The sequence below is a fragment of the Neolamprologus brichardi genome, chromosome 7 (genome assembly GCF_056152115.1).
Source record: "Neolamprologus brichardi isolate AB-2024 chromosome 7, ASM5615211v1, whole genome shotgun sequence".
NCBI classification, from domain to species: Eukaryota; Metazoa; Chordata; class Actinopteri; order Cichliformes; family Cichlidae; genus Neolamprologus; species Neolamprologus brichardi.
In genome coordinates this window covers 8,536,455-8,608,543 of record NC_142110.1, presented here as the reverse complement: position 1 = coordinate 8,608,543, position 72,089 = coordinate 8,536,455, and the positions used below count along the sequence as shown (strand labels likewise).

Sequence of the window (72,089 nt, the reverse complement as noted above, 5' to 3'; positions counted from 1 at the left end):
GCGCTAGCTCACGTGGTTGCAGTTCTACAGGGATTTAAAAATAGTTGCGCAAAGCAGAACAAAAGGGTTAAACTGGCTGGTGTCTTTTGGGTAAGAGGGTCTAAGAGGGGAGAGATGATATAGAAACATGACGTCGTTGGCCTCTTTAATAAGGAACTGACCTGCCTAATGTAGAACAAAACACATGTAGATTTTAAGGATTACTGTAACTTCAATGGCTTCAAATAAACCTTTGTTTTACAGATTCATTTATGTCATGTCACATTTTTTCATACTGCTTAACTTAGTACAAGTTAAGCTTTGGGGTTGTGGAAGATATCCTTCACAAAACTAAAGTGTCAAATATATCAACACACACACACACACTGAGGGGGAGAGGGAGTCACCTTTATCAGTCAGCAAGTCTGGTGAACCATGTGAAGGAAAAGCTGGAATGCCTTTAAGGACTAAAAAGCACTGACATTACAGCCTCTGACAGAGAAATTCATAAATAAAACATCCTCACCTTCGTAAACACAGTTTCACAGCGAGCTGCTTTTGCAAACCTGGAACCTTTGAGAAAGGGAATACTTTTTCTTTCAACACTGCATCAAGCTTTTAAACAAATGTCCCAGGAAACATGAATTAATTCATGTTTCCTGGGACATGAATTAATCAAGATTTTCTAAACATTTCCTGAGATTTGGTTTCTCTTGGTTATGAACAATTTTGAAATTCTGCTTTTTGACTTTTTCTTCCACCCTAAATATCTGTTGTGTTAGACTTTCTGCTGTCTTTGCTTGATAGTCAAGATTTTGTAAACATTTTTTGAGATTTGTGTTCTCTGTCTTTAACTTGTTTCTCTCAGGAAACATGAATTATTCATGTTTCCTGGGAATTAATTCAGACATGAATTCATTCACTGTCTGACAGAGAGATTTGAGAGGAATCACTGAGATTGTATGAGTCGGTGGCGAGAGAAATATCTGAGCCTATGGAACTTCAAGAGAAAATTTAAGATTTCCAGCTGGAGTTGAGCACCGTTAACCTCAAGAAGAATTATTATAAAAATAATTTCCATCGCTCAAGAGATGAGCTTAAACAGATCCATTCAGTTTGTCATGAGAACAATTTAAACATTAAGGAAAGCGCTTAAAAGGGAGACAGTTTAGGACAGTGGTTCTTAACCTGGGTTCGATCGAACCCTAGCCGTTCGGTGAGTCGGTCTCAGGGGTTCGGCAGAGCCTCCACCGTGACATGCACGGCTCATTTTGTGCACCAATATCCCATATCTATGTCTTGAATTTGAAAAAAATCATATTTTATTTTTCACTAAAGAGGGGTTCAATGCGCATATGAAACTGGTGGGGTTCGGTACCTCCAACAAGGTTAAGAACCACTGGTTTAGGATGAAAGCTGGCTTGTAGATGGTGTCAAAAGCTCTTTCCAATGAGTTTGGCTGTATTGTCGATCTAAGATGAGTCGCGCCCCTGAGCATCATCATAACCAATCACTAATCAGATGTTGAGTTGAAGCTTTCAAGCTTTGAGTGCATTTGTTAAAAATATGCTCCTCATTATTACCTGTCAGGCTTCGCTAGTAGATGTGCATGAGAAGATGGATGAGAAAATTTGACGAAAAGATGGAAGAGTTTAAAAGAATGACTCAAAAGTCAGATGACATCAAAGATCTGATCGTGGCAGAGAACGAGAATTTGCGCGCAGAGGTTAAAACCATTCAGAGGATGCACCGTGACTTTCAGGAAAAGGCAGGATCTCTCCTTGAGCAGAACAGCAGCATTGCTGCTCAGTTGTCTAGGAATAATGGAATAGGACTCCGGTTCCATTTTGTGGGTTTTCTCTCTGAACTGGGGCCATGATTAAGTAGGCGTTTGACACCATGACGCCATAAACGACTAGTCGGAACCCCTTCAGGAGGCTGTTCTGAGACAGGAGAATCAAGCTCCTCAGGTTCAGGAGCAAGATTCTCCAGCTGCAGAGGTTCACCAGTGATCTTGTGAACAGCAGCTAATACTTATTCTTCCTCCTCCCTTCTCAGCTCATCCTTAAGATTTTCAGTGATCTCTCTTTTCATTTTTAGATGTTCATAAAGTTCATCTATGAGATCTTGTTTATGAACAATTTTGAAATTCTGCTTTTTGACTTTTTCTTCCAGCCAAAATATTTGTAGTGTCAGACTTCCTGTCGTCTTTGCTTGATACTCAAGATTTTGTAAACGTTTCTTGAGATTTGTGTTCTCTGTTTTCTTAATTTGTTTATCTCAACAGCAATGCTGCTGTTCTCTTTAAGGAGATATTCTTCTTTTTCTTGAAAGTCATGGTGCATCCTCTGAATTGTGCTTACCTGCTCCTGCATTTTAGCCTCCAGAGATTCCACCTGTGACTGATTTTCATCCAGTGCATGTCTCACCTGACGCTGAAGAGTACAAATTTTTCTTTTCAGCTCAACTGTGAGTTCTGTCTTGCGAACAATTTCCCTATATTGTTTTTCTATAATCTCTTCTTTTTTTAATTCTTTTATGGTGAGCTTCTCCCACTTGGTGCTCAAGTCTCTGTTCAACAGTCTCTAAAGTTTTCTCGAGTTTTGCATTCTCTTTCTTTTTTTCGTTTCTCTCACTTTCAATCTGAGACAACTCAGCAGCAATGCTGCTGTTACGCTCGAGGAGATATTCTTCTTTTTCCAGAAAGTCATAGTGCATCGTCTGAATGGTGTTAACCTGTTCCTGCATTTTAGCCTCCAGAGATTCCACCTGTGACTGTTTTTCATCCAGTGCCTGTCTCACCCTACACTGAAGAATACATATTTCTTTTTTCAGCTCAACTATCTGTTCTGTCTTGTGATCTATTTCTCTGTTCTGTTTTTCTATTATCTCTTCTTTTTTTGTTATTTTATGGTGAGCTTCTCCCACTTGGTGCTCAAGTCTCTCTCTCTCTTCCTTGAGATCTGCGTTCTCTTTCTTTTGTTCATTTCGCTCACTTTCAATTTGAGACAACTCAGCAGCAATGCTGCTGTTCTGCTCAAGCAGAGATGCTTCCTTTTCCTGAAATTCATGGCGCATCATCCGAAAGGTTCTAAGCTCTGCTTGCAAATTTTTATTCTCTGCAACAATTAGAGCTTTGATGTCATCTGACTGTTGAGTCACTTTTTCAAGCTCAACCATGCTTTCCCTAAAATGGAAATTCCTTTCATGCGCATCTGTACCATTCTGTTCACGCTCATTTTTAAAGCGATAGTAATTTTTTTTGTAATAATTCTTTTTGCGCTTTAGGGTGCTTAACTCCAACTGGAGTTCTTGTATTTTCATTTGAAGCTCCCTAGGCTCCGATATTTCTCTCTCCATCATCCCATACAGTCTTTGTGATTCCTCTCGAATCTCTCTGTCAGACTGTCAATTATTAAATGTTTCGTGTGACATTTCTTTAAACGTTTAATGCAAAGTGTCGACAAGAAAAAATGTTTGCTTAATTGTTTAAGTTTAAAAATAGTCCCTTTCTGAAAGGTTTCTGGTTTGCAAAACACAACTCGCTGTTTCTGAAAATGTTCCAAGTAAAACTGTGTTTGCGAAGGTGAAGAGGGGGTATTTAAGGACAAAGGACTTCCTAACTTTGACAACCCTGACTTCTTTAGTAAAATATTCAATCTTGTCTCACAATACAATGACCATAATATCATTGTCGGTGGTGATTTTAATTGTTATTTCGATCCATTGTTGGATAGATCCTCTGCGTCCCTGGCCCCAACCTTGAGAGCTGTTTCTGTACTCAATACTCTTACTAAATCTTTGGACTTGGTTGACATTTGGAGGCACCAGCATCCGTTAGAAAAGCAATACTCTTTCTTCTCTCCTGTCCATGGCAGTTTCAGTAGAATTGACTATTTTCTTATTGATTCCAGGCTTATTTCGAAAGTGGTTAGTTCCACTTATCACAGTATTTTAGTTTCGGACCATGCACCTCTCTCAACGGTAATTGACTTTAACCTATATACCCCCCAATACAATTGGAAATTTAACCCCTCTTTATATCTAAATGACTCTTTTACGGTTTACCTATCTACTAAAATCGCAGAATTTTTACAATTCAATGATAATGGTGCAGTTTCAGACTCGGTTTTGTGGGAGTCCTTTAAAGTCGTTATTAGAGGTCATATTATTGCTTATCAAGCTTCTCAGAAAAGGGACAAACTCAGGCTGCGTACTAATATTGAGGCAGAGCTGGCTGTGTTGGAGGAGAAGTATCGCGACACCGGGGCTGCTGACACACTTGGTACCATTCTCTGAAATATGACTACAACCACATGTTGGGGGAGCAGGTCATGAATTGTATTCGTAGATTAAAACAGAAGCATTTTGAGCTTGGTGAAAAGGCTGACAAGGTGCTTTCCAGACAGCTGAAGGGCATTCAAGCTGATAGGGCGATACACAGAATTCTCTCTTCAACTGGCCAGTTGTTGTCTGATCACAAACAGATAAATGACAGATTTCGCAGTTTTTATTGTCAGTTATATACGTCTAGTACCACGGCCACAGTTACTGAAATCACTAATTTTCTTAATGCTTTAGACATCCCGACTCTTCCTGAGGCTGCACGGGGCTTACTCGATGCAGACTTTACGCTGGAGGAAATTAGAAAAGCAATCTGCTCCTTTCCTAACGGAAAGGCTTGTGGTCCGGACGGTTTTGGGATAGAGCTTTATAAGACACATATTGACGTTATCGCTCCCCTGCTACTTCGGATGGTAAATTGCGCAGTGTTAAACGGCTCATTCCCTCATTCTTTCTACGATGCCCATATATGTCTCCTCCTGAAAAAAGACAGAGACGAAACTAATGCTTCATCCTATCGTCCCCTAAGTCTTCTCAACTCAGACCAGAAAATAATTGCTAAAGTCCTAACCAACCGGTTAAATAAGCATATAGGCTCTTTAATTCATCCTGACCAATCGGGTTTTATCCCCAATAGATTCTCTTTTTCTAATACTAGATGTCTCTTAAATGCAATGTACTCAACGACACTGCCCAATTCTGCGGTGATTTCACTTGATGCCCAGCAGGCTTTTGACCAGGTGGAATGGAGTTATTTGTTTGCTACTCTTGAAAAATTTGGTTTTGGGTCGAATTTTTTGAATATGATTAAGTTGCTTTACGCTTGCCCTCGTTCCTCGGTCTTTACCAACCATGAGAGGTCGCTCCCGTTCCTCTTACACCGTGGGACAAGGCAGGGTTGTTGCCTCTCTCCAATGCTTTTTGCTTTAGCTCTTGAGCCGTTGGCCATTGCCATCAGAGCCAATTCCCATATCTCTGGTATAAATTGTGGCGCGTCAGAGTACACCATCGGTCTGTATGCGGATGATATCATATTGGCTCTTTCAGACTTAAAGATCTCCCTTCCTCCACTTCTTGAGCTGATTGACAGCTTTGGCCACCTATCAGGGTTCACCATAAATTGGAAGAAGTCTGTTCTTATGCCGCTGTCGTCTGGTCTGGGCCCTGATTTCCTGTCGAGTTTGCCCTTTAAGGTCTCCCAGGATTATTTTTCATACCTGGGTATTAACATCCCTAGGAACTCAAAACTCCTCTTCAGGCTTAATTATTTGGTTCTAACTGATGAGCTCAAGTGTATGATAGATAAATGGAAACATCTCCCACTTTCAATGATTGGCCGTATCAATATAATCAAAATGGTTGTGCTCCCTAAATTCACGTACCTATTCCAGAACGTTCCTATTTTTCTCAGGTCTTCCTTTTTCAAAGCGTTGGATGCCATTATCATGCCTTTTGTTTGGGCCTACAAGCCCCCTCGCATCTCGAGGTCTCACTTGCAAAAGCCCTCGGACGAGGGTGGTCTGGGCCTTCCAGTTTTCAGACATTATTACTGGGCCTGTAATGCCAGAGCCTGGGTCTTCTGGAATCTGCCTATAGTTGGTGAGGCTGTGGGATGCGGGTCCAGCCCTAAATGGCTCGAATTGGAGCTTAGCACTGCTATCGAGCACACTGGAGCATCCTTGCCAGCTATCTTATTCTCAAAATCGGTTATTAAAAGTACACGTGATGACTTTATTCTTTGCAACTCCATAAAAATATTGAATCAAATTAAGAGAATCTTGAACCTCCCGGTAGTGTCAGCTTTTGCCCCAATCTGCCACAATCCTAGCTTTCCGCCTAGTACGATGGATGCTGCTTTCAAACAATGGCCTGTCAAAGGATTGATTGCTATAAAGGATCTTTATATTGACAATCATTTTGCCTCTTTTGCTCAGCTTCAGACAAAGTACAATCTCCCTACAAGTCATTTTTTTCGGTATTTACAAATTAGGAATTATGTCAAGCAAGCATTCTCAAATTTAGATACCATCCCCATACAGCATGTCTTTTACAATATAATGAACGAACCTCCCACCTCAAAACACTTAATTTCTCGGTTTGTTAACCTTTTTTCTTCGGCACCCCCCTCTTGCCATATTAAAGAGGCTTGGACAAGGGACACTGGTTTGGTTATCACTGACGATTTATGGGCTGAAGTGTTAAGCCGGATAAAACTATGCTCTGTTAACGCCCGGCTTCAGTTAATTCAATTTAAGGTTGTCCATAGACTGCACTATTCCAAAACCAAATTGAACAAGATTTTTCCTAACGTTTCCCCCATATGTGATAAATGTAAACTTGTGGACGGTACTCTTGGCCATCTTTTTTGGTCCTGTTCTACGCTTACAGCCTTTTGGACTAGTATTTTTAGTTTCTATAGCACTGTTTACGATAGGCAACTGTATCCTGACTGTCTTATGGTGATCCTGGGCTGCTCCAGCGACTCCTTGGCACTTCCCTTTGCTGTTCAACAGGCCCTCATGTTTGGTATGGTGATTGCCAAACGTCTGATTCTGGGGGAGTGGAAATCTGCCTCCCCTCCCTGCTTCAAGAGGTGGCTCGAGGAGATGGTCTCCTGTTTATACCTGGAGGAAATTCGGTTCTCTACATCTGATTCCATGGAGAAGTTCAGGATGATATGGGGGCCCTTTATAGACCACATTAAGAAGGACAGTTCACGCCCTGGGTCCTGAACACGTTGTTTTGACTGCTTTCCCATGCCCATGACTGTTATTGCATAATTGTTATCGGCTCCTCCTGGCGCTCTTGTGAATTTGATTTTGTGGATTGGACTCACTGGATTGTGAGTTGTTTGACATGTATACCAGTTGCTTTTTTTTTTTCCCTCTCTCTGCTGTCTTAATAAGTGCTGGCCGTGTACCCTGTTGTGGGGTGTGTTCCTGTGTTTTGTTTTTGATTTTTTTTGATTTTTTATTTTTTTGTTGTTATTGTCATTATCGTCTGTGTTCTTCTGTCCCGCTGTTTGTGAATGTGTAAAAATTTTGAAACTTGTATAAATAAATACATTAAAAGGACAAAGGACTTGGCAAATGCTTTCGCTTTCATCCGTCTTGCGGCACAATACGAATGCCCACGGCCGTCCCTCTTAAAATAGGTTTAGGTGTTGCCGCAGTAGGCCTTAAAATACCTGCAGCTTACTGGGGCTTTTCAAAGCTTAACAGGGACTGCACAGGTGGAATCTGCTGTGATAAACAAGTTAAAAACAGAGAACACAAATCTCAAGAAACGTTTACAAAATCTTGAGTATCAAGCAAAGACAACAGGAAGTCTGACACTACAAATATTTTGGCTGGAAGAAGAAGTCAAAAAGCAGAATTTCAAACTTGTTCATAAACAAGATCTCATAGATGAACTTTATGAACATCTAAAAATGAAAAGAGAGATCACTGAAAATCTTAAGGATGAGCTGAGAAGGGAGGAGGAAGAAAAAGTATTAGCTGATGTTCACAAGATCACTGGTGAACCTCTGCAGCTGGAGAATCTTGCTCCTGAACCTGAGGAGCTCGTTTCTCCTGTTTCAGAACCATCTCCTGATGTGGTTCTGACTAGTGGTTAAAAGCCACATGGTGCAAAACGCCTACTTAATATATGTTTAGGTCTTGCCACAGCGGGCCTTGTTATTTCTGCAGCTTAATGGGCCTTCTCAATGATTTTCAACTGAAGTGAATTTCCCAGTTGTTTTCTGTGGAACTGAGCTTATGATCTACTTGAGGCCTACTAAAATTTTGGACTTGAACCAGTTATCCTTTACAAAACGGTAATATTGTTTTCCAACCATGGCCCACCAACCATACCAGTTTGTGATAACTATACTGTGATCTCCTTTACGTTAAATTATGCCCCCCCCCCCCCCCGGACTGAGTGTATCTCGTTTAGTTTCTGTTCTTTGATTTAGTAGTATTTTTTGTTCTGTTTCTTGCCTCCCATGTGTCAATGTTGTTTGCGTAGTCTGTCGTGTCTCTCATGCCGGTGCAGCATCAGGGAGTACGTCCACGTCGCTCCAGAGGCAGTCAAGCATGTCCATGTTGTCCACGTCACCACCACCACTGCCCACATCATCCACGTCGTCCACATCTCTGTCAGGGCGGGCAAGTGAGCACCTCCACATCGCCTCGACCTAACCACTCTTTGACTGCCTCCTTCCTAGCTGGATTATGGTCAGAGAATGACGAGGCCACCGCTTCATGATTTCAGCCTCATATGAACAATTTGGCTATGATGATGTAAATAATGTGTCTCCTGAAGGTTTTCATAGTTCTGTTTTCAGTCTAGAGAAAAGTCTAAATAAGTCTGGGGTGGCTGAGACAGCCAGCCCAGTTTGTTTTCTGCCGTTTCTGTTCTTGTGGAGTTCACTGCGTGCTCTAGGGACAACAAAAACAAAAAACAAGAGAACATTTTGAATTTACTTCATTAAACAGTGGTTGCACACAGACGTTTTTATTTGGCAGCAAATTAAACTTATGTTAAATTAACACAAGGTATTCATATTAAAGTAAACGGCTGTGAAATTGGACGGTCTAGCCTTCAGATTTGTGTCACCACTGTCTGCTCCTTGCTATCTAAAATATAGTAGGACACTAGTGTAAATTCTCGACCATGCCACACTTCTGTTTAATCAGTTTTCTGTTTGACGTTTATTCAGCTGTGTGAAAGCCAAGGAGGAACCCACCCGAGGGATTAATAAAGTTTTATTTTTATCTAATCTAATAACTAATAATAAATAATTATTATTTTATTCAATTAATTTATTATTTATTAAATTATTAAAATAATCTCAGCCAAACCGATTTACTCCGGAACAAATAAAACACTGAAAAAAATAATTTTTTAGATGATCTAAGTGACGTATATATTACGTTTAACCAGTGTTGGTAAGTTACTTTAAATGAGTAACTTAGTTTTATTACTTCTATCAAAAGTAACTCAGTTACTTCAAGTTACTCGTTACTTTCAACGCAACTAGTTACTAGGGAAAGTAACTTTGGTTGTACTCAGAATTCTCTTGTTAATGTGTTGCTTCCGTAACTGGATACCCAGCAAGATTGTCAGTCTTCTAGCGTTCTTACTTGCCACAAGTGCACTGTGCCACCTACAAATAGAAAGGAAAAAATAATGTGCATATTTCTACAAGAGAAATCCCACAACTGGACCACAGTCGACTGCTGCCGTGATTCTAGCCTACGTCACAACGTCATGTGCGCTTTTTACATTTTAAAAGCGCCCCCCTCTTCCTGTTAATGCCCTACCTGGCCCCCTGGCAAAACTTTGCTAGACCTGCCCCTGCACAGTTACCAGCTGTCAGCTACGTAAAAAAAGGATCCTGGTGTTATTTGTCTCTCAGAAACAGTTCATAACTTTCCTTCAACTCATTCATGTCACCTAAAAGGTAAACCTGTTTCTCCATCACCTGTTCAGCTCTGATGATTTAGTAAGGACGTCTCCTGGCTTCATCTTCATGTTTCCCTCTCACCACATATCCAAACCGATATAGTGACCAGCAGCTTTTACAGCTGTGGCTCCAGCAAACATCAGCTGATACTAGAAAGTAATATTAAATAAATTCTAACAACAGCTGATCAAGCTTAAACGTGCTGCTTTTGTTTAACGCGACCTCCGCTGCTTTCTTCTTTCTGGCGCAAAGTGGCCGATACACAAACAAGAGAGACGGCACTTGGACAAGCCGATCAGCTGATCATTGATCAGTTTCATGAGTGAAGTAGAAACAGAAGAGACGATTCCGTTTTTTAGGGGACGGTTGGCAACTCTAATAATTAACCTTATACATCATAGCACCCACCCAGCTGTACAGAAACTCCATCATGCTAGCTAGTACCCAGTACGAAAAAGTCAGCATAACGAAAAATAACATCCAACTAAACTTGGTTTATATCTGACCCAGATAGACTGCAGGTCATAACTTCTTACCTGAAGTTCAGTTCACCTGACACTCGGACAGGTGGCCGCCTGCTTCTCCTGCCTCCCCTTTCCCTCATCCACCTCCTCGTCTCCACCACTTGCTAATGTTACTGAATCTGTGGAAGCTCCGCGATAGCCACCGCAAGAAGTAACAAATAACAACCCTATTTAAATCCCAGTAACGATTAACGCGTTCCTGATTTTGGCATAATAACGTAGTTACAGTAACGCATTACTTAATAACGCGTTAGTCCCAACATTGCGTTTAACCTGAATAGCGAAAGACCGTTCTCGGCGGCTCTAGTGACCCTCGAGCACCCGGCTAGCTATCGAGCTGGTGGGTAACAGACGTCTTTGAAAACGTCGGATCACTTTTGCAAATACAGTGGCTTGCAAAAGTATTCGGCCCCCTTGAACTTTTCCACATTTTGTCACATTAAAGCCACAAACATGAATCAATTTTATTGGAATTCCACTTGAAAGACCAATACAAAGTGGTGCACACGTGAGAAGTGGAACAAAAATCATACATGATTCCAAACATTTTTTTTTACAAATAAATAACTGCAAAGTGGGGTGTGCGTAATTATTCAGCCCCCTGAGTCAATACTTTGTAGAACCACCTTTTGCTGCAATTACAGCTGCCAGTCTTTTAGGGTATGTCTCTACCAGCTTTGCACATCTAGAGACTGAAATCTTTGCCCATTCTTCTGTGCAAAACAGCTCCAGCTCAGTCAGATCAGCTGGACAGCGTTTGTGAACAGCAGTTTTCAGATCTTGCCACAGATTCTTGATTGGATTTAGATCTGGACTTTGACTGGGCCATTCTAACACATGGATATGTTTTGTTTTAAACCATTACATTGTTGCACTGGCTTTATGTTTAGGGTCATTGTCCTGCTGGAAGGTGAACCTCTACCCCAGTCTCAAGTCTTTTGCAGACTCCAAGAGGTTTTCTTCCAAGATTGCCCTGTATTTGGCTCCATCCATCTTCCCATCAGCTCTGACCAGCTTCCCTGTCCCTTATGAAAGAAGCACCCCCAGAGCATGATGCTGCCACCACCATATTTGACAGTGGGGATGGTGTGTTCAGAGTGATGTATGAAAATTGTAGTTTTCCATGTTTTTGTTTTGTAAAACCAAATTACATTATTTACCAATTTTTTTTGCCAAACAAGCAATTCCATGTAATATTCTTAGTTTCCAATAGGGGCCTATGACGGCTTACCGCACTCCAATGGGCCAAAAGAATGACACAATTTTGATATAGGCTTGATCTTAAGGAAGTAATATTTTGCGTTTGTGAATGACATTGCCGCAAAAATATGTATTTGCGAAATAGCCTGAAATAAATTACGACGCATCAAATATCACAATGGCTGCAGTGAATTTCTGTTGATGCTGAGCCAAGACAGAAATGGACTGTTACCTCAGTGAGGAGATCGTAGATGCAGAAGAAGATCCACTGGCTTGGTGGAAAATGAATGAAGAACATTTCCCGTTAATGTCCCACATGGCACGGAAATATCTGTGTATTCCAGCCACAAGCACACCACCAGAATGGATCTTCAGCACCGATGGTAATATTGTTAATCACCTGAGCACGCAGATGAAACCTGACAAGGTATACAATACATAGGAATATAGGATTAAACAAGTTAGGGCTGTGCGATATGACCAAAATCTCATATCCTGATATAAGACATCTATCGTCCCAATAACGATATAAATCACAAAAACTTTACATTTTCTGTGAATCTGTTTTGAAGTGTTACCAGCTGGGCGTCGTGTACCTGGAGTCTAATGTTTTAACCGATGCATGAAACTATACATTATTAGACATAAGTTGTAACAGCCGCCGTTTTCTATGTGCTGCGGGGAAAAGCCTGTTCTAACATTTGAGTCTAAGGTTTACTTTTTAGCACCTGACGACTCTTTTTTGCTTCTCATCCACAAACACTCTGCATACTCTTTCATGTGATTCAGTTTATTTTGAAAAGTCTCAACAGGATCTTGGGCTTTATTCTGAAAGGTTTATGTGGAAAAAAAAAAACAAGCGGTCACGCAAGGGTTTTACCGTCGTTGTTGCTAACAAAAACGCATAAAAACAACGCATAAAAACAGGCTCTTGTCCGTCCATAGTGTGGTTATATTAAATATTAGAGAAAGAGAGAACTTTAAGAAATTAATATAGCCACTACAGTGACCATCAAAACGGTGAAAAAAAAATATTGGCACAAACTGTTTATTTTATGATACCATAAAACAAACAATAGCGTATAATGAAATGATAGATGTCTTTATATTGTCATCTGATATATACGTTATATCGAACAGCCCTAAAACAAGTGTTACAAGATAATAATAAAATGCAAAGATTAGTGACAACGCTTGGAACCATAAGGCAACAGATTTAAAAAACTGTGGGAAATAAACCAAGCTCTGCCTGTGACTCACTCACTTTGCTTCTCTTCCTCCTTCCATCGCTTCGTCTCATCTATCACTCTCCACTTCCTGTTGATCTGAGAAAAAGGCACAATTTACTATTACATTAACCTATTATTTAATTATCCACACTTAACAACTCTTGCACCTAATCCATGAAAAAGTAATGATAAAAAATGTTACAGAACCAAAACATTGCAAATGTGTTTGCTATTATTATTTTTACACTTGAATACCTCTGCAGTTCAACAACTGGTACATGTGTTATTGTTGCCTGTGGTCTGGTGATGGATCCACTGCCTTTAGCAGCCTCACATAGCTCCTTTTGCCACCGTTTCCTCCTCATGTCCCTACAGGACATGTCTGGACATTGTTATATCATGAGTAATAATTTTAAAACATCTATACACATCAAATATGCACACACTGTGCAGAGTACTATACATACTATTGCCACAAGTGTTCATCATGGTGGTGATACATAATACTTCCCTCATTATTTAGTCATAGTGCTATAATAATATATAACATATATAACAAGCACTCAGTGACACGTCAAACACGTGGTGCAACGCCACATGGACTGCCCCGGATAATTTAAACATATACGTGCATTAAACAGCATGCTTCACCGCTCTTACCACAATTTAGTGTAAATTTACACTTTATTTATAGCGTAAATTGCAGTGAGAGCTTCCAATACTCAGATTTTAATGTGAATTTATGTAATTCCTGGCAAGTTACAACATTTTAATATAAATACAAGACACATGCAGGCAGAATGAGCACCATTTCACTGTGTTCGTCAGTGAAGAATATGAAAGAGATTCCACTAGGATTGGTGGTTTGCCATGTTTGGATTTGCTGTTTGTTTGGTTCTTTGGCGTCTAGTGTTCTCCGGTTATTTGTTTTTTAAATTTGTAAATTAAAAATATTGTTAAAAGAAAAACAGTCATGTATAACACATAAAATCTTTACCTTTCTGCATCTGCCGGTTCAGATTCTGACATTTTCTCTGGATCAGACGGGCTGGGTGAAGGCGAGGGCTCTTCACTTAGTCCACTGGGGCTTTCCATCTGAGTCAGAAAGACAAAAGAAGATTTAAATGCATTAAAACTGTGACTTAAAAACTCTACAGAGTCCCTGAGAACAGTCTAAATCTGCATACAGAGATCTGACAAAAGATGTTATTCAACTAATTGGTTGTCCAGCTCTTCAACACTCATTTCCAAAGGAGTGAAATTAATGTGAAGTTTTTGTGAGAGTGTTTTACTGAGCACTTTAGAGTTTAATGATATGTGAAGTCGCTCCAGGGGAGGAAAAAGAGTAAAAGCAAAATTAAAAATATCTCATGTTCTCTGCCATTTAAATAGTGATACCATGGGTGCCAGTTTAGCTTAGTGGGTGAACAGGTGTTACGGATTCAAATATTGGGAATGGATACAGGAGGAAAACCAAAAATAACCACACTGGTCCGGCCGGGTCAAGTCAAACGATGATTTAATGAACACACGCGTGGGAGATGGACACCATACAGCAGACAGCATCAGATCTCAAAATGGTGGAGCCTTGATCAAACTCTTATAGCCTCTAGTGGCCCCCACCTAATCATAAAAGCCTAAACATTCACATCTTTCTCACACAGCGCCTAAGCTACGACCTTGGCTCCCTGTTTATCTGCTCCTGATGAGATGGGGCAGTATGCTCTGTTCTCTTCTAATCAGACAAATAAGGCGATGACTTTCTGTGAACAATATTTCTTATAACTCAGCAGTATAATGCATCATAAAACAATATCATCCATTCACAATAAATCAGCAGTCTAATGTAATGCAAATCAATTTACCAAATGTAATAGTTATCACCTTCTTCTAATTCAGGAGCATAATGCAAACTAAAACTACATAATAATTCACAATCTTTAATTAGGGGTCTAACATGGCATAAAATAATATTATAGTCCGACAATTCCCCCTGTTGAGCTCTTTAGACTTAAAGAGCTCACTTACACCCTGCAATCCAGTGTTGCCAGGTTCATTTCTCCTTACTCCTGAGGCCCTTTGTCCCCCTGTTGGGTGAACCATATGTGAGATGACCTCTGTGTTTGCGCAGTTCAGATGCAAGAAAAACTTTTATTACAACAACAACAGTAGGTACAGATGATACTCCCATCACTCCCCAGTTCTCCCACAGCTTTATTTCGGTGCTACCTTATACCCTCCAAACGTACTCAGACTAGAACCTCTGTCCGAGGAGCTTTTAACCTTTATTTTATGGCTGTAGGCACCAGTGTCTTCCAGTCGGGTAATCCTCTGCTCTTGTTTCCTTCAACCTCAGGGGTTAGACAACCCTTCAGTCGTTGCACAGATCAGGGGATTATTCTGCCCCGATTTCAAACAATGATCTGTGTATTCTGGGGTCCCAGCTGTGTTCCCCAGGAAAAGGAACAGAAAGGTGTTCCCCTTTCGCCCAAGAGCCTATCGAACCTTGTTAGTCTGGTGTTCCCGGATTTCCGTCAACCCCTTCATGATTATTGCTGTGTTTATGGGATCCATCCTTTTGAGGTGACTAATTGGAGCCCAAAATGCCATGACACTTGAACCCCGTTGATGTTTCAGCAGTCACCGTATCTGTCTCTGCTGCGAAGGATCCTCGTATATCTGTGACCTCGTCTGGTGTCTGTTCCTTTCTCTGTAAGAGACAGAAAACCAAAACACCTCTCTTCCTAGCTCTAACAATCTAATGTTGCTGTCTACTGATCTTTTCGTGGTTCAGAATTTGTTTAGAATATTCAGAATGTCCCAAGGACTTATCCTAATTATAATGTATGTATGTGTGTAAGCGTGTTTGCATTTAGCCCGCTGCACTCAAGGCATTTCCTACACTTTATCAGTCCGGACTATCGCCGAACGAAGCTTATGACCTTCAAAAAACCGAGTGCCAACTCATTATAAGCACATTTGCAAGATATGTATAAAAATGATTAAACCCACTCATTCTAATAAAAGACATCAAATAAAAAATTAGCCATTTCTAATTCTAACATGTGTCAATTCAACCAAGCTAGAAAATTAAAAGAAAAGGTTAGTGACCTCATATCTTAGAAAGTATCAGACTTTCTCCTATCCAGTGTCGTTGCTCCAGTCTTGTTATCCTGTGTTAGGGAATAAAATCAATTTAATTGTCATATTAGATCTGTTCAACTCCTGGCTCCGCCCAGAGCCTGCGTCTTCACAATCGTCTACAAACAAAACCTGTATTATTATGAACTTCACTTCAACATGAACTTGTTGACTACTTTTGACACCTGTAGATAGAAGATTAACATCCGGTTATAACAATCACTGTAATACAAATGTTAATATGTCAATAGCTTCAATAAATGTTCAATGCAATGCTTGTTATATGATTCTGATGTAACAATAATGCTAATGCTAAAATAACAGTAAAACACACCCTTTTTATCCCTTACTAACCACATCACGGGAATCTATGTTTTAATTCAGCCATCAAGCTCACCTCATTCATCACTGAGCCCCACCGGCACTGGCATTTGACATGGTGGCGCTGCATATTCTTCCTTTAATGTCACTATTTTCAATCTGCTAATTAGAGTGTTTAAACATGAAGTAGACTGCGTCCACAACAAGTCAATACAACTGTGAATGTGGCCAATTATCAATCTATTACCAATCAATAACAAAAAATAGCTTTAATTTTATGCATGCTTTTAGTCAACCACTCACCCACAGGATCTCCAATCCCAGAAAATTCCTTCTCCTCATTTAATGAGTCTGTCCTCCTTCCATGCCCTGGTAACTGGTCCATCCAGAGCCATATCATCTTGAAATATACATACAACAAGCCAAACCACACCTTGGTCACACCAACCCTTTTCCGCCCTAAAGATGTCCAACGCCATCTTAGTCTGGACTGTCAAAGGTGACTTTAACGCTGACTATTCCGACAATCCATTTATAACATTTCCTGGTCAGATTAGCCAATCCCTGCACACTGGAATAAACATAATCAACATGATCAACATTTTTCCTGCGTGTTTTTCACCATCTTATTGATTCCAACGCTCCATCCTTATGTGGTTTGCTACATTATGTTTATCTAGAACTCCACTCTGTCTCTAAATGTTTGAAGAATTTTTCATATTTGGGTCAAGTTTTAAGAATTTGACCATACGTGAAATTAATTATGTTATCACCCCCATCGGGGCTTACCTTTCCCACTTCTGATGATATTCCTCCCTATTCTTTGCAATTCCCCATTTTTTGTGGCGAGAAACTGTTGGTGTGGTCAAGTGGGTGCTGTAAAAACAAAAGCTCAGGACAGAACAGTTATCAGTCATGTACTTCATACAAAATTAGCATATATTAAATTTCATATTGATCCTCTGAGTGTAATGGTACATTTTAATTTGAATTTATCAAAGCTAAACACAATAATTTTTCTTTATTTTGCTCTTGTTCTTGTGCAGCACCACATCTCAGCACATGCCCCTGTCGGTTCTATCTTACTTTTCTAAATTATTGACTATTTCACTGGAGAACCTAAATGACATGGACCAGTGTTTGTTATTACATATCTCTATTTTAAATGTGACAAGTCTATCATTCCCCTGTTATTCATAGACATTAATAGAAGTCTTTTTTTACTTTTTTTCTATCAAAGTTAATTGGCTTTTCTACAGTGGCCTGCTATGGTTAATAATAACATATTCAGTCTTGAATGAAATCAAAGCTTCTCTTCACTTTAGCATTTAACATTCCCAACAATATAATGTGCTGCATTAATCGAAACACAGCTAATAAAAACACAATTTTCTTGATGGAAACATCAGTAACTCAAAATTAGCAACCAAAGGGTTAAGTCTGCAGTTCACACTCATGTGAAGCTACAGCCTCCCCCTTTAGTCTCTGTCCTCCTTCTACTCCTGCAAAAACAAAACAAAGCAAGACAAAACATCCACCCTTCTGTTACAGGCTGGGTGAATTGTTTGTGAGCATTTACTAATCCTAAAGTCGGTATCGTTCTTGTCTCAGTATCAAGTCAGTTAAAACTTTTAGTCGTCAGTCCATCACAGTCCAGTCACATGCATACATTCACACACATTCATACCAGATATTGCTGATAATGGAGTCTCACACGCAACCTATTCGAGGCTCCATCACCAGCAAGATGACGTCATCATTTTTAAAGGAAAACAGTTCCTTGTTTTTTTTGACTGGATTGACTCGCTGCAATCCTTTTAGCCTCAGGACTTCTCATGTGATCAATGTCCCATATAAGTGAATTTCTCCCAAGCCCATTATAATCATGGAGAAAAATACTTTGCAACTGTTTTCAGTAAGAATGTTTTATAGCGCTTTAGAGTTCAATCTCTCAGGCCTGGATTAAAGAGCTGATTTGTTAAATCAGGAACTCACAAAATACTAAAATATCACCACCGGTGGATCACTCCTCTCAGATGTTCTTATTTCAGTGCACTGTAACAAAAGCAAAAACAAACGTAACCAATAAAATACTCATATAATAACAAATACTGGGGCCCGTTGGAAACATGTCCAAGCATAAAACCATCTTTCTCTCTCTTAGAGAAAGAAAACAATCCAAACCTCACTGATAAAATCAACCTAGTGTTAAGCAAAACCCAAAATCAACCAAAACTTCACCAGAAAGTTTTTCTCTGTCCAGGGACAATATTGTGTAAGCATACAGGTACCGTAACTTCTTTTGCACTGACAAAAACGTGTTGGACTTATTTGATTCAATAGTGGACACCAGTTGCACACAAATGTTTTGCTTTGGTAAAAACTTAAACAACTGAGTTAAATCAACACAACCTTTTCATTTTCAGTTAACCTGTGCATTTTGAGTTCATATTACACGATTAAGACATGTTCAGATGGAGTAAGTTGAGCTCCTGGAATATTTTAATCCTTCACAATTCTGTCATTTTATTTCAACACTATTTCAATAACTTTTATCCAAATTCTACTTGGTCCCTTAAATACTACATGTTGTCTTCATATTGCCTACGGTTCAACAAAGTCTAAATTCTGATTACCATAAAAATTGAATGGGTCTACAACAACTACCATCCTCCTATCTTTATCCTAATTGCACGAGGGCTGGGAAATAACTCTAAAGTGATAGGTTACGAGGCAGGGTGCACCCCGAACAGGTCACCAGTCTATCACCTAGAAACAAACAACCATTTACACTTACATTCACAGATAATTTAAAATCATCAATTAACCTAGCTCTAACAGCTGCATGACTTTTCACTGTGGCAGGAAACCAGAATACCCAGAGAGAAACCACTGCAAACTAACCAGACTGTGGACTTGCACCCAGGACCTTCTTACTGTGGAGCAACAGCACTCACCAGCATGCCAACAATGTAGGAAATACAGGGAAGCTATGATTTCCTGTTGAATTTTGTACAGATCTTTAAAGCCTGAGGCAATTGTATTAAATACATGTGGGATGCTTACGTAAATCCAAGGGCTAGCCCCCTTTTCTTCTTTTTATTTTATATTTTATTATTGTTATTATTTTTATTTTTATTTATTTTATTTTATTTAGTGTGTTCCTCCTTCAATTAAATCTCAATCACAAAAATGTGGCGCTCCGAAGTAAGGCCCACACCGTTAATTCATCATTTTCACTCTGTACCACTGCTCCTTATCAGGCTGTGCGAAGCACAGTAAACAATTCAGTCGAGGCCTTGAGCCATAAACAGACATCACTCACAGACATTGTTTTCATAACCAAACTGCTCTAGACCCTGTCCCCTAAATCTACACAAATGCCCTCTGGGTGACATGAAATGCATTTAACCAATTAACAATCAATGGCTTCTTGTTGTTGTAACAAATTCTGTATTTGGACGTTTGTGTGCAGCATTTTGCGTATCAGCATAGCATTTGTTAGTAAAGCATTCTTCATTGCATCAGCGTGTGTGTATCACTCTTCATTGTACAAACATGTGTATGTATGTGTGTGTGTGTGGATCACTTCTCAGTGAATTGAATCAGCATTTCGATTTGTGTGCGTGTGTGTGTATCATTTCTCAGTCAATCAACAAGTGCATATGTGTTCATATGTGTGTTTCTCTTGCTTCTGAGTCAGTGTATGTAAATGTGTGTGTTTGTGTTCATCACTTTCCTGTTCTGGTGTTCTGGGTAAACCATGGCCTGAAGCGCGCTCTGGGGTCCTGCCTCCCCCTTTTCAGTCCGTTTGCGTCCATTGGTGCTGCTGCCCAAAGTTCTCTCCATACTGGTTCTGGCCACAATTGAGGCAGTCCTTTTCTCCAGTGTCCTGCATCTTCTCCTTGTCCAGCTTCTCCTTAACTTGACCCTTTTTTGCTTCTGTAGCCCCTTCAGGGTTTGCTCCTGCTGTTGGAGCTTCTCGTCAGGTTTGGCAACCTCCTGCTCCAGCAAGCTCTGGCCTGATTTAAAGTCCTGTATCTGGGACTCTAAGCCTGACTGATGGGTTCGATTAGCAGCCAGCTCCTCCTGAGCCATGCTCAGTTTCTGCTCTGATGTCTTGAGCTCTCACTGAGGGCAGAAACCTCAGAGTCTTTTCCGTATATGTCAGATTGAAGTTTGTTGATGTTTTCCTTGCTTTGCTCCACGGCCTTCTGCAGCTCTGCTGTTCGGCTCTTCTCAGAGGTCAGCTCCTGGCTGAGCCCCGACACCTGTGCCTTCAGCTTATGTTCTTCTGCTGCTTTTGTCCAATCTGAGGTGCCTTCTGACCTCAGTTACTCCTCGTGTCTCTGGCACGCCCTTTTTGCTGCCCGATCTTCCGTGTTGGTCCGTCACTGTCCTGCACAGTTTTAATGCAGAGTTGTTAAGGTCAGCATTCTTTTGCTCGGCCTCACTTTTCATCCGGGCTTAACAGGCGTCTCGTCACAGCTCTGTCAGCTGAAGCTGTCTAGAAATCTCCCCCGTGTAGTGAAACGGGCCTTGGGTTCTCCGTCTCCGCTTCATGAGATCTTTTCCTGCAGCACTGTTGACATTTTCAGGTTGTTGTTGTGGGTCCAGCTGCTGTAGCATTTGGTCAGGGTCACATCAAAGATGGTAGAAGGGAGAGCAAAGATGGTAGAGGGGAGAGCAGGAGTCCAGGTCAGCCTCGGCTTTCCGGGCCGACAAAGCAGCCTGTAATTAAGCATAAAGAGAAAAAACAAAAACAAAACAAAAACAGACGAACAGGAAAATGATGTTGTTTTGGCTGTGTTATTCAGAGAGGGGCCAGGCCCTGTGTCAGCCTTCTCCCCCCCTTTTTTTTGTTTTTTCTCACTATATAATCAACTCCTAACCCACCAAATTGACAGGACAACACAGGTATACGTTAAAATTCTTAAGATCATGTTTAATAATTCAAAAACGAATTTTATTTCATTCAGTAATCTCTTGTATTAATCAATCATAGGAAAACGTCACAATTTGACTCTTTTAACTACTAAATTTGTTGTTTCATCACTGGTTTGTGATTTACCAGTGTCTGTCTTTTTGAAGTCAAGTTGTTGTCCTGCAACCCAGAGAGTTTATTTGTTAGTAGTGGATAGACTTTATCATTTAACATCAGGTGTATGTTAAGTTTTGCTGCTTTAAGCTTGCTGGAAAATCTTCACGTGTTCATGAATGTAAGCTGTTTCTTCATTGCGTGTGTGTGCGTTTGTGGGTGGGTTATTTTAACTTTTTCTCAAACAAGGCATTTCTCTAATTGTGTGTGTTTTTAATTTTGTTTCCCAAATTTTGATTTCCCACCTTAAATAACAGCATTCCATGTCTTCAGCCAGGAATTAGAGCTTGCTTGTGAGATTCAGGGACACATGGTGCCAAAAACAATTCAGTGAAAAACTTGCCTGAAAATTTCCGTGATGGTAACCGATAACTGGAGGAGAAGATGTCCTTTAAGCTTCTTTTTCGGGTGGGGACAAAGTGAGAGATCAAACTGTAAAATTTTGAGCCAGAGCTTGGCCTGTCTGTCATCCCAATTTTGTTAATCTATCCTTTTGCTGCTGTACTCAGGTCTCCTGGTTGAGAGAAATCCACCTGTATTAAGAGACTAAAACATTCATTTACTATTTTTCTTAAAACATCCATTTGGTTCATCTGCCTAGATTTTACTCTCTCTCTTGGTGCATAGTTCACACAGTCAGGCAGTTGCCTTTTATGGGCATGCAAGTTTCCGGTCACTTACCCCCAGCAGCTGCGAAGCCGTCTCTCCCATATCAAAACTCAGCCAAACATTAAACATTCACCGTAGTCATTCAAAACTTTATTTATAATATTATAATCAGCAAAATCAGCGTTTTAATTACAGGCATGTATCATTGTTTGCAAATCATACGTATATAAAACTCAATAACCCGCTAAACAGGAAGTCCTCTGTGGGCTTCACAGCAGCCACCTCATTTGCATGTTCACACACTATCTAAAAATAGCTCGCAGCGCACTGTCGTCACACACAACCTCGTTTCACACTCAACTCTCTATCTTATTTTACAAAGACGTCTTATATTTACAATCACTCTCAGGCCTGAAAGTTTTAGCGCCTACACAATTTTGACAAATTTAAGATAACGGGTCCAACCGAAGAAAGTCCAACTTTTTTGTAATCAATTAACCAGTATCAGCCTCTAACTGTATCTGGCCTCATCTCTAAAGTCCCTAACTCAATTTAAAGTGTCCAAAAAAGCGCAGATAAGGAGACTCTAACTCCTAGCTTGTTCCAGGATGCCCTGTACCCCACAGTCAAGCCAACTGAACTAACCCTGTTCGCCGACAGGTCAAGGTCGCGCGTCCGCGGCCAGGAGGGAGCGTAACCTCCGGGCTATGCGCCTCTTAGTGGACTCTAACCACCGTTCTAACAAAATTTATAATACTTTTAAACAACAGACAACACCCAAAAAACAAGAGCATGACTGAGGCAGATGCAACGTTATGGACATTGGAGACTCTAACTCGCAAAATGACCAACACAGATGCAATCTTTAGACCAATGGAGACTCTAACTCACAAAATAACCAATTCCCTATCCAACTACCTGAGACTCTAACTCAGTATTATTACCTTTACTTGAGACTCTAACTCAGTATTATTACCTTTACTTGAGACTCTAACTCAGTATTTTTACCTTTACCTGAGACTCTAACTCAGTATTTTTACCTTTACTTGAGACTCTAACTCAGTATTTTTACCTTTACCTGAGACTCTAACTCAGTATTTTTACCTTTACCTGAGACTCTAACTCAGTATTTTTACCTTTACTTGAGACTCTTAACTCAGTATTTTTACCTTTACCTGAGACTCTAACTCAGTATTTTTACCTTTACTTGAGACTCTAACTCAGTATTTTTACCTTTACTTGAGACTCTAACTCAGTATTTTTACCTTTACTTGAGACTCTAACTCAGTATTTTTACCTTTACCTGAGACTCTAACTCAGTATTTTTACCTTTACCTGAGACTCTAACTCAGTATTTTTACCTTTACTTGAGACTCTAACTCAGTATTTTTACTTGTAACCGTACTTCAAATTTCAACACTCATGAGATTTTTTCCTCAAAATCAAAACAGACACTCACCGGCAACTTTTACTGAATAGACATTTAATTTTATCGTCCAATTCAGCACACTTCGGATAAAATCAACAGGCCTGTGCCTACCTCTTTTATAAAGGCGCCTGTCCACTCAGTTCGATTGCCGGATAATGTCTGCCCGTCTGACCACCTCGGACCGTCCAAGCCTCCAAAACTTTCCTCCTCAATACCACAGGACGAGCCCCCAAAACTGTTACGGATTCAAATATTGGGAATGGATACAGGAGGAAAACCAAAATAACCACATTGGTCCGGCCGGGTCAAGTCAAACGATGATTTAATGAACACACGCGTGGGAGATGGACACCATACAGCAGACAGCATCAGATCTCAAAATGGTGGAGCCTTGATCAAACTCTTATAGCCTCTAGTGGCCCCCACCTAATCATAAAAGCCTAAACATTCACATCTTTCTCACACAGCGCCTAAGCTACGACCTTGGCTCCCTGTTTATCTGCTCCTGATGAGATGGGGCAGTATGCTCTGTTCTCTTCTAATCAGACAAATAAGGCGATGACTTTCTGTGAACAATATTTCTTATAACTCAGCAGTATAATGCATCATAAAACAATATCATCCATTCACAATAAATCAGCAGTCTAATGTAATGCAAATCAATTTACCAAATGTAATAGTTACCACCTTCTTCTAATTCAGGAGCATAATGCAAACTAAAACTACATAATAATTCACAATCTTTAATTAGGGGTCTAACATGGCATAAAATAATATTATAGTCCGACACAGGCAACCGCATGCCACATGACTGAGACGCACCGACCAAGTTTGAGACCGACCCGTGGCCCTTTGCTGCATCTCCTCTCCCTCTCCACAAACCTCATCTGGGCTTTTCCCTCTCAGTTGTTCAGCATCCGTGCCTTCTTGTTTTTCGGACTCCACAGACGGAGGGCTAGCTCGGACTGTGGCCCATCCATCACCAGAACTCTCAACGTGCTCATTATCATTTGTCTTTGTTTCTGTAATGGACCAAAATATAAAATCAAATTATTTAACACATGATCCTGTTCACAAGATGTAGGAAGTAGCTCAAAAGTTTTCGCACACAAAACTATACAAACAACAAGGGGAAAAGGCAAGCAACCCAGGGATAGCTGAAGGGTCTGTGTGGCAGCTAAAGCTTAAAATGCATTATTTTAGCACATCATTAATGTCAGTTTTTAAATGCTGTGAATCAAATTTTATGTAAATTTGTCAAAATACTTAAATTTTTAGATTGTAACCTTTCTTTCCCTGCACGGACATCACCATGTCTTGTACTTTCTTGTACCGCAGCAGTGACTGTTTCAGTTCTTCAATTTTACGATCCTGCAAAGGAAAAGGTAATGAAAAAGAAAAATGAGGTCAGTTTATCCCCCCCCCCGGAGCAGCTTTGGGTAGCTGGGATGTGATACACGGTGAATCCTAGTTGGTCACATGTACCTTTTCTTCATTTGCTGCCATCAAAGACTCCACTGCCTTCTTCATCCTCTGGACTTCCACATCTAGAGAGGAGAGAAAAAGATTAATGAAAGAGTTCCTGGTGTGAAGTTTGAGGGTGTTAAAATGTGAGGATATGTAAAATTTAAACATACAGGATGCAACATTACAGGCTGTCAGTCCAGCAACATCACGGCCACACTGCTTTTTAGAAACCAAACGTACACACAGTGTTGGTGTGAGCGGGTGTTTTACATGTTAACCTTTGCTCAAACATTTCCACTTTTCAACACACTGACACACACTCTGATAGCGGTCCCTTTCAGTACTTGTGTATTTTGGCATACCTCAGCCTTTTCTACCAGTTTCCCTTCTTTCTTCACAGCCACCCTTTCACTGAGAACATTTCTGATACTTTAGAAAACAGATGGATGAACAGAACTTTTTTTGTCCTCCACTTGTTCAGTTTCCTAATTTTTTTACACTGCAAATTATGCTTATATCTCTCAAACTGTTATTGTTGGCAGTAGGGATGCACCGATACCGATACTGGTATCGGGTATCAGGGGCCGATACTGTAAAATGTGTGTGTACTCATACTCGTAAAAGTTAACCGATACCATGAACCGATACCAACTTATTTCATTAATCAGAGGGTGGCTTGTCATTTCTGTTGTAGTTTTTTAGATTGGCCACTAGGGGGCCAATTATTATTTTATTTATTATTTATTTTATAATTTTTTATATTTTATTATTTATTTAATAAGAATTATTTTGTTTGTTTGTTTACAATATGGACACTCTGCAATAATTTAAAAGTTTATTTTATTCGAAACCTAATTTGTATTTATTTTATTCCAAACAGAAGTGTTTATTTATTATTCTGAAAGCTCGAGACAGTGCCAATAGTTCAGTGATATTTTGTAAAATTACAAAGTGGAGACTCTGCAATAATTTAACAGAAGTGCTTATTTTTCACTTGAAATTTTTTTGTGGTCATTTTTATTAAGATTTTATTTTTTATCGGCAGGGAATATAATAAAACCTGTCTTCCAATTAATTGTATTTGTGTGTGTGTGTGTGTGTGTGGTAGAAGTATCGTTTTTTTGTACTCTGTATCGGCAAGTACTCAGATCCAAGTATCGGTTTGAAAAAATTGGTATCGTTGCATCCCTAGTTGGCAGTGAAACAAAAGGCCAAAACTTTGAGATAAATCTACTCAAGGATGACTACAAACAAAGAAAATCCTTCTTCTGGAGTGAACCTGATAGAAAAGCTGCAGAATGACCTCAAGAAACTCATTTATACTGAAACATTTTGAGAATCTGGCTGAGCAGAAGCAGTCCTAAGGATAAACTGTCTGTTAAACATTAAACTGGTCTGGTCTACAGCTACAAATGTTTATTCAAGGTTACTTCTACCCAAGAAAAGTTTGACTAGTTATTAAACTCGGGGGCCTCGCTTATTTTTCCTCACCTGCACTGTAAATGTTTAAAAGGTATGCTCAAGACATGAAGGTAGCTTGTGTTTTTGCTTTAGTCAATAGGATTCTTAAAATGGACACTTGTAATTTGTACTTCAATATAGAGAATCATGGAGAGTGCGTGTGCTGTGCATGAAAAATGAAACTGTTCTATACAGATGAATGTAGAGTATAGTATATATAACTGATGGGAAAGTGGACATTTATTAAGACAGCTGTACATGAAAGAAACTGAAAAGCACAACAGCAGGACAGGTTAGCAGGGTGCGCACACACGCACACACAGGTTGCTGGTGAAGAGAGGTAGGTGATTAACGTTGGAAGACATGAGTCAGAAGGTGGAGTAAGCAGTCTGAAGGGTCACAACAAACAGTTCATTCTTCATTCCTGCTAACAACACAAGGCAAACTGTTCTTGTTGCTGTTGTAGCCGGGCATTAAAAACTCAGTGACAAGATTCGTGCCATTAAAAAAAAAAGTTGAGATGTGGCGCGCTGTGGTCGGGTACTAGCACTGCAACTGGTTATAATGGACAAGCAGAGTTCAGATGGCTCATGCTCGTTCATGCAAATAGGGGTGGAGGTGAGTGCAATAATAAAATCACGGACATAAAAACCCCCCTTACGTTTTTCTTTCAGCCTCTTTCTAAGAGTTTCATCTGGATGAGAGACTAAACAGGACAAGAAATTATAAAATTGGTGCCTAGTAAATGCAGACTTAAGGAAGTGGTGTTTCTGATTGCACTTGACTTAACCATGCATTATAGCAAAATGCAGTAATGCGTGGTCAAGTAAATTATTTGCAAAAATACATACATTTTTGAGCGTGAAAACAGAATCTAACCAGATTTAATCGTTTTATGCCTCAAAAATTAAAAAGAAGAAGAAGAAGAAGAGGTGCCAAAGGGAGAGGTCAAAAAACCATAATCATACAGCAAGCACAACAGTCATCCTGGGAAAAGCCGACCTTCATCGCCTGGAGTTTGTGCTCTTTCCTCTGTTTCTCATACTGCATCTGGCCCATTTTGATTTTCAGGCTAGAAAGTTTGGCCATTAGTGACTAGCAGTAAAGAGACAAGCCACGGAAAGAAGAAGAAAACAGAAATGGGAAGGAGAGAAGATAAAAAGAGATCAAGAAATGTTGAATATCTAAATTTCCAGGAAAATGACCACTAAAGCAGATTAAAAGTAGGCACCGCAACAAACAACAAAATCCCCAAAGCTACACGCAGTTACTACATGCAGTTCAAGAAGCATACGATAGAAAACATCCAAAGCAATCATCTGGAAAATTCTAGTAAGCAGAGTCCCTCCTTCACCTTTTCTAACGTCAGCATATAAAAGGGTGGTGGCAGTCTGATAGTCAGCTGGCCTTCACCTAGTTTAGTTTAGCTGTTTGTGTTCTTGGTTAACTTCTCTTTTCAAACTGTAAAACAAACAATTTTCTTGTCTGTGTTGTAACAATTAAGGGTCCATTTGATATTTGAACTCGTTTCCTTTTGCAACCAAAACCTAAATTCACAGCATTCAAACAGCCATGAGAATCTCTGAATGAGAAGGAAAAAAAATCCTAAATAACACGAAAAAATCTTAGATGTTGTTAATGGAATTGGATTAAGAGGCAAAAGGGTGACAAACTCTTTGTGACCAGGAGAGAGGAAAAAAACATGGTGGTTAGTAATCCCCCAGCCTCTGACTGACCACCTTCAAAGCAATTGCATCAGTTACCTGGCAGAAGGCAATTTGACTCAAAATAACTGAACTCCTTCTCAGACAATTTGGTAAAGGTTTGTCAATATGTCATCTAATTCATAACACCCCATTACACTGCAATCAATCAGAGTCACTGTTCCAGTGAGTGCAAATCATCTATGATGAGCCTTTTTGCAATAGAGGACTCAAGTCAGTGGCTGCATTGTGGTTATATCCCACATAAAAAGGAAGGCTGCTGAGCACCAGTGTCATTTTGAAGAAGTTGAATCACCATCCTGCAGCAGTGTGGCACCATTTGTGGAGGAACTTTGAAATTTCTGTTTCAAATTTATGATGTTCTGGCTGGACCCTGAATATAAATACATTTTTGATGCAAAATTCTGTGTACGTAGACAGCAACAGATTGGCCACATATGTCAACAGATTTGCAACTTTTGCAGATTAATCACAAACACATTGCAAGTACAAAAAAATTCCAAAAAGTTAGAACTCCTATGGACAGAAAGTCCATAGGAGGTGTAGAAGTGGCAGAAGCTTTTCGTTTCAGTGGTCTCAGAATCTCCTCTCTGCTTTTCAAAGATGATGTGATTAAGCTGGCTTTATCAGATGATGGCCTCCAGCTCACACTAGAGCAGTTTGGAGCAGAGTGTGAAGCAGTGGGAATGAGAATCAGCACTTCCAAATCTGAGGCCATTGTTCTCAGGCGGAAAAGGGTGGAATGCCCACTCTGGGTCAGGGATGAATTCCTGCCCCAAGTTGAGGAGTTTAAGTATCTCGGGGTCTTGTTCATGAGGGAGGAGAGAATTGAGTGGGAGATCGAAAGATAGATTGGTGCTCTGGGTGCAGTGACGCGGATGCTGTGCGGGTCCATTGTAGTGAAGAGAGAGCTGAGCGTGAATGTAAAGCTCTCAATTTACCGGTCGGTGTACGTCCCATCTATGGTCACGAACTTTGGGTAGTGACTGAAAGAACGAGATTGCAGATACAAGGGGCAGAAAAATTAGCTTTTACTGAGTGGCTGGCCTCTTCTTAGAGATAAGGTGAGGAGTTCAGCCATCCGGGAGACACTTAGATTAGAGCCGCTGCTCCTCCATGTTGAAAGGAGCCAGTTGAGGTGGCTTGGGCATCTGACTAGGATCTCTCCTGGGCGCCTCCTGGGTGAGACATCCGCCACCTTGAGGAGGTCCCAGGGCAGATGCAGGACATGCTGGAGACATATCTCTCAGCTGGCCTGGGAACACCTTGGTATTTCCCTGAAAAAGCTGGAGGAGTTAGCCAGGGAGAGGGAGGTCTGGGCTTCTCTGCTTAGGCTGCTGCTCCAATAGTGTAACAGAGCCCCGGATAAACGAAAGAAAACATAGATGGATGGATGAATAGATTGCATTCAGTTTCCCCCCTCCCCTTCAGATTTTACACAGCATCTGAACTTTTTAGGAATTAGGGTTGTAAATGCCAACTCAACCCCATTTCAATTTAAAACCGACACTGTATTATCACCATTTTGATCCATCAAAGCCGCTCTGCAAATACCAGCTGACTGAGTGATCACAGTCCTCGTCCACATCTGCAAAGGAACCATTTCCAAGGCAACAAGATCCAAATGCTCATTGCATAGTTGCAAAAATTCTGGCTGTGCTGTGGTCTCAAACCACTGTTTTCCCTACTGTGACTACAGCATAATACTATACAAATAGCAGCTGAAATGGTTGCATGAATAACTTTATCCAGGTAACAAGAGATGTACAGATATTATATTTTTTTAAAGGGCATAAAAGAACATTTCAGCTGTTAAGTATTGACTTTAAACAGAATGGTGGATTTTGGCTGTTTAAAAAAGGGTAAAACTAGTCCTTAAGATACATACACAGCCAGTAAAGTGCTCTGGGATGACTCACCTTAGTGGATTTAAGTTTCTTTTCATACTGTAGTTTTTCAGTCTCCAGTTCAGTCAGTCTGTACCGCAGCTCATTAATTTCAAGAATCAAATCCTGACAAAAGAAACAAAGAACAGGTCACACCTTAAATACTGAAGGATAATCCCCCCCCCCCCCCCCCCCCCCCACACACACACACATTTTTTTGTCCTCTAGATAAAAATTTAACTCTAAGATTCCAAAATGAAATTTAAGTGAATCATTTTAACATCTCATTAACTGCTCCCATCTTGCAAATGTGACTTGTATCAGCAAAAAGTTCTATAAAGTGACTACAAATGCATTTGAAAGCAGCAAATCAGTGCTTCCAAGCAGCAGCAGTGACAAAATGAGGGGAAGCTGCTTGTAGAAAAGAAGTGATTTATGTGCTGTGAGGCGGAACACGGACAGCAGCTTTTTGTTCCAGCGGGGTGGAAGAGATGGCCGCGCTGCTACAACAAGACCATGACGTGTTTGAAAGCTTTCCAGACATTCTGCTCGGTCTATCTGGGAAGCAGAGAGCTTCCCATCTCTAGTAAACAAATGACTGACAACATCTTTATAAAAATCTTGTCTAATAAAGTAACAAAAAAAAAATCCAATTAATATTACAATAATGTGGGTATACCGTCAATGGCTAGTTTAGCAAATACTAACAAGGAATAAAAATGACTTTGAGACTGATAATAAGACGGGATCCTCTCTCCCCGAGATTTAGGACAAAATAAATGAGTGTTTCATTATCGTTGAGCCTGTGTGTGTGTCTGTGTGTGTGTGTCTGTGTGCGTTAAGTGAGATAGAAAAGAAACATTCAGAAACAAAGAGGATTAGTTCACCTCGCTGTCCCTAAATCCGTCATCAAAGTCAAGCCTCTCTTTTTTCATACTGTTGAGTTTCAGCTTAAGGTTGGACACTTCAGACATAAGCTCAAGCTTCTGAGTCTCCAGAGTAGTTCTACACAGAAGCTCCTGTAATAACAAACAAATAATCTGTGTAAACAACACTGGTAGTACAGGAATTATTGTGTAAAGGTGGAGACACAAAAAGTCATTTGCAAAGCCTCAATGAGTAACAGTTTTAACAAGACGCCCCTGTTACACCCACTTATAAACTTAGCACAGCAGTGCACACAGTAGATGTTTACTTGACAGGAGGGTGTGAACTCAGCTCTTCCAGTTGAGAGTCAGCACCACCCAAACTTTCCCGTCCTCAGAGTGTAAGACAAACACACAAACACACACAGACCTGTTGCAGCATCTCCTCTGTGGCGTTGAGCTTCTCCCTGTGCTCATCCAAACACAAGTCCAGATCCCGAATCTTCTCCCCCTGAGCCTCAACCTGGTCTGTCAGTACACTCACCTGCATGAACACAAGGTAACACATTTTTAGAAAGGACAGCAAAGCCTGATATTAAACAAACCAAGGGCCAAGTTATTAAAGAACATGATGAGCCAAAGTTATCAGTTCCACTCTTTGTACTATTATAGATTTTTAAGAGTTTCAAGTCAGAAGAGAAATCTCTCTTAGTACGTCAGGGGTGGCGGCAGCTTTAGAATCATGCAATCAACATATACAGATACCCTGCTCCTAAAAACAGTGAGGGAGAGAACTAAACAAATCTGATCACAGTTCAAGTGCAATAAATCTTTTGCATGTGGGGCAGAAACACGAGCAAGCTTTGAAACCTCCAGTTAGGTTTTACAATGTTTCAGTTCCTTTCCAGATCCTGGAGAGTCCACCTGTAGCTACCCATAAATTATACAAACACTGGCTAATAATTACATTAGTAACCATTTGCCACCCCAGGGAAATTCTTTAAAAATCAACAAACAAAAATGAATTCAATAATAAAGCATTATGTGAACTATTATTCAGAAATTTGCGGTTTCTTGACGTTTTCAGAGCAGCAGCAGATTTATTGAGTTTATTAAGGACGTCAGGCTGTGCTCCATTTTCACCTTTTAACTCTGCGTTGGTTTAAGTACTAGGAGTATTTTCTTAAGTAAAACAATATTTATCAGTAAGTGTTTTTTGTGTGTCAAACCCCTGACTTAATTTTTAGAGCTTCAAGCATTCTTTCAATGCTTGATGTTGCTAGGTTACAAAAATGGTTTTCTCGCCCGCCATTGTTTACAGTGTTGATAACGCAAGTCCTGCCCCTTCTTGTTTTTGACTGGTCGATGAGAGGGAGAAGTAACATCGATGAGCTTCACAGGACTTTTACAGAAAATAGACGGTGGAGGAGATGGTAAAATTATGGAATTACTGCTAGACAGGTACCTGAAGCACAAGAGACTCCTTATCACTCTCTAGTCGTGAAAGCCTCTCCTGGTAGTGGTCACCTCCACCCAATGAAATGTGTCCGTTAGACTGGGGAGAGAAAAATAAATTATTAGAAGAACTCTTTAATGTCTACTAATGTTCTCAGCTGAAATTCTTCACATCAAAGTGCCTGAGCAGCTACACCACTTCACCCTGCACAAATAAAACCTTACATGGTTGAAATGGAGAGCTCACATTCAGACTGCTGTACACAGAGTGGGTTACAGTATTACACAAAAACTCTCACTGGCCTGCAGCCAGTCACTGCTCTGATTCACAAGAAGTCTGTGCGTTTCTTGCTGCACATCAACTGTGACACCAATACAGCTAATCCATCTTGGATTCCATGGGAACCCAGCAGTACAGGACAATTGTTCTGCGTTTTCGCTTAGCAAACAAGCCATTTGTGGACTTGGATACAAGACTGTTTGCCCACACTGTTCTGTATTAATACAGCTTTAATTTGGCACACGCAACAATCAGAATCAAACCAGCTGTGCTACAGTTTGTTTGAAGGACGTCATGCCCAGCCATCACAGGAGAAACTCCTTCCATGATTTTTTGATTTATTATTAGTCCTTTATTTATCCAGGTAAAAAAATCTCATTGAGATTAAAAATCTAATTTCCAAGAGAGATCTGGCAAGATTACACAACTTGCACCGATTTCAAAAACAGAAAATGCAACACGAGCGCTACAACGGTTTACCCTGAGGCTACACTTTTCTGGATGGCAGAAGAGCAAAAAGTGGTCTGTTTGCTTTAATTTCTAAAGACCTGCTAATAAACTTTATCTCTTTCCATGAATCCAACTGATATTTCTAACATCCACAAGTAAGGGTCTTACCATGTGACCGTGGAGCCACTCAACAAAGCTGTCAGCTGTGGAGTCGGGGATCTGGCATCGTAGACTCTCCCTTTCCTCCGAGTCCATCAACTCTAGGACACTTCTTAGGTCTTCCAAAAGGTGAAGCGCTCGCAAACTACCCATAAAAGGTGACGTAGGCGACTGGCAGTCAAACAAACCATTGGAGTAGTCTATAGCTTTGGAACCTGAGACAAAAGAATCACAACAGGAATAAATATGAGGATAAAATTAGTCCAGAGACAGACTGCAGTGTCATCTTATGCTGCATGTGATGTTTGTTGACAAGCTTTAGTGAGTAAAAGTTCTCATCTGCTAGATTACAGAGGACATCAATCATTTTGTGGCTCAGGCACTAACAGTAATTGAAGAACACAATATAATTTTCCAAAATGTTGGGATGCTGTGTAAAATGTAATCACATTATTTAAAGCCAACACTGAATACACAATTTATAAAAATGTTGAAACTGAATAACTGTCATTAAAAGAAAAAGCGTATGTTAAAAAAAAAAAGTGTATTTCATAAAGGTTGGAACATGTTTACCACTGTGTTGCATCACCTCCTTTTTTAAGCAACATTTTAAGCCTTCTGATGAGGACACAAAAGGCTGGCAAAGTCACAAATGTTCCATCCTTACAACAGGTTTGCCTCTCCTTTCTGGACCCTTCTTATAGACCTTTGCTACTTTAATTAAAGTAGAATCTGGTTTGGCATAATCTTGCTAACATAATCAAAGATCTTAAAGACATTGTCTGGATGGCAGAACACATTACAATTATGCTGCAGCATCGATAGCACCTTTACAGATTTGCATGTTACCCATGTCACAAGCACTAATACACCTCGTCACATCAATACTGATTGATCAGACTAAAGAACTTTTTTTTCTCTCGACTTTTCACCAGTTCATGTCAAATGATGTCATGCCAAGTCATTTGTGTTATATATATGTAAGGCAGTGACTGGAATAGGTCACAAGGTGTCGCTGTTGAGCTGCATATACATTGTAAATTTTAGCAATTTTGACCATTTGTCCTCTGCAGGACACCGTAGTTCAGATTTCTTGTTCGCGCGGGCGCCATCTTTGTTCAGTGTTTACTGTGATTTGCAAAGGTAAGCACTGTCAGAGGTGTACTGCATTGGTTTTTTGTTTAAAAATAAGTGTTCCACTGTGTAAAATGGCGGTTTGCTAAGCATATATTGTGTTTGTTGGGAGGTTCATGTATTGTCTGATGAGAGTATGAGCAGTTTGTGTGCATGTTTCATTTGGTAATATCTGCCGCGATTTCGGGCTACATTCCCGCTAGTTAGCAGAGCACTCATTCGGGAAAAGTAATGCAAGATGAAGCATTAGCTTTCCAGCTACAGTTTGCTGGTAGTCCAGCTATGTTAGTTTTGTCTCATACACATTCCTGAGACCGAGGAATTTTGTAAAGACATGATTATTTTTGCTTAATGTGTTTTTTATATATTTGTTGTTGTCTTTTACTATGTCGATAATCACGCAGTGTTTACTGTGATTTGCAAAGGGCCAGCAGCAGAGTTGGAGTGGTGCTTGCCCCAGCATCTGAATAAACGGCGCGGTCCGAGCCACAAATTGAACGCCTGTGTCCGACTGGTCTCTCTACTGTGCACCCCAATCCAACACAAACTTACACAACGCAGAGTCCGGGGTGTAGGGAGGCCACTGCACTGGTTGAGTTACATCTTTGGTGCCGTGACCCGGATTTGTGGCACTTCGAGACCGGAGAGAAAGCAATGCCGACACCCCCAGCTACGCTGCTGCAGTAAGAGGTGTTGCCGTCTGACGGGGTACTGAACTAAGTATATAACTGCCTGTGCAGCTGTATTACTGGGACTTTCACCTCCCCAGGCATATCCTTTGAAAGTGAAATCTTGGGGTGGTTTCATTTGAGGGTTTTCTGTCATTGAAAAAAAAAAAAAAAAAGACTCAGAGACTTGAATTGTAGTGAGAATGTTAACTGATGTTCCCTGTCTATAATGATAATCATCAAATGCGGTTAAGAAATTGCTTCTGATTTGTGTCATTCACAACCTCTGTGTTGAAGATAGTTGTTTAACTGCACTCTGAGTTTAATGCTGTTTTTTTTGTGAATTCTTTTTTGCGTTATGAGATGATAGTTGTCATACATCTGTGTTGTGTTCTATTTTACTAGAAATAGATTGTACTTACTCACACTGAAAAGCATACAACCCACATACATTTTTTGGTGCAGCTAAATTGGAAATACAGGACAGTGAAAATGATGAGAGACTATGCAGACACTCCGAAGAGGGCACAGCCTCACCTTTTGAATGAAGGGGCAACAGCTAGCGTCCGTACAGTGGACCAACAGTCATCAGTGAAGTCGAAGCTGGTCACCCAGTTCCCCAGCTTCACTGGCCAGCGGCTACAGTATCACACCCCAATCAGGGACCTCACCGACTCTGGGCTGGGCACACAACAGACCCCACCACCAACCATGCTTTCACCCCAGACTGATCTTGGCGTGGCTCCAGCTCATGCCCCACCACTGCCAGCCTATGGAGGCCAAATGCAGGTGCCCTCACACCTATCTGAAATTCGCCCAAGTTCAGTGCCAGCCAATCAGACAAGCCAGTCCAACCACAGCCCTCTAACTACAGCCCCTCCAGTGTTTCAGCCAGATGTACAGATAACTATGCCCCCTGCTTTTTCTCCTCAGGCCAGTGTCCATGCTACACCGGCACCCCATGTTGCCTCATATCCCAACTACCCAGCGGTGCAAAGTACTCAGCAGCCCACCCTGAACCAATCATTTAACACTCCTTACCCAACGATGACCGTTCCATTCAGCTCCCAAGCATACACCAGCCATCTGTATTCCACACCTGCCCCCCAAGCCACCATGCCAAGCCCCCTAACAGTGCAGGGAGTGGGCATAATGAATAATCGTTCTGCAGCCGAGCAGACCCTTGAAAGTTCAAAGCATGGGCTGACCCCCTGTTTGCCCCGCATGCCACTAGCTGCTGTCCATGACTCTCGAGCTCCCCTCCACTCATCTGCTATAAGCTCCAACACTGTCATGCCCCCTATTGTGAATATGACCCATGGAGGTTTTATAGCCCCACCCGGCACCCATGCCTCAATGCACGTACCAACCTCTGCTTTAGACCCCCAAGTTAGTGGACACCCTGGTATACCCCCCCAGCAGGTGCATACCTCTTTAAGTGCTCCTGGCGGGGCTGCAGCCAACGCTAACCCCCCACTAGCTGCCTACGGTGGTTTTATACAGACTCACCAAGTGAAAAATGTCCAAGCCTTCACTGGCAGTGCTGACAGCAAGGTCCTTGTAGAGGACTGGATTCGTGACATGCAGTATCTTCTTGAGGCAATAGAGCTCCCGATTCACCTACGCTTTTCCACGGTGGTGCGTCACCTAACTGGTGAAGCCCGAAAGCTGGTCCTGAATCTACCTCTCCATGTCCAAACACCTGAAAGGGCATTCGAAGAACTGAGAGCAGAGTACGGCGACACACAGAGCTCCTCAGATCTACTAGCGGACTTCTATGAGCGTGTTCAGAGGTCTGGGGAGTCTGCCTGTTCATATGCTATAGCACTGGAGGCAACACTGCGAGCTGTGGAAGAAAACCAAAGAGGAGGCAAGCCTTTCCCTGACCGTGACAGTAAACTCACCCGGCAGTTCATACGGGGGATTAATGATGAAGATGTGTATGCGAGGATCTCGCCAATGAAGCCCCGGCTTTTGAGTTTCCGTGAGCTGCAGGCTGAGCTCCGAAATTTAGCAACAGAAACAAAGAGATTCCAGCCTCAAAACAAGTCAAAGAAAACTTATGCCCAGGTACAAGTGGCATCAGAGTGTAGTGTGAATGTGAAGGCAGAAAAGGCTAAACATTCCTCAGAGTGGTCAGAGCTAGCAGAGATGGTCAAGAAATTAGCATTGAGCCAGGAGGAGCAGATGGCCAAGTTGACCCACCTTGAATCGAGAATTGATGCTCCATCCTCTGCCACTCCACTGAGAGTCCGACCACCTCCTGGGGCTGCAACCCCAATGTCAGTGGTCACATGCTACCGGTGTGGGAAGCAAGGACATATAGCCCGGGTTTGCAGAGCAGTGCTCCCAGGGCCTGATCAGACATGGGCACGCGATCCTCAGCCTGTGACCCCCATGGAGGGAAACACTTACTCAGCTCAGCCTTTAAACTGATAAAGCCCATGGTCGCCGGGGCAACCATGGGTGAGCAGCAAGTCCCCACAGTGCAGGTGAACAAAGGTGACGGAGGAGAGAGCACTCCCCTAGTTGGTCCCAGGAATGAGGGAGAGGTGGAAGTCAACGGAATGAAGTGCAGGGCACTCATCGACTCTGGCTCCCAGATAACCAGTATTACGCATCAGTACTGGCGCAGCCACCCCACCCTCCATAAACAAAAGCTACAACCTTCTAAGATACCTATAGAAGGTGCAGGGGGCCAGAGTGTCACCTACCATGGTGTGCTACGCATCGACCTGAAATTGTTGGGGAGAGAGTTTAAGGGTGTGCCCGCTTTTGTTGTCACTAACACAGAGTACCGCTCCTCTGTTCCTCTGCTTGTAGGAACTAATGTCCTCCGTGCCTCCAGAAGCCACCTCCAGGCAACCTACGGCTTGCAGTTCCTTCTCCAGGTCAAGGAGACTCATCCGGAGTGGTACACCTCCCTGCTGGAGATTGAGAGCACTGAACAGTGTGATGTGGATGACACAGTGGGCCCTGTTGTTTACACTGGTCGTAAGGTACACATTCAAGCTGGGAAAGAGATGGATTTAATGTGCAAAATAAAAGCTGGACCACAAAGAAAGACTTATACAGTCTTAATTGAAGGCCATCCCTCCCTGCAGCTCAGCCAAGACATCCTGGTCGCCAGAGTTCTTGCTGATGTAAAGAAAGGATGTGCCCCGGTAAGAGTGATGAACCTCTCCCAGCATGCTATCACTATCAAGCCTCACACGCATCTGGCCAAGGCATCTCTGGTGGAAAGTATTGTGGACTTTTCAGACAGGATGCAGGGCAGTCATCACATTCGCGGAGGCAGAGAAGCATGCCTGGGTATGGACCACGTTGTGGCAAGCCAGGAAGTGGATTTAAGTGGCGCAGACGTCAAAAACGAGCACCAGCGTTCCCTTCTTAAAGAGCTGGTGGAGAGGAACGTAGGTGTGTTCTCACAGCACCCCCTGGATTATGGCCATACAAAGACTGTGCAGCATGAAATCCCTCTGGTCGACTCTAAGCCATTTCGACTGCCTTACCGTAAGATCCCCCCATCACAGTGGCAGGATGTGAGAAGGTTGCTGACAGAAATGGAGGCAGCAGGCGTTATCAGGCCCAGCAAAAGTCCATATGCTTCACCTGTCGTGATCGTAACCAAGAAAGATGGATCACTAAGGCTGTGTATTGACTATAGGAAACTGAACTCCTGCAGCACGAGAGATGCTTTTCCTCTCCCCAGAATAGAGGAAGCTCTGGAGGCTCTAGGGCAGGCAAGATACTTCTCCACCCTTGACCTCACTTCTGGTTATTGGCAGGTAGAGGTGGCGGAGCATGACAAACACAAGACGGCATTCAGCACCCCTATGGGGCTGTTTGAAGCAAATCGGATGCCCTTTGGACTCCAGAATGCTCCCTCCACCTTTCAGAGACTCATGACCTGCTGCTTTGGCGACCTGAACTTCACCCACCTCCTAATCTATCTTGATGATCTCATTATATTCTCCAAAACCTTTGATGACCATCTGGAAAGACTGCAGCTGGTGTTCGATCGGCTTCGGGAGCATGGCTTGAAGTTAAAGCCTTCTAAATGCCAGCTAGTGAGAAAGGAGGTTCAGTATTTGGGTCACTTAGTGTCTGCTGAGGGGATCCGGACAGACCCAGAAAAGATCAGCAGGGTGAAAAACTGGGTGAGGCCCACAAACCGCAAAGAAGTGTTGCAATTCCTGGGATTTGCTGGATACTACAGGCGGTATGTAAGTGGGTACTCTACCCTAGCTGCTCCCCTGTACCGCCTAACTGCTGGTGACCCCAGGAAGAAAAAGAGAGGGGGAAAGAAAAGTCTGGCCACCGATCCACCCTTTATGTGGACAGATGAATGCGAGAAGGCATTTAAGACCCTAAAAGAAAGGCTGACAAGCGCTCCAGTGCTGGGATATCCTGACTATAGCTTGCCTTTCGTTCTGCAGACGGACGCCTCAGGGGAGGGTCTGGGCGCCGTTCTAGCTCAGGTCCAAGGGGGAGCTGAGAGGGTCATAGCCTTCGCCAGCAGAGGTTTGAGCCCAGCAGAGACAAGGTATCCTGCACACAAACTTGAGTTCCTTGCTCTCAAATGGGCGGTCACAGACAAATTCTACGACCACCTCTATGGGCGTAGGTTCTCTGTCCAGACAGACAATAACCCTCTCAAGTATGTTATGTCCTCAGCAAAGCTGGATGCCACAGGCCAGCGGTGGGTGTCTAGGCTGGCTGCTTTCGATTTCGATGTCCAGTATCGGAGGGGACAGAGCAACACAAACGCTGACGCCCTCTCTCGCATGTCTAACCAGGAGGTCATGCACATCCTACAGACATGCCCTCAGTGGGTGGGTGTCGATGAACAGGGGCATGGTGTGACACAGGCTACCCAGGATATTCAAAGCCTCACTGGCCATGGCACGCCTGCAGGGGAGGAACTGGAACTCGGGCCCCCTACATCCACTGAGCCTTACAGGGATGTGGGGATGGAATCCCTGCCCACCATGACCAAACAGGAGATCCGTGCAGGGCAGAAAAAAGACCTTGTTATTGGCCCTGTCTTGCACTATAAGAGTATGAACCAGAAGCCAAGCCGCAGTGAGCGAATGAGTGCTGAAGGGCACGTGCGCCTTCTCTTAAAGGAGTGGAGAAGGTTAGTGGTAAGGGATGGCATCCTGTACCGCTGCGTCCAAGACAGCCAAAGGGGAGTAGTTGAGCAATTGGTGCTACCAGAGGATTTGCGTATATCAGTCAAGACTGCTCTCCACGATGACTCAGGCCACCTTGGTTTTGAGAGGACATTGCACATGATAAGGGAGAGATTTTATTGGCCACGGATGTTTCAGGAAATCAAGGCTTGGTGCGAGCAATGTGAGAGGTGCTGCCTTAGGAAAACTCCTAAGGCGTAATTTTGAAAGTGCTGTGGTGAAGGAGCTTTGTAAATGCACCGGCATCACTAAGACCCACACCACGCCCTATCACCCACAGGGCAACGGGACAACTGAACGGTTTAACCGCACCCTCATGAACATGCTGGGGACGCTAGAACCTCACCTGAAGCCCCGGTGGCACGAATATGTGGATGCAATGACACACGCCTACAACTGCACCCGCCATGATTCAACAGGGTACACACCATACTACTTGATGTTTGGCAGGCATCCACGGCTCCCTGTCGACTTGGTTTTTGGGCTGTCAACCACTAATGGGTCGGGGGGATATAGCGAGTATGTCCAGACCCTGCATGACTGCTTGTCACAGGCTTATGCACAGGCTAATCAGGCCTCTCGCCAGGCTAAGGGTCACCAGAAAAGATACTATGACCGACAAGCAAAGAGTCAAAGCTTCAGCCCGGGTGACAGAGTCCTTGTTAAAGTGTGTCATGTGGAGGGGCGAAGCAAACTCGGAGACAAGTGGGAGTCATGTCCATACATTGTGGTGAAGAAACAGCCAGACATGCCGGTGTATGTGGTGCGATCGGAAAATGGTGATACAGAGAGAGTGGTCCACCGCAACCTACTCACACAGTGTATGTTTCTTCCAGTGGAGCAGGTGGGAGAGGAGGCAAGGGAGGAAATGGAGCTCGATGTGGAGGAGGTGCATAGAGGAGAGATTGAGGATGTAGAGGACAGTGGAGAGCAGGCTGGTGAAGTAATCAGACACGAGGAAGAGTCGGACACGATCGAGGACTGGGAGGCTGATAGCCTGGAAGGAGGTGGGGAGGGAGTTTCAGCTGAAGCAGCAAATGGATCACTTGCCCCCACAGGACCAGGGGAAAAGGACACAGGGGCAGGACAAGAGAGTGAAGATTGGAGGGGGAATGAAACTGCCAGGGTCACCCACTCACCTCCCAGACCAAGTGAACCAAGGAGGAACTTGCCGAGGAGTCGGCATCCCCCAAAGAGACTGACTTATGGGTCGAGAGTTAACGAACCAGAGGCAGATCAAAAGAAGATAGAAAGGGGATGGAAGCTGTGGCAGAGGGCCAAAGCAAGGAGGGCTGCAGGAAACACGTAGGATGACACAGCCAGTGTACCCATACTAATAGGATACACACATAGACATTTTCGCATTACACTGCACATCTTCCCACACCGTTATTCTTTTATACATAGTGAGACTGTTTTGTTTTGTTTTGTTTGATGACTGGGACGCCATCACTTAAAGGAGAGGCGGATGTAAGGCAGTGACTGGAATAGGTCACAAGGTGTCGCTGTTGAGCTGCATATACATTGTAAATTTTAGCAATTTTGACCATTTGTCCTCTGCAGGACACCGTAGTTCAGATTTCTTGTTCGCGCGGGCGCCATCTTTGTTCAGTGTTTACTGTGATTTGCAAAGGTAAGCACTGTCAGAGGTGTACTGCATTGGTTTTTTGTTTAAAAATAAGTGTTCCACTGTGTAAAATGGCGGTTTGCTAAGCATATATTGTGTTTGTTGGGAGGTTCATGTATTGTCTGATGAGAGTATGAGCAGTTTGTGTGCATGTTTCATTTGGTAATATCTGCCGCGATTTCGGGCTACATTCCCGCTAGTTAGCAGAGCACTCATTCGGGAAAAGTAATGCAAGATGAAGCATTAGCTTTCCAGCTACAGTTTGCTGGTAGTCCAGCTATGTTAGTTTTGTCTCATACACATTCCTGAGACCGAGGAATTTTGTAAAGACATGATTATTTTTGCTTAATGTGTTTTTTATATATTTGTTGTTGTCTTTTACTATGTCGATAATCACGCAGTGTTTACTGTGATTTGCAAAGGGCCAGCAGCAGAGTTGGAGTGGTGCTTGCCCCAGCATCTGAATAAACGGCGCGGTCCGAGCCACAAATTGAACGCCTGTGTCCGACTGGTCTCTCTACTGTGCACCCCAATCCAACACAAACTTACACAACGCAGAGTCCGGGGTGTAGGGAGGCCCCTGCACTGGTTGGGTTACATATATATACATACACACACAAATACCAGCATTGTAACATTACTCTGAACAGGTGAACAGACATCTGGGCATAGACCCACTGAGGGGGGAAGGGATATGGAGAGAAATGTAATGCATATAGGTGACTGAATGAGATTTACATAGGTAAAAAAAAGAAAAAAAGAAGGGACGACCCCCCCCAAAAAAAAAAATGATGCTATGAGATTGACCTTCACTTGGATTCTTTTATTGGTAAAGACTGACAAATACATGGGGTGGGGCATTAACTTTTCCCAGCTTTTAAAAGGGGTAGAAAAAGTTTAAGAACCACTGGTTTAGAGTTACACAGACTCAAAGTGCAAAGAATAAAGGCTAGATGGAGCACAAGATATCACATGACAGCTTGAATGTCAGCTGTGCAACAAGCCATAACAAGACACCAGATAAGGGCTTATCAATGTTGACTCAACCTGGAAGACCTGCAGAGACTTTGTTGCTTTAGGCTTTCACAAGTACTAAAAGTCATGGTAAAATATTGCGCTGATACTTTTTAACGGGAGAGGTTTACCTGCTATAATTCCATCCATCTGCTCAAGAGCAGCAGCCAACATGTCGCTGGCATCAGACATCATCTTCAGTCACTGACAAACCTATAAAGACCAATAAAACCAGTTTAAAGGGTTAGCCCCGAAACACAGTAAATGTTTTAAAACTATTTTTTAAACTACAGTTCAGTTCACATTTCAACTTACAGGTTACAGATTTTTTTTTTTTTTTTCCCAAACATGTCTGCTCATTTGCTCATGCACATAAAATAAACTTTTATTGTTATGTATTTCCAGTTCACTCTTGAGCAGGATGATCTTTGAATGTTACAGCTTTAACCAGACATACATTTTTAAAAACTTGTTTAAGCCACAAAAAACAAAACGAAACAAAATAAAATTTCCTGATTAGCAGAGGCAAATCAAAATTGTGAGATACCCAGTTGGGATAATGATTACAAATTTTGACTTATGGATGGCAGCAAAGTGGCAGAAACCTAGCGCACCGTAGTGCTGGAAGATAAAAATTGTGTTTTGCTAAGAATTTTGATTTCGATCTGATGTTATGCATATTTTGATATGCCAGTTGTTTAATATTAAATTAAACCAATATCTAAAACACTGGTGTTCTGAATGTCCTATCAACAGGACAGTGGGAACTTTGTTTGGATTGAAATAAAGATGCATTTCCGTGTCCCAGTCTTTACATTTGCCCAAACAACACAGCAGTCCCTTTCTCTTCTGATGTTCGAAAGACCCTGCTGTATATTTGTACATGTTTAAGCATGCAAATAGAGATGTTCATGTGCACACAAACATCCACTGACACCTCTTCTTTATTCAGCTACCTTCAATCCTGGGAGTGCCCAGCACTGGGACGTTCCACCAGTTTCAGACTTTATGGAAACCACCCACAGACTGAGCACTGTTATTTAAGCATTTCTGTAGTCACAGTTTCCATTATGTGTAAAAGAAGCACGTACTAAAACACAAGACTCGACACAACACACAGCAGACTGAGAGGAGATGAGCACCCAGCATGCCACTGGTCCACAGTAAAGTGCTGGGTGGTTTCCAACAGTAAAATCCTGAATGTGTGTAAAGATGCTTCTCTCAGTAACAACAGTAGCTGCTTACTACACATTTTGCAAAAGACCTGACATTTAGAAATGGCAGGGCAGAATTCGAGCATTTTACAATGTTTCCATGGAAGGACGAGGGCTGGTATACAAATATTTCTGCACATATATCCATAAATATTTCATGCCTGTGTGTGTAGACACCCCGAAAAAACAATTGCAACCCATTAGAAACCCTGCAAGGGATGACCTTTGAATGGTTGTCAGCTAAAATCTAAACTAAACTGACTAATTGATTAATTATACAAATCATACTAGTTTATATAAGAATTTGGTTTGCTAATAAGCAGCACGAATTCAAAAGTCAATATAATTTAGAAGCTAGAACTAAGAAATAGTTGACATAATATCAGCTACAGTAATGTGCAGGGGTACTAATGTACATTTTTTATTTAATTACACTCTCTTGTTAACACAATTATAACATCAGAGCCATCTTTGGATCCTTGGTTAACATCCTTGCAAGCTTTGATTCGGCTGCTGTTCACAGTATACTGCTCAGTGCATGGTTAAGCTGCTCAATTAACACTTTGACAAAGTTGGATTTCACTCACTTTGCTTTTGCAGGCAGAAAAGCAGTTTAGAAATTAGTAAATTAGAACAGCTTTTGCACGCTGGCCGAAGGATCAGGTGTGCGACTGGCTGCAGGAGCAGGGTCTTGGTCTTTATGTAAACATGGCTCGCGTGTGGATCTCCTCTGGACAGACGCTGCTACAGGCCTCGCAGCTGGACCTGGAGAGGGTGCGATGAAGCAGAAGAATTTAATAAATTTACCAACACTGGAAGAAAAGCATTCCTGCCCTGAACTTCCTGTGCAGTAACTGGGGAATGTTGTGTGTTTAATCCAAACTTGTGGATGTTTAGGAGCTGGGCATCAAACAGCCACTGCACAGAAAGAAGCTCCAGCTGGCTCTTCAGGCCCTCGGCTCAGAAGAGGAGGACAATAAGGGAAAGCTGGACTACAACTGGGTGACAAGTAAGTACCAGCTGCTAGTCGAAGATATGAGTCTGCTGGTCTGTTTTTTATGTTTGTGATGTTTTCATCAGAATTGTGAACATCACAGCAGATGCCTTTGTGTGAAAGTAACTGAGAATAAAACAAAAAAACATGAAGGAGATTTTTCTGCCTGGATTTTTATAGCAGACAACCTTAAAAAGATTCTGCAATTTTGCATAATTTTAAAAAGTTTTAGTTTCTTCAGTATTGAACAGCAGAAATTAGGCTTTCTTGTCCGAGGTCATTTAAGTAAAAAAAAGAAAAAAAAAAGACAGCGGCCGACAGCGCTGTAAAAAATGGTAGACTTGTGGGTAATAAGCAAATGAATAATGCAGAAAACAGAGATTTGAGATGGGTGTTTGAAGTAGAGAGAGAGAGAGAGAGAGAGAGAGAGAGAGAGAGAGAGACGTAAACACAGAGCGGACCCGACGCATCAGAATCGGTGAGCTCCGACAGCGTGTCCGTGTACAGGCCATCAGGTGAGAAAGCCGAGAAAGAGAAAGCTGATTCTGATGCGTCGAGTCCGCTCTGTGTTTACGTCTTTGTGTGGAATCCGTGTACCTGCTCTCATTTGCTGTTTGGTGGTTGTTGAATTAGTTTTGTGAGCTTTAATCTGAGAATCTGGCGTTTCTGGCAAAACACAGTTCTATTTAAAAGTCGTTTCAGGATTTAATGAATCGATATCGCTTTATTCAAGCTACTCACCTCTCTCTATCCACCTGCACTTTCAACTGGACCACGGCCAATCAGAGAGGTCCCGCCCCTGACTATCTCTGAATGGTTTAGTCCACGATAGGGGCATACTGTGTGTCTGTTGTTGACCACAGAGAGTTGCAGAGATTTTTTTTTGTTACCCGAAGAGTTGGTCACACTGGTGCGACCAAATATTTTTTTTAGTTGCACCACTGAAAAATTTGGTCGTATTTGCGACCAAATTAGTCGCACTCTAGAGCCCTGAATGGTCATCAAACATTTTACTGATATATACTGAGATGCCAAAACTCATCATTAAGGGTCCAGGTGAGGCCCTTCAGGGGGAAAAAGTTAAAATGAGAGTGCTATGGTTACGTGCCTGGATCCAGGGGACATTCGTTGAGTTTTGAAAACTCCATGGGCGTCTTTCCCGTGAGAACGCAATTCGAGCTTCGCAGCATGATGGACATCCTGAGAAAAGCAGAGTTATCTTCATTAATAAAATATGAATATTGCTTCAGTGTTGTTATAAAGCAGAATACGTCAGCACAAATGAGTGAAGAAGGTCAGTTTATCAGCAAACAAAGCTTAAAAATCACAAAAGCTAAATCTTTTTTTAGCACTTGTTGGCTTACTGAGCTTTGCTGGAGAGGTTTTAAATTTGTAGATTTGATATAAATGTAACATAAATATGTCTGCATCACAGAAAAGAAGCAGGGGAGGGGGAAAAAAAAGATACCTTCCAATGGGCAGCGCATTGCGAATTATCCTCTGACTGCCACGGGTGTACTCTATATCCACTGTGATGGGCGCAGAGTAGGTCATATCTCTGAGACGACACTTTGGGATGAAACGGATGACTCTCAGCTATATCTCATCATCTTTAAAGGAAAGTATTGGAGGTGTAGGCACTCAAATATAAGTAACAAAAATAATTAATTAAGAAATACCTCTGAGGGCTACAACTAAATGCCAGCTGAGTCTAGAGATGCCTGAGTGAGACATGTTCCCTCTGTATTTAATGTGTGATTATCTGTCCAAAGTGTAGAGAATTAATGTGCAATGATATATATAAATATATATATATATATTTTTTTTTTTTTTTAACTCATTTAAAGCTGTGTTTTTGATTACTCAAAGGCTTTATTCAACTTTAATTAAACCACAGTAAACAATGGTTCATATTTAACAGCAGAAACACATGCTACTCTCACCTCGTGGGGAGAGACTGGTCTGGTTACATTGAAGCTTTCTTCCACATCCGGCATGCCAACATAGATATTGAGGTATCTGCAAATATTTAAAAATCCATTATTTCCTCTTTTAATAAAAAACAAAACAAAAAAACAACTTGTTGTGCATGTCTGCAGTGTTAAAGTCAGTGATGGTGGATGCACACAGTGACTTACTTGAGGTACCACATTGGATCAGCATCACTTGTGATTTTCTCATTTGCCTTCATAATTTTTTTTGATCTAGAAGAAGAACAAATGAGACATTGATGCTCAAAATCCAAATGTACATGAAAAAGCAGCAACAGACAAAGACATGCTCGTGTTTTACCTCTACATTAATGAAATAGTTGAATGAGTCGATGTGCTGCTTTACCAAACCTTTCACCTGCAAAACACACATGATATACATGTTTACTCTCCCAAATAATATTACTCACACAGATGTAGACCCACCAACTGTTCTGTCATCATCACACAGGAGGATACTTTGATATTTGATGACAAAGAAAAGTAATTTAAAGAAGGTCCATGACTTAAAACTTTGACAGGGTAAAAGAACAAGACACGCTGTACGCGGTATATTTGGTCATTATGGCAATATTTCATTATTTCATGGCCATACTGGACTCAAATGTTTCACTTTTTACTAAATGTATTTCTTTGGCCAAAAATATCTTGCTAAGGAATCAGAAGAAAAATGACCAGATAACCACATCAATAAGCTTACCAAAACTGCTTTATGTAACTTAAAAAATATAAGATTAGAAAATCCCTATCTCAAACTGACTGTGAGAAATTGGACATCAGGGGAGGTTAGTTTATTGCAGCGCTCTAGTTTCAGGACTCCCCAAATTATCAGTTGGATTTCCCTTACTCATTTAAAATCTAGCCTTGGAATCCTTACAGGTACACAGAAATCACAAAGCTTTTGATGATTTGGTACCCAGTACAGACATCTCAGGTCATCAGTTTCAGATCTGTTCTCAAAATCGTATCTTAGTGTGTTGAGGGTACTTTCAGATATTCTGGCTCTGTTCCTTGGAGCAGGCTGCTGACCTAGGATCAGTTACATCTCTGTGTACATTGAAAAACAGACTCAAAACCTTTTTAGCCGCACAGGCCCACAGCTAATAGATGCTGTTGTTTTATTTAATTGTTTTTAATGCCTTAAGACATCATAAACCTACAAAGGGTTTTTTTCAGCTGTCATGTAATTCTGTATAAATAATCATTCTGTAAAATATGTAAAATTTCTGTATAGCTGTATATCTCATATTTCTGTATAGTTTTTTTAATTTCATATTTCTGTATAGATTTTCATATTTATATCCTGTTCATAGCCTGTACATAGCTTGTACTCACTACAGCCTGTACATATTTATAGTTATAGCATATTCATAACATACCTTCATACCGTGTACATTATGACATACCATAATAGATCCATTTCTGTAATATACATACATATCTATATTATTGCTAATAAATATTTGTAATACATCTATATTTTGGCTAAAGCACTTCTTGATGGATGCAAACTGCATTTCGTTGCCTTGTACCTGTGACATGTGCAGTGACAATAAAGTTGAATTCTATTCTATTCTATGTAATGACCTGTACTATTTAAATAAACATGTCATTGTTATTGTTTGACTGCTTTGGAGTGATAGGAAGGCAACAGTAAGTCAAATTACTACTACACCACTACACGAAACTGAGGCTACATTTTGCACAGACTCAGCAATATAAGATTGGAAAAAGGTTTTCTGGTCTAATGAGTTTTGATTTCAGAATTTGGTGTGAACATCATGAAAGCATGGGGCTGCTGGTTGGGGGACATTATCTTCTCACACTTCAGTCCCCAGTTGACTAAGCACCATTTAAACACCAAGGCTTGCTGAGGATTGGTGCTGACCACAGTATGGCTGCTTCCAGCAGGGTAACGCACCATCTCACAGAGCTCAGATCACCTCAAACTGTTTTTATAAACATGACAGCACACTATTATAGTTTCTACCATACTTTAAACATATTTTAATCAAGCAGCATTAAAATTTAGTAAAAGTGTGTAAGGGCTGGTGTGTTCTGTTACCTTCAGGAAGGCTGGTAACAACTTCCATTTTTCCTGTTAAAAAGGGAAAAAGAGCAAATAAACAACAAGTCCGTTTTTATTCATAACGCGAAAACTATTCAAACTGTGTACATACTTATGCACTTTCTCCAAATTGTACACTAGAAAAAATATCTGTCAGAAACAACAAACTGGGACACAGGACGTTCCCCTTCACTCTGCATCTCTATGAGCTAACAGCCTCCACGCTAGCGTTAGCATCTCTGTGCTCGTGCTGCTACACTTTCGGTCCTTTCCAGTCTTCATACTCACAGCTACGGTGTTGACAGGAGCCGCCAGCTCCTGTGGAGTCATGTCGCTAAACTGTCCTCCCAGGACCTCCATGGTTTACTCCACTGCTTACTCCACTGCTTAACAGCAAACACACAAAAACCTGTACCAACTGTCAGTGTTGATATCTTGCAAGCGTGACTCCTTTGTGTTGCACTCTAAAACGTCCGTACGACCGGAACCAAGAAAAGCGTTCCGATTCTGTAACTCAAAAGGACTGTATCGTTCTACTTTTTAAAAATTACCTCATATAATATTGTATTGTAACGCACAGTTACTCACGATTGCGTCACAAAAAAGTAACTGTGCGATGCAAAAAACAGTACAATGAGACTTTAAAATGTTTTCTGTCTTATTGGATTCATTTATTTAATGTAAGTTCATATTCTCTCTGATCTCGCACTCTCGTGTTTTCTTTAATGAACTACTGTGATAAAATTTTAAGAGAAATGAATGGCACGTGGTTCATTAGACTTAAGTCAGATGTCTTGCTCTAGAAGTGACATCTCCAGTTTCATTATTCACTGATGACTCCTCTACTTCAGTGCACATCAGTGCATTGAAAATATTTTGAAACCACCATTACTAAAATTTAAAAACGAACTTAACCTTGACTTCATTAATATCAATCTAGTTAACACAAAAGTTAAACAGTAAGATATTGATAGACCTGTAGCTTGCTACTGTCAACAACCTTCTACTGCTTAGAGGTATTTCTAATTTGGCTTTCTGTTTTTCTTCTTTTTTTCACATATGGTGTACAAACAGTGTAATGACTGTGAATGCTTCTATGCTGGTAATGTCAGGGCTATGTGTGCGGGCAGGCGGAGATGAGGATCCAAATGCAGGACTCGAACACAGAATTGTAACTCAAAACCTCAACTTCATTGCTGGAGAAAACAAATCATGAACTGAACACAAAAATACTGAACACGAAAACACACAAGTATAACCCGATGGTACGACGCAACACTGAGCAAGGGCAAACACAGGGCTAATATACACAGGGAAGTAATCAGGGAATGGAAAACAGGAGGGAGACACAGCTGGGAGAGATTGGGGCTAACGAGTCAGGGGATCAAAGCTGGACACACTGACATAAGACACAATCCTTCAAAATAAAACAGGAAACAATACACACTAAACTAAGACACGGACTGGACAGAGAGAGACAGACTAGACACTGAACTAAACCAGCAATAAACACGAGAACACAAAACCTAAGAACTAATCCCTAAACAAGAATAACTAAAACATGGATTATTATTAATAATAATAATAATCATCATCATCATCATCATCATCATCATCATAACCAACAAAAGCACCACAAGAGAATAAGAAAACAATCCATAATGCAAAAACACACCAAAACATAACAACTCAAAGTACTGGGTCAAACTGACCCAGAACCGTGACAGGGCTAAATTTAAAATTATTAAACTTACTTAAGACAATGTATATTCTTCTATGACAAAAAATACAAGTGTTCATTTAAGCAAATAAACAGAGCCGTAAGAGATGTTTTTCAAAAATTGTTTTCTTTATTTTTATTTGCCGCTAACAAATCTTTTTAAAAGATTTGTAGCTTTTGTAGTGCTCCCTACTATGTGAACCCCTCACCAGAATGTTGAACTTTTTTAGTTCAAGCAAATTAAACCTCAACAATCAAATGATCCCCTGTGAGCAAGCACTAGGCACGGTGGAAAGGAAAAACTCCCTTTTAACAGGAAGAAACCTTTGACAGAACCAGGCTCAGGAAGGGGCAGCCATCTGTCACGACTGGTTGGGGGTGAGAGGCAAAAGAAAAGAAAAATGAGAGCACGAGTTAGCTAAATGTTGCTCATGTTGTCTAACATGAACAACGTATGGTTTTCTGGACTGTGGATGAAAAGCAGTCCATCATTACTAGTCTTTAAAAGGGAACTAATCCATCACTAAGGTAGCAATATGGCTCAAGGAGGCTATAGGCAGAGTTAAAAAGGCAATCACTGTAAAGCATTGAAAAGCCCCAGTAAGCTACAGGTATAATAAGGCCTACTGCGGCAACACCTAAACCTATTTTAAGTAGGCGTTTGGCACCATGACGCCATGAACCACTACTAGTCGGAACCACGTCAGGAGATGGTTCTGAGACAGGAGAATCAAGCTCTTAAGGTTGAAGACCAAGATTGTCCTGTGTCGGGACCACATCAGGAGATGGTTCTGAGACAGGAGAAACAAGCTCCTCAGGTTCAGGAGCAAGATTCTCCTGTGTCGGGACCACATCAGGAGATGGTTCTGAGACAGGAGAAACAAGCCCCTCAAGTTCATGAGCAAGACTCTCCTGCTGCAGAGGTTCACCAGTGATGTTGTGAACAGCAGCTAATACTTTTTCTTCCTCCTCCCTTGTCAGCTCATCCTTAAGATTATTAATTATTTCTCTTTTCGTGTTAAGATGTTCATAAAGTTCATCTATGAGATCTTGTTTATGAACAAGTTTGAAATTCTGCTTTTTGACTTTTTCTTCCAGCAGAAATATTTGTAGTGTCAGACTTTCTGTTGTCTTTTCTTGATACTCAAGATTTTCTAAATGTTTCTTGAGATTTGTGTTCTCTGTTTTTAATTTTTTTATCTCAGCAGCAATGCTGCTGTTCTCCTTAAGGAGATATTCTTCTTTCTCTTGAAAGTCATGGTGCATCCTCTGAATTGTGCTTACCTGCTCCTGCATTTTAGCCTCCAGAGATTCCACCTGTGACTGTTTTTCATCCAGTGCCTGTCTCACCTGACGCTGAAGAGTACAAATTTCTCTTTTCAGCTCAACTGTGAGTTCTGTCTTCTGAAATATTTCCCTATGTTGTTTTTCTATTATCTCTTCTTTTTTTATTGTTTTATGGTGAGCTTCTCCCACTTGCTGCTCAAGTCTCTCTAAAGAGTCCTTGAGATCTGTGTTCTCTTTCTTTTGCTCGTTTCTCTCACTTTCAATCTGAGACAACTGAGCCTTCATGTTTTTAAGCTTATCTCTTGACTGATGGAAATGATCTTTATAATAATTCTTTTTGCACTTTAGGGTGCTCAACTCCAACTGGAGTTCTTGTATTTTCATTTGAAGCTCCATAGGGTCAGGTATTTCTCTCTCCATCAACCCATACAGTCTTTGTGATTCCTCTCGAATCTCTCTGTCAGACTGTGAATTATTAAATGTTTCGTGTGACATTTCTTTAAAGGTTTAATGCAAAGTGTCGACAAGAAAAAATGTTTGCTTAATTGTTTAAGTTTAAAAATAGTCCCTTTCTGAAAGGTTTCTGGTTTGCAAAACACAACTCGCTGTTTCCGAAAATGTTCCAAGTAAAACTGTGTTTGCGAAGGTGAAGAGGGGGTATTTAAGGACTTTTGTGGCCGCGAATTTGACGTCAGTGCTCTTTGAGCCTTTGATCCTTTGTTCGATCACAGGATCACAGGACAGCTGTGCGTAATTCTGCGCATGCTCAGAGAATGCCCATTGAGATGCACGGTTTTGTTTTGTTTTGTTTTGAATTTTTTTAAATACCCTGAAAACAGTGTTGCCAACTTAGCGATTTTGTCGCTATATTAGGGAGTTTTCAAACCCCCTTAGCGTCGGGTTTTTTTTCTAAAAAGCGACTACACTGTAAAATGTAATATTGTGTTTAATTAAAAATATTAAATAGGCTGAACTCAGTTTTTATCAATTTGTTATCATAACTCGATTTAAATAAGTTGCCAGTACTTTTTATGCAAAAATGCTGATAAACTCAATTTATTTGAGTTGTCTTAACTTAGAGAAACTAAGTAAGATGGACGTTTTGTTTCTCAGTGCGGAAGGATGAAAGGTGTGTTTTGAAAATGCCCCGTCACTACCGTTCTCCTCCCTCTTGGATCAGTCCGCATGTTTATGGTGCCAGCATTTGTTATGGAATATGTTGAGCAAACCTGGAAAAGCGTCAGCTCAAGATATTATTGTTTTCATTGCTGTGAATCTTTACCTGATACACTGACTTGGTGAGTAAATGTTTACTCTTATTCAAACTGATTTTGTGGCTTCTCTTAGTTTAGCACCAGGTTTATAATCTTGCTAGCTAGTTAGTGTTAGCCTAGCGTTGCTGCTGCCGCTGGGCTCATGTTACTTAAAAATTAACACCACAGCCTTAAAAACCTTACATAAAACTATGTCTGTGAAATTTTCTGTTGATTGTTTGAAATAAAAAAGTGAAATAAAGGCCCAGACAAAATTCTTCGGGAGGTGCAGCCATTAGGGGTGGGGTGTGGGGGGTATTTTCAATCCATAGCCATAACTAACTAACTAACTATATATATATATATCATGTTTAACCTGAGTAGCAAAAGAGTGCAGGGGGATTGAAAAGAATAAGCCATGAGTTAGCTGTGCTCGCGGACTCTGAGCCTTGACCTCCCGGTCAGCTATCCCGCTGGTGGATAACAGAGCTCTCCGAAAACGTGGAAGCACTTTTGCAAATATGTGATATTTTGATAAATTAAGTAGATATTTGAGCATTACACAGCTACATTCTTGCCTGAAAATATCTTAAAAGGTTATTTTGTGACCCAGAAAGGGTAGTCTGGAGAAAAGGCGGATCCATTTGTAGGCAATGGCGGAGGAGCACGGCTAAAAAACGTATTACTTTTTCTGGGTCACAAAATAAACTTTTAAGATATTTTCAGGCGACAATGTAGATGTGTAAAGTTCAAATATATGCTCAATTTATCAAGACATCACATATTTGTAAAAATGCTCCAACGTTTTCAGAGATGTCCATTTTTTCATGCTTTGTGGCAGCTTTTGAACATCTGTGGCATCTATTAATGTCAAATCTAGCCTTTATTTAACAACATAAGCAAACTCTATGTTACAATAATTGCACAGCCATTAAGGATCAAATCAGTTTCTGAAAAATGTTCTGCTTTTTCTCCCTCTGCTTGCTTCTTACTGTCTTTGAGGCTCGGGACCAGCACTCCTGCTGTTGGACAGAAAGACATCAACTCAGTGGTAAGTATTTTGGTTTTCCAATATATTAGCAACTGTCAGTGACATTTATATTAATCAGGCTGAACTTTAATCATACTTTAGATCAGCCTGTTTTACTTATTGTTTTATTTGTGCTTTGGTTTGGGGAAGTTGTTTCTTTACTGATCTTTTCCTGTCTTCTGTTATTAGACTTGAGATATGACCGCACTATGCTGTTGCTGTTGACTCCAGTTAATTCTACAAGACATGCTGTGTAAGTAAACAAACAACAACAGTTTGGTCTGCATTTCTTGAAAGATCACATCCCCCAAACTTAGTTTAGAGGGTCTACACTGTATATAGTGACGTCTGCAAGTTTTCTAACAGCAAAATTTGTTTTGTGCCCAAATCATTTTGCACATCATTAGAATGAAAGTTATTGGCCATGTTTGCATAGCCCTTTTTAAAATGATGCTTTCATGACATTATTGTGTGTTGGGTGGTGGTCACAGCTATCCAGACTGACAGTGGGACATTGAATGTCACCTCTCTGGTGGGGAGGGTGCCTGAGATTGTGTAAATTGGAGTCTGTTTTATACCAAATGCAGAAAAAAATGTTTTAAGAAAGCAATTCAGTTCATGTTCCAAAAAATATGATTGTTTGCTTGCAGGACAACAGGAGAGATGAGTCCTCCGTCACAGATGGTGTGGTCAGTGAAGATGGTCGCCTGCAGGTTCAAGCTCATTGCATCTCCAACCCACATCCACTGCCACTGTACTTAAGGGAAGTTAAAGACTTTCTTCTGCACCTACATTTGGATCACCTCGATCCATGATAGTCATTTAGGCAGTAATGCCTGGACTGGAAACAAGCCATCCTTAAAATAATACAACATTCCAGCTCATGTGTTGGAATGCAAAACAAATGTGTTGTTTAAATTAGAGACTGCACTTGTGACAGAAAAACAAATATTTTATTTTGATTATATAAGTAATGTAAGTACAAAACAAACTTGAGGTAGGCCTAAACTTATTTTCAGAATAATTACATCTGAGACTTTGTTTCATTGTGAGATTATAACCATGATGGCAATATAATTGTTTGTTGTTCAGCAGAACAGTGTCCAGTATGTTGGCTGTTATACTTTGTTGTGTTTGAAAATAAAAGTTGGGCTGATTTTAACATCATTACAAAAAGTGTTGTTAATTATTTTTAATCACATTCAGGTTACCACAAATTGTTTTTTCATTTAGTTGAACTTGAAATGTTTGTCAGTAAGTAAACAATTAGTATTGTACAGTCAGAAATATCAAGTTATTCTTAATACTGCAGACTTGCAATGATGGCTGTTGTCCTAACAGTCATCTTAAGTAAGCTTTACTTAGTTTTTTTGAGGCAACGAGTTTCCTTAATTTTTTTGAGTTCTGGGAACTAATTCGATTTTACAGTGTAGCGACAAATCTGGCGACTTTTTCTGGTGTTATTGGAGGCTTATTTATGACAACTTTTGACGTGAAAGCGCTTGTTGCTCTTACTCTCAACAAGCAGCGGGTGCTGCCATGGGCACCTCGCTCGTGCCAAAGCGCTCACAGGCGGAGGATAGTCCTCCTCCAGCCGCTATCAGGGCAGGAGATGTTCACGTGCGCCCAAACTGCAAATGAATTGCGCACGAGCAAAGCCGCCGTTCCCGCACTGACTGTAACGCAGTCAATTCTTCTTTTACTGTTATGCTGTTTTGTGGATCACAAGGTTTAAAACTACTTGTAAACACACACACACACACACACACACAGTAACTCCATCCTAACCTGCAGCTGCAGCGCAAATAACAACGAAAATTGTTTGTAAACGTGTCCTGGAGTTTACAGGTATAGACAGTGCAACAGCTTCCAGGTCATTTATTCTGCCAATATGGCAAGAAGGTCATAACTGCTTCAAGCACTGTCTATATCAGGGGTAGGCAACGCCAGGCCTCGAGGGCCGGTGTCCTGCAGGTTTTAGATCTCACCCTGGGTCAACACACCTGAATCAATTGATTAGTTCATTACCAGCCCCCTGGAGAACTTCAAGACATGTTGAGGAGGTAATTTAGCCATTTGAATCAGCTGTGTTGGATCAAGGACACATCTAAAACCTGCAGGACAGTATCGGCACAGTATTGGCACTCGAGGCCTGGAGTTGCCTACCCCTGGTCTATATGATCTGGTCAGAGAGGCTGACTGCATCACCGCTGATGATGAGTACTAGCGGTTCTGAGACAGGAGAATCAAGCTCTTCAGGTTGAGGACCAAGATTCTCCTGTGTCGGGACCACATCAGTAGATGGTTCTGAGACTGGAGAAACAAGCTCCTCGGGTTCAGGAGCACTACTGCTCTGTTGCCTTGCATCTTGCTTTTTCTAGTTGCAGTAGGTTGTCTCAATTGTTCCAACAAGGTTTGTACTTAGACAAGCCTAACATGTTTCATCATGAAAAAATGTGAACTTTATTGCCATTTCCCCCCCAAAAATGTAGTAATAATATGTAATCTGACTGGTATTCAAAGGGTATAATTTCTGAATTTGAATTATATATTGGTTTTCATGACTAGCACCGTTGCAAATTTAAAAAATCAAGTCAATGAAAGTAGGAAAATGATTTAATATATACTAATTTGATAGCATTTTGTGTACGTAAACAGGAGGTGGCCATTTTGGCCATGAACAAGCTGAGAGGGAGTTTATTTGTTTTTCTGTCACTGCACAAAAACAAAGATGCATAAAATTCATTGATACTGTTAATTATTGCTAATGTAGACCGCTCATAGTTGTCCAGGATTGCCATGTAACCTGCGAGCCCACAAATCCTATTTATTACAGTGATGACTGCAAACTCTGAATGTTTAAGCTCAGAGTGTTTGAAAGTACACACTAAAGAAAGTGGTTACATTTCTCAGTTTGTTCTCATTAACATTGGAGAAGAGCGGCTGGGAGGCGTGATCCTGCACCGTGAGGCTGCCCTGACTTAAAAAGCTTGCTCTACCCTAGGCAGTTCAAACATAGAACACGTCTTTGTACAAGCACAAGACATAGCAGGCGTTAAATAAACTAGAAAAGGTTTGTCACCTGAACAGAGATTGTGTAGTCTATCCCAGGTGTCATGTGATTTACACATAAACTCCACAGCTCATTGAGAATAGCTGACAGCTCCTGCTTTACAGCTGGTCGGTTATAGAAAGTGTCAGACAGAGGCTATGCAAACATCTGACGCATGCACACACAAATAGAGGAAACATCAGCAGAGTTTGGTTTATACCACTGTACCTTGATCCATTCAGTCCACTGAGGAACACTGCAAGGAGCAGAAATCCACAGAACAACCTGCATATAACAGATGTAAAAACATTTTCTATACATGGGAAAAGCAGCAATGTTCTGACCTGTATTCAGCTGCTCGTGCATCAAATTCAAATTTTATTTGTCACACACACAACCATACACAGTATGACATGAGGTGAAATGCTTGTAGCTGCGCAATGCCCGACCATTAAATGACAGTCGTTTTACAGTATTTACAATTTACAGGCTATTACAAAATTTACAGATTTAACTTAGAAATTTACAGTAAAAATGTGCAAATAGCAGAAAGAGATTAAAAATTATAGGAAGTGTGCATGAAGAAAAACCAGAGTGCGTGTGGTGATGTGATGTGTGTGAGAGTCCAGTCTTATAGTGATGTGATGTGTGTGGGAGAGTCCAGCCCTACACCTGGTTCAGGGCCCAAATAGCCTGGGGGAAGAAGCTCCTCCTCATTCTCTCTGTTTTGGCCTTAGGGAGCAGAAGCGCTTCCCAGACCTCAACAGTGAGAAGAGTCCATTGTTGGGATGGGAGAGGTCCATCATAATCTTCCTAGCTTTGGCCTTGCACCGCTTGGTGTAGATCAGGGGTGTCAAACTCAAATACACAGTGGGCCAAAATTCAAAACTGGAACAAAGTCGCGGGCTAACGTTAATATTTATTGAAATATATTTATTCCTCCAGATATAAGAATGAATCTTTTCTTATGGACTCAAAGACGTTTTGCTGAAAAACTGAATATGGAACAAGCAAAGCTTAATACTAAACAATATATACATTAGCTGTATAATACCAGTAGGCCAGCTCTGATAGTAAATTGGTATGGCTTCGCGGGCCAAATGTAATTAGGCTGCGGGCCAAATTTGGCCCGCGGGCCAGAGTTTGACACCTATGGTGTAGATGGACAGCAGGTCAGGGAGCTCTGATTGAATGATGCATTCGGCCGAGCGCACCACTTTTTACAGGTCTCGTCTGTCCTGCTTGGTGCTGTTCCCAAACCAGGTGCAGATGTTTCCCTTCAGGACGCTCTCGATGGTGCAGGAGTAAAAGTTCTTGAGCACCCTCAGTGGCAGATTGAAGTCTCTAAATCTTCTGAGGAAGAAGAGATGTTGACGGGCTTTCTTAACCAGGGTGTTGATGTGACAGGACCATGACAGGTCCTGAGTGATGTGGACACCCAGGTATTGGAAACTGTCCACTCTCTCCACTGGCGTGCCACTGATGATGAGGGGCTTGTAATTCCTCGCCTGCTTTGTAGTGAAGTCCACGTTCAGCTCCTTAGTCTTGCTGACATTTAGGAGGAGGTTATTCTCCTGGCACCAGGTCTCCAGGTTCCTAATCTCCTCCAGGTAGGCCGTCTCAATGTTGTCGGAGATCAGGCCCACAACAACAGTTTCATCAGCAAACTTGACAATGGAGGTGGTGTCTGATGTGGCTACACAGTCATAAGTGTACAGTGAGTACAGCAGGGGGCTTAAAATACATCCCTGAGGCACTCCAGTGCTGAGTGAGATGGAGATTTGTTTTCCCACCCTCACTGATTGGGGTCTGTCTGTGAGGAAGTTGATGATCCACTGACACAGTGATGAGCTGAGTCCTAGATCCGTCAACTTGGTGAAAAGCTTAGAGGGAATCATTGTGTTGAACTGTAGTCCACGAACAGCATCCTAACATAATTCCCTCTGCCAGTGTCCAGGTGACTCAGGGATGTGTGGAGCAGGTGAGATATGGCATCGTCTGTGGAACGATTAGTCCGGTAAGCAAACTGAAGTGAGTCGATGGTGGCAGGAAGTGATGTGATCTCTCATCAGTCTTTCAAAACACTTCATTACAATTGAAGTCAGTGCTACTGGACGGTAGTCATTGTGGCAAGCGGGCTGTTGTTTCTTTGGAACAGGGAGAATGATGGACTGTTGGAACCACTGCTTGGGCCAGCGAAAGGTTGAAGATCTCAGTGAACACCGGTGCTAGCTGGTCAGCGCAGGCTCTCAGGACCCGGCCAGGGATTGCATCTGGTCCTGCTGCCTTCCTGGTGTTCACCCTCCTGAAGGTGTTCCTCACGGCATGCTCTGTGATGATGAATGTATCGTCTTCACTGGTGCACTCAGAGCGCGCCCAGCCGTTTGTTGTTTTAATTGTTTTCATTGCTGCAGCGTGGAAGCGAGCATAAAACCTGTTCAGCTCATCAGCCAGTGAAGCGTTGGAGTAAACAAACTAATTTTCAGTCAGTAAATAAAAATACAAACCTCGCAGACATGACAAATGAAAGTGTCCACTGTTTCAGCCTGGACTGCAGCAGAGTACTCACACACAGCCTGTCTGTCTAAAGGTCCCGCCTCCACCCAGAATCTTGCAGGGGCCTTTCTGAGCCTGAGACCCACTTTTAACCACCAGATGGCGCCTCATTTCAGGGCACAGCCTCTATCTATGGTTTTGCATGAACTTTTACTAAAGTGATACAGCGATGCAGCTTCAGGTGGTTTTAATTTTTATTTTTCATGCAAATTAGCTTATAAACCATCACATACTTGATACAATTTAATATCAGGTCCCATCCAGAGTCTCAGTGAAATGTTTCTCATGTATTGTTTCAGTGTAAAGGGGGATAAGAGAAGGGTAGACACTGTATTCATAGAGTAGATAAAGTAGGCTGTGCAAAAGTAAGGTGAAATGTAAATCTAGGGAAAGGCAGGGGTCTATGCCCTGAACACAAGGGAGCGTACTGAGCTTTCAAACAGCTGCTGTCAAACAGCAGAAAATGTTTTCTCAGAAATGAAAGCCTCTGTGCTTTAAAATTCACCAACATGCTAAAATTAAAAGTTAACGGCCTAGATTAAATGTCCTGTAGAGTGACCACGTGTGTGTGTGTGTGTGGGTGTGTGGAGGTTACAGATTTAAAGATGCTATGATTGTTGTTTGTCAGAGACCTGGAGAAACAGGATTATAAGCAAGTACAAGTAAATAGACAGCTCAGGTTGAGCGGTTTGGAGACAAAGTTAGAGAGGCAAAGTTGAGCTTGTTTGTACATGTGCAGAGGAAGGATTGTCAAAGGATGTTGAAGATGGAGCTGCCAGGCAGGAGTAAAAGAAGACAACCTCAGAGGAGGTTTGTGAATGAAGGAGGACAGAGGGTTGGTGTGATGTGGGAGGATGCTAGAGATGGGGTGAGATGGAGGCAGATGAAAAATAGTAATTTGTTGGACAAAAGTCAGATTTATTGAAAGTTTCCTCTGACAAGGGAACTTTTGTACCATAATCATAATTCAGCTGACCCTATTAGTTTCTATAGCAAACCTTCTACAGCCCGGCAGGAAGTGCAGCTAGGAAACAGTGCACTGAAAGACAAACCACTAACAGCATAATAAAACAAAATGTTGCATTATGATCATTTTATCTCAAGTTTTTTTGCCTTGGTAATCACTGGAGATCAACTGAAAGTTAAATTTGATTGACCAGACAGCCTGTTTGTCTGCCCAAAGTTAACATGAGAGGGAGAAACAGCAACAAAATGCTTGTTTTATGACAGTAAATCAACCCCATCTTTAAAAATAAACATTTTACTACTACAAGTTTAAATTTAATTCCCCCCTCAAATTGTTTCTCTGTTCCCCTTTAAAAAACAGTTTCAGAATATTGTCAGGAAGCAGGTTATTTATTGCTTTATACATAATCTGTGCAGTGAGAAAATGAACCAGATCTGTGAATTTTTGGATTTTAAGAATAGTGAATTTGCATGATCTCTGTAACCAGATTTATGAATTATCCTTATGGCCCTTTTTTGTAATATAAAGATTGATGATAGTGAACATTTGTAATATATATATATATATATTAGGGGTGCAACGATACACAAAATTCACGGTTCGGTTCGGTTCGATACTTTGGTGTCACGGTTCGATATTTTTTCGATACAAAAAAAATGTTCATGCCTTTTTATTAATTTGTCATTTATTAAATTTTCACGGCACATTCTGCACCACATCTCTGTGCGTTCATCATTTGTTTGAAGCCAGCTCACCTCCTGCAACCACTTTTCAGAGAATACGCGCTTCTTTTGTGGTTCGGACTCCTGACATTTCTTTGGAGGTGGAGGAACATCACAGTAATTGCTTAAAGGAGCTTCTTCGACATCTTTAAGAGTTCTAAACAAATGTCTGTCCTCCTCCTGAAAATCTTAAGTACGCAAACACGCGTTGCAACTTCTTATCTTGTGCGGGTTTTTATTTTGACAGCGAATGCGCACCTGCGGACCACTTATGTGCAGCCCTGGTTATTTAGCTCGTCATATTGCAGCCACAGAAATTCTTTTGTCCATGAAACCATAAAGCTGCACTTTCTTTTTTCCTTATAGTCTGATTTGTCATAACCTTTCCGTTTTGTGGTAAGCTTTTCTTTGGCTGTCACTTCTTCACCCTGACCTGCCTTATTTGGCTCAGAAGAACTAAAATATATATCCTGCTGCTTTTACACACGCACTAACATAACGCTCAGCGATTCTCTGCGCGATCAACCTCTCACATGTTTAAGCTGCGGGAGATTTCACTTGTCATGTTTGCATAGTAAGCTAACGATTGATAAGATGATGTCAGAGGAATTGGTGCGCAAATTATCATCACTCACCAATCAGTACTGTCGCTCTCTATACACAGTTCACGCGATTGCAAAGTGAAAGCAAAAAACAAGCGCAAATTCAAACGCGATTTCAGTATGTCACATATTGACAGTGGCCGATGCCAATGACATAATTACCCAGCTACATTTCCGAAAGAATGCAAAAGCATTGACATATATTTTTCCTTCCTACGATAGGCCGACGGGCAGGGCAGAGATAGATTTTGGTAGCCCGACTGGAAAAAAGCCCCGGGACGTCGGGCTAGCGATTTTGCGAGCCCTGTATCTGATTGAGGAATCACTCATCTTTGGAAAAGAGAGTTTATTATGGAGAAATGTCTCTTTCCAAAATAAAAGCTATACTATACGCTTCTTCTGGGCTATATTCTCAGCAGCATATTAAACATATCTGGTCCCCATAAGGAGAATCATGTGCTAACGGCTGTCTAAATGACTCGGCTAAAGTTTGTAGCATGCTGCTTGTTGTTTTTCTCTGCTTCCACTTGTCTTTGCACTAGGATGATGTCGGAGTAAATGTGCAGTCATATTGGTTGTGTTCCCACTAGTGCTGTCAGCGTTAATCTGAAATGACATTAACTTCACAACACGGCAAATCTCCGTTAACGAGCTACCGCGGATCGCCTCATGAGTGGGGCTGGAAGACGTCAACACATTAACGAGCTAACTGCGCTAACACACTAGTTCCCACCAATTGAGCATTGCTGGCACATCCAACATACTGTTTTACTTTTGTCCATGACACGCTTACCTTCAGGGTCATATGTCACATGAAAACCAAAATAGTTCCAAACGCCAGATCTGAATGAGGGTGGGGGAGGTTCAATTTGCCATGTTGCAACTAGCCTAGCTTCTGTCTCGCTAGCTTGCCCTGCGCTCAGTGAATCTGTGTTCAACTACTCCGCCTAGGCTGCACTGTCGAGCGCAGATCCACTGAGCGCTCAACACAGACAGCATCGTCAGAAGGAAAGTTGATAAAATAAATTAAAAATGTTGTATCGTTCGATACATATGCGTACCGAACCGAAAGCACTGTATCGAACGGTTCGATATCGATACGAGTATCGTTGCACCCCTAATATATATATATATATATGTATATATATATATATATATATATATATATATATATATATATATATATATATATATATATATATATATATATATATATGTAATATGAGACTTCCAGTTTAATTTATCATCTATAATCACACAAACTTATGTTCAAGTACTTTTTCAATTTCCACACCATCTATATGAATCTGCACTTGTGCATTTCTAAGGAAATTCCCAAATAAGATTCATTTAGTTTTACTTAGATTTAGGGATAGTTTGTTCCTGTTAAACCATTTTTTAATTTTGCACATTTCTGAAGTAATTGTATCCAGCAGCTCCTTTAGATAGACACAGCTACTCCCCCTCCACTTTTGTTCCTTCTATTTACAAAATTCACATCATATCCCTCAGTCCAAAGTCCAGTCCTTTCTCAGCATTGATCCATGTTTCAGAAATTTCAATAATTTCAAGTGGATTTGTCAACTCATTTAGATATTCCTTTATATTGTTGAAGTTGGCATACAGACTGCTGCTGTTAAAATGGATTATTGATCATTTGTTTTTCGTGTTGATGGTGTGTTTAAACTGTTCATCGGTGAAGTAGCAGCAGTTATTGCTGATGTTGTAGAAGAAATTATTTTCTGGGTCTATATCCTTTTCTAAGTCTAGAACATTATGGTCTGTGTATCGAAATGTTCTCAGTTCCAGATGATCATAAACAGAATTCCAAAGAGTTATATTGATATTGTTGTCAGATGCAGATGAAGTTCTTTTAGACTGTGTTGGAGTCAAATTGTTAAATGCTGTCATTGTGCTACTTAAATTTGTAAGTCTTAGTTCAAACTATAGGATCAAAGACATTCCTTTGTCTCTGACCGCCTCTCCAGCCAATTTGTTGGTGGGGGAGGCTGACGTTTTTTTTATTATAGGCATTTATATATGTTTCTTGTGTGGTAAGCTTCCTGCTTTTATGATCCTTTTAGTGAGCAGGACACACACACACACACACACACACACATTCTTGCACATGCATACAGGTGCTTACACATGCACACACATAGTGCCTGATCTTTTAGAGCTATAGTGGGGTTTTACAATGGGAGGGGCTTGTGTGTACTGTAAACTGTGTTATGGAAATAAAAGGCTGCTTATTGAAGAAGTTGGGTTGGAGAGAGGTGAGGAGCGTTGAGCTCCAAGAGCCTGGTTCCGACCAGCCTTCCCTTGCAAGCAAGTAAAACCCGGTTCCGTTTTGTTTCCTTGCTTTCGTGAAAGAGAATAAGTTTCTAAATTAGCGGGGCCTGTGGAAGCGCAGACCTAACAGAGTGTGCCATGTGTTGTGCTGTGTGTCATGTCACATGTGTATTCATACCTCCAGTGTAAGTTGAACCTCAGTATTTGTCCAGCTCCTCCATATTTCTGATGACTAAACACTTTGGCTTGTTCTGGTGTTCCATTGAGTTTAATGAATACTTCAGTTGGTGGTCCATGTCATTTGAATTTTTCCCTGTTTCATCAACTAAATGAATTACTGTTGAACATCATGTTTGATCACAGTGAATATAAACCGCTAAGCCCACCAGCTAAATCCTGCAACCACACAGACCATACTGATGGATTACCACAGATTAAAAATGGCTTGAGCAAGAAAGATCAGAACTCAGCCTGAACCTCTTGTGAATGAGACAAACTGTATTTGACCTCCAGTGGGACAGATCACCTTAGAATTGTAGACATATTCTTGCTATATGACAGATTCCCCGACTCATCTTCAGCCTGTTTCCAGCATTTCCTTTGTCCTTTTCTGTTAGCTGCTACTTTAGCCAAGCAGCAGTATGAGTACAAATTACAACCTAAAAAAGCCAAAAAACTGTGACCTGTGAACTGTTCTCAATATTCTACCACGGTCCAAATTCTTCAGTCTATCCAACTCTTAAATCTTAATGTTGATTCAGATTCACACTACAACCTGGGTTTGCATCTTATCTGTATTTAATTTAATAACAGTACAGTACTTTGTTTTTTAGTAAGCATTGTTCTTAATGTAAATATGTAAAAATTGTGTGTGTTTCAGTTCTGTGTCTTGTGTACTGTTTGTTCGTATGTGTCTTTCTTGCTATTGTTACATCCAAATTTCCCCTTGTGGGACAATTCAAGGATTATTCTATTCTATGTCATTTGTTCTCAGCCTCTCCCAGTCAGAGCTTTTCTCCATGCCTGTCTTACTGCACATGATGTTATTAGCACAACCACTTTAAAGGTGATAATTTAGGACTTCATCAATAATACAGACAGCAATGTAGTTAAACATCTTACACTTCATTTTATTGGGAATGAACTTAACCTACATACACATTGTATTTATCACTGCTACTCATTACAATATTCATTTGTTAATATAAATAATTAAGTTTGCTCAAATGTAATTAATACTTTCATTTTTCTAAAAATACCTCAAAACACAATTGTATGGAAGTAATAAAACGCAAACAAATCAGTAAAATATGTATTTTACAAAATTGTGCTAGATAACATTCTGCAGTATTGCACAAACTCTTTCCAATGACAAGTAAAATAAACTATTTTGACCACTTTTTTCCATTTGACTGCATAAAAATGAACATTTACAACACATCTGCTATATCCTGAACATTTAACACATCTACACAGGCATTTGAAGAAGGAGCTTGAACTGTCACATGAACTGTTAATTTAGACTTCATCATTATGCAATGCATACCCTGCTGCATCTAAGCCCAAACCAGTAACCAGGCAGAAGTACAGAACAGTATCCCTGGTAAATGAAGAGGAATCAAATGGGGCTTGTGTTTGTGTGTATTTGTGTTTTAATACATGTTTGTTAAGCATCATTTTTAAGACCCAAAGGGTTACTTTGGATATTTAGAAGTCCGCTTTACCTCCAAATGATCAAAATTTAGATATCTATACATTTCCAAGAGATCATAGTCATGTTTCCATAGTCAAGCGACTAGTCTAAATTATGCGTGATGACACTGCACTATTTCACAGAACCAGACTTCTAAAGGTCCAAACTAATCCTTTAACATTATATAGAAACATATATGCACATTTACAAAAAACAACAAAAAGGAAAACAAAACAAATCAAGAACTCCAAGGATGTCATCTGACTTCCTGAGGAAGGCCAGTGGGCCGGAAAAAAAACAAACCCTGTTTTAAAAAAATAAATAAAAATGTATCCCATCCAAAGAGCACCTCTGAGCAGAAGTAGTGAATCCAACAAGCGCTCCTTTACAAACCCTTTTTTCCAAGTTACACATACAGAACATTCTGTTCTTACATCCCGTCATTGTAAGCATGAGTTCAATTTAAGGGCAATATCCCATATCCCCAAAATAAACTAAAAACACACAATCCTTTTGCACATTTTAGATAACATGGAAGGCAAACTCATGTTGTAAATATTATTTTATTGGGTGAGGAAATTGTGCAATATAATTTACTTAAGCTGGTAAAAAGATTGAGCATTAACCCTTTAAGACCTACCATAGAACCAAGTCCGCCAGAGCTTGTATTATATTTTTACATGCTGTAGTGCCATTTTTGGGAGCATTTCAAGTTGCTATACATCAATACAACCATTATAGCCCAGATTTTAATAATATGTCTGCATTAAGTGCATAGTAATTACATAAATTGCAAAAAAGTGCAATAAACTACAAAAAAAATTGAAAATCATTTGTTTTTTTAACATATATTTCTAGTTAGAGAAATTTAAGAGGCTTATCCCTCAAAACTGTAAATACAAAAAAGTTGCACAAAATAGTTTCCCACCACAGGAAATTTATTTTGAGTGTCTTCATAGTTTTATTTTTGAAATACACCAATTTTATATACTGCAGGAAAAACAAAAATAAATCTTATAATGCAAATTTGCAAAAAAGCAGCATATGCATCAAAATAAACTATTTCCAGCAGAGCAATATGAGTCCTAAGCATCCCAGAAAGTCATAAAGTCAAACATAACTTTTAAAAACACAGTATAGGCTCATGAGGCCCTGATGGTAAAAAACTACATTTCCACGAAAATGACATCACTTCCGGTTTCGGGCAGGTCATGGCGGACTTCACGCTGACGTCTATTCTTACTAGGAAGTGTTACGAACAGCTGATCGGATCGGCAAAGCGTGTTTCTGGAATATTATGTTTTTGTTGCTGCAAGCGCTTTTTATGCAGTTTTTGCAAAGCTATATGTGGAAGGAAATGTTGACTGAGGACAAGCTGATGGCATAAGATGTAAGTACAACTCCTCTGGTTTCATATGAAAAAATTTTTTTTGCGCTAGCTCACGTGGTTGCAGTTCTACAGGGATTTAAAAATAGTTGCGCAAAGCAGAGCAAAAGGGTTAAACTGGCTGGTGTCTTTTGGGTAAGAGGGTCTAAGAGGGGAGAGATGATATAGAAACATGACGTCGTTGGCCTCTTTAATAAGGAACTGACCTGCCTAATGTAGAACAAAACACATGTAGATTTTAAGGATTACTGTAACTTCAATGGCTTCAAATAAACCTTTGTTTTACAGATTCATTTATGTCATGTCACATTTTTTCATACTGCTTAACTTAGTACAAGTTAAGCTTTGGGGTTGTGGAAGATATCCTTCACAAAACTAAAGTGTAAAATATATCAACACACACACACACACACACACACACACACACTGAGGGGGAGAGGGAGTCACCTTTATCAGTCAGCAAGTCTGGTGAACCATGTGAAGGAAAAGCTGGAATGCCTTTAAGGACTAAAAAGCACTGACATTACAGCCTCTGACAGAGAAATTCATAAATAAAACATCCTCACCTTCGTAAACACAGTTTCACAGCGAGCTGCTTTTGCAAACCTGGAACCTTTGAGAAAGGGAATACTTTTTCTTTCAACACTGCATCAAGCTTTTAAACAAATGTCCCAGGAAACATGAATTAATTCATGTTTCCTGGGACATGAATTAATCAAGATTTTCTAAACATTTCCTGAGATTTGGTTTCCCTCGGTTATGAACAATTTTGAAATTCTGCTTTTTGACTTTTTCTTCCACCCTAAATATCTGTTGTGTTAGACTTTCTGCCGTCTTTGCTTGATAGTCAAGATTTTGTAAACATTTTTTGAGATTTGTGTTCTCTGTCTTTAACTTGTTTCTCTCTCCTGGGAATTAATTCAGACATGAATTCATTCACTGTCTGACAGAGAGATTTGAGAGGAATCACTGAGATTGTATGAGTCGGTGGCGAGAGAAATATCTGAGCCTATGGAACTTCAAGAGAAAATTTAAGATTTCCAGCTGGAGTTGAGCACCGTTAACCTCAAGAAGAATTATTATAAAAATAATTTCCATCGCTCAAGAGATGAGCTTAAACAGATCCATTCAGTTTGTCATGAGAACAATTTAAACATTAAGGGAAGCGCTTAAAAGGGAGACAGTTTAGGACAGTGGTTCTTAACCTGGGTTCGATCGAACCCTAGGCGTTCGGTGAGTCGGTCTCAGGGGTTCGGCAGAGCCTCCACCGTGACATGCACGGCTCATTTTGTGCACCAATATCCCATATCTATGTCTTGAATTTGAAAAAAATCATATTTTATTTTTCACTAAAGAGGGGTTCAATGCGCATATGAAACTGGTGGGGTTCGGTACCTCCAACAAGGTTAAGAACCACTGGTTTAGGATGAAAGCTGGCTTGTAGATGGTGTCGAAAGCTCTTTCCAATGAGTTTGACTGTATTGTCGATCTAAGATGAGTCGCGCCCCTGAGCATCATCATAACCAATCACTAATCAGATGTTGAGTTGAAGCTTTCAAGCTTTGAGTGCATTTGTTAAAAATATGCTCCTCATTATTACCTGTCAGGCTTCGCTAGTAGATGTGCATGAGAAGATGGATGAGAAAATTTGACGAAAAGATGGAAGAGTTTAAAAGAATGACTCAAAAGTCAGATGACATCAAAGATCTGATTGTGGCAGAGAACGAGAATTTGCGCGCAGAGGTTAAAACCATTCAGAGGATGCACCGTGACTTTCAGGAAAAGGCAGGATCTCTCCTTGAGCAGAACAGCAGCATTGCTGCTCAGTTGTCTAGGAATAATGGAATAGGACTCCGGTTCCATTTTGTGGGTTTTCTCTCTGAACTGGGGCCATGATTAAGTAGGCGTTTGACACCATGACGCCATAAACCACTAGTCGGAACCCCTTCAGGAGGCTGTTCTGAGACAGGAGAATCAAGCTCTTCAGGTTCAAGACCAAGATTGTCCTGTGTGGGGACCACATCAGGAGATGGTTCTGAAATAGGAGAAACAAGCTCCTCAAGTTCATGAGCAAGATTCTCCTGCTGCAGAGGTTCACCAGTGATGTTGTGAACAGCAACTAATATTTCTTCTTTCTCCTCCCTTCTCAGCTCATCCTTAAGATTATTAATTATTTCTCTTTTCATTTTAAGATGTTCATAAAGTTCATCTATGAGATCTTCGTTATGAACAATCTTGACACTTTGCTTTTTGACTTTTTCTTCCAGCAGAAATATTTGTAGTGTCAGACTTTCTGTTGTCTTTTCTTGATACTCAAGATTTTCTAAATGTTTCTTGAGATTTGTGTTCTCTGTTTTTAATTTTTTTTTATCTCAGCAGCAATGCTGCTGTTCTCCTTAAGGAGATATTCTTCTTTCTCTTGAAAGTCATGGTGCATCCTCTGAATTGTGCTTACCTGCTCCTGCATTTTAGCCTCCAGAGATTCCACCTGTGACTGATTTTCATCCAGTGCCTGTCTCACCTGACGCTGAAGAGTACAAATTTTTCTTTTCAGCTCAACTGTGAGTTCTGTCTTGCGAACTATTTCCCTATATTGTTTTTCTATAATCTCTTCTTTTTTTAATTCTTTTATGGTGAGCTTCTCCCACTTGGTGCTCAAGTCTCTGTTCAAGAGTCTCTAAAGTTTTCTCGAGTTTTGCATTCTCTTTCTTTTTTTCGTTTCTCTCACTTTCAATCTGAGACAACTCAGCAGCAATGCTGCTGTTACGCTCGAGGAGATATTCTTCTTTTTCCAGAAAGTCATAGTGCATCGTCTGAATGGTGTTAACCTGTTCCTGCATTTTAGCCTCCAGAGATTCCACCTGTGACTGTTTTTCGTCCTGAGCCTGTCTCACCCGATGCTGAAGAGTACATATTTCTTTTTTCAGCTCAACTATCTGTTCTGTCTTGTGATCTATTTCTCTATTCTGTTTTCTATTATCTCTTCTTTTTTTGTTATTTTATGGTGAGCTTCTCCCACTTGGTGCTCAAGTCTCTCTCTCTCTTCCTTGAGATCTGCGTTCTCTTTCTTTTGTTCATTTCGCTCACTTTCAATTTGAGACAACTCAGCAGCAATGCTGCTGTTCTGCTCAAGCAGAGATGCTTCCTTTTCCTGAAATTCATGGCGCATCATCCGAAAGGTTCTAAGCTCTGCTTGCAAATTTTTATTCTCTGCAACAATTAGAGCTTTGATGTCATCTGACTGTTGAGTCACTTTTTCAAGCTCAACCATGCTTTCCCTAAAATGGAAATTCCTTTCATGCGCATCTGTACTATTCTGTTCACGCTCATTTTTAAAGCGATAGTAATTTTTTTTGTAATAATTCTTTTTGCGCTTTAGGGTGCTTAACTCCAACTGGAGTTCTTGTATTTTCATTTGAAGCTCCCTAGGCTCCGATATTTCTCTCTCCATCATCCCATACAGTCTTTGTGATTCCTCTCGAATCTCTCTGTCAGACTGTCAATTATTAAATGTTTTGTGTGACATATTTCTTTAAAGGTTTAATGCAAAGTGTCGACAAGAAAAAATGTTTGCTTAATTGTTTAAGTTTAAAAATAGTCCCTTTCTGAAAGGTTTCTGGTTTGCAAAACACAACTCGCTGTTTCTGAAAATGTTCCAAGTAAAACTGTGTTTGCGAAGGTGAAGAGGGGGTATTTAAGGACAAAGGACTTGGCAAATGCTTTCGCTTTCATCCGTCTTGCGCCGGTCCAAGAATTTTACCTCTAGCGGCACAATACGAATGCCCACGGCCGTCCCTCTTAAAATAGGTTTAGGTGTTGCCGCAGTAGGCCTTAAAATACCTGCAGCTTACTGGGGCTTTTCAAAGCTTAACAGGGACTGCACAGGTGGAATCTGCTGTGATAAACAAGTTAAAAACAGAGAACACAAATCTCAAGAAACGTTTACAAAATCTTGAGTATCAAGCAAAGACAACAGGAAGTCTGACACTACAAATATTTTGGCTGGAAGAAGAAGTCAAAAAGCAGAATTTCAAACTTGTTCATAAACAAGATCTCATAGATGAACTTTATGAACATCTAAAAATGAAAAGAGAGATCACTGAAAATCTTAAGGATGAGCTGAGAAGGGAGGAGGAAGAAAAAGTATTAGCTGATGTTCACAAGATCACTGGTGAACCTCTGCAGCTGGAGAATCTTGCTCCTGAACCTGAGGAGCTCGTTTCTCCTGTTTCAGAACCATCTCCTGATGTGGTTCTGACTAGTGGTTAAAAGCCACATGGTGCAAAACGCCTACTTAATATATGTTTAGGTCTTGCCACAGCGGGCCTTGTTATTTCTGCAGCTTAATGGGCCTTCTCAATGATTTTCAACTGAAGTGAATTTCCCAGTTGTTTTCTGTGGAACTGAGCTTATGATCTACTTGAGGCCTACTAAAATTTTGGACTTGAACCAGTTATCCTTTACAAAACGGTAATATTGTTTTCCAACCATGGCCCACCAACCATACCAGTTTGTGATAACTATACTGTGATCTCCTTTACGTTAAATTATG

The 72,089-nt window shown here is 40.9% G+C and overlaps 1 protein-coding gene, 1 long non-coding RNA gene and 2 pseudogenes across 3 annotated transcripts; 1 reads left to right on the top strand and 3 right to left on the bottom strand.

The window, feature by feature from the left end:
- Positions 1–24,609: 24,609 nt before the first annotated feature.
- LOC148101944 (liprin-beta-1-like) lies at positions 24,610–49,419 on the bottom strand. Of its 2 annotated transcripts, XM_087843014.1 has the most exons (16): positions 49,265–49,419; positions 48,974–49,006; positions 47,210–47,266; positions 47,056–47,121; positions 46,861–46,936; positions 46,386–46,486; positions 46,026–46,117; positions 44,511–44,688; positions 42,841–42,922; positions 33,081–33,286; positions 32,193–32,282; positions 31,158–31,271; positions 30,749–30,880; positions 29,895–29,987; positions 24,809–24,870; positions 24,610–24,694 (listed from the first exon to the last, which is right to left on the bottom strand). In XM_087843014.1, exons 9-15 carry the CDS (start codon positions 42,902–42,904, stop codon positions 24,850–24,852), a joined length of 720 nt encoding a protein of 239 aa, XP_087699140.1. In that variant the 5' UTR covers positions 42,905–42,922; positions 44,511–44,688; positions 46,026–46,117; positions 46,386–46,486; positions 46,861–46,936; positions 47,056–47,121; positions 47,210–47,266; positions 48,974–49,006; positions 49,265–49,419; the 3' UTR covers positions 24,610–24,694; positions 24,809–24,849. The 2 variants fall into 2 exon arrangements, with proteins under 2 accessions (XP_087699140.1, XP_087699139.1); XM_087843013.1 differs by lacking the exons at positions 24,610–24,694; positions 24,809–24,870; positions 47,210–47,266; positions 48,974–49,006; positions 49,265–49,419 and having other exon boundaries at positions 29,749–29,987; positions 47,056–47,132.
- Positions 49,420–50,621: 1,202 nt separating this feature from the next.
- Positions 50,622–52,901, bottom strand: LOC148101943 (uncharacterized; annotated as a pseudogene).
- A 134-nt stretch (positions 52,902–53,035) lies between these two features.
- On the top strand, positions 53,036–55,333 carry LOC148101942 (uncharacterized). Its single transcript, XR_015719232.1, has 4 exons — positions 53,036–53,281; positions 54,239–54,287; positions 54,456–54,519; positions 54,917–55,333. It is a non-coding gene; the product is annotated as an uncharacterized LOC148101942 (long non-coding RNA).
- A 13,687-nt stretch (positions 55,334–69,020) lies between these two features.
- Positions 69,021–71,039, bottom strand: LOC148101941 (uncharacterized; annotated as a pseudogene).
- Between the last annotated feature and the right edge of the window lie 1,050 nt (positions 71,040–72,089).

What these genes read in the sequence shown, in the direction of transcription:
- LOC148101944 (XM_087843013.1), bottom strand. Translation starts at nt 42,904, where the DNA reads ATGATGTCTGATGCCAGCGACATGTTGGCTGCTGCTCTTGAGCAGATG. An exon ending in AGTGGCTCCACGGTCACATG is followed by an intron (nt 32,283 to 33,080) that starts GTAAGACCCTTA and finishes TTCTCTCCCCAG; the next exon opens with TCTAACGGACACATTTCATT. An exon ending in AGGAGTCTCTTGTGCTTCAG is followed by an intron (nt 31,272 to 32,192) that starts GTACCTGTCTAG and finishes GTGTTCATGCAG; the next exon opens with GTGAGTGTACTGACAGACCA.